Raw genomic sequence first — 72,089 nt, 5'->3', positions numbered from 1 at the left:
GTAACTTGCTCAGAAATGGTCATTGAAAAGTATTTCTTGGTGTTGAGGTATCCTAAAAGCTGTAAAGTATAGTTTTGGGTTGAAAAGGATAGGTATTTCAACTTGTAAAATGGGTTTAGGAGGGGCATTAAGAAAAATTGCTCTGAAATGTCTTTTGAAAGGTATTTCATAGTGTTGAGGCATCCAAAAAGGTGTAATGTAAAGTTGGGGGGTGAAAACGATTGATGCTTCAACGTGGATAATGGGTTTAGAAGAGGTAATAAGAAAGGAACGTGCTCTGAAATGTCTTTTGAAAAGTATTTTTAGGTGTTAAGGTATCAAAACATCTATAAAGTACAGTTTTATGCTGAAAAGAATGGGTAGTTCCATTTTAAAAATGGGTTTTGGAAGGATACTATGAAAAGAACTTGATCTGAAATGCCTTTTGAAAAGTATTTCTTGGTGATGATGTACACAAAAATCTGTAAAGTAAAGATGTGGGTGAAACGAATGTGTACTCCAAGTTAGAAAATGGGTTTAGAATGGAAATTAAGAAAGGAAATTGCTCTGAAATGTCTTTTTAAAGGTTATTTCTTGGTATTGAGATATCCAAAAAGCTTTAAATTAGAATTGTGGGTGAAACGGATGGGTGCTTCAAGTTGGAAAATGGGCTTAGAAGGGACATTAAGAAAGGAACTTGCTCTGAAATGCCTTTTGAAAAGTATTTCTTGGTTTTGGATCATTCAAAATCTGTAAAGTAAAGTTGTGGGTGAAAATTATTACTGCTTCAAGTTGGAAACAGGGTTTAGAAGGGGTTTTAAGAAAGGAACTTGCTCAGAAATGCCTTTTGAAAAGTATTTCTTGGTGCCGAGGTATACAAAAAGCTTAAAACTATAGTTGAGGGTGAGAAGTATGTGAACGTCAAGTTGGAAAATGAGTTTAGAAGGGAAATGAAGAAAAGAGCTTGCTCTGAGATGCCTTTGAAAGGTATTTATTTGTGCTGAGGTATCCAAAAAGCTGTAAAGTAAAGTTGTGGGTGACACGGATGTGTACTTCAAGTTTGAAAAAGGGTTTAGAAGGAACTTTAAGACAATAACTTGCTCTTAAATGCCTTTTGAAAGGTATTTCTTGGTGTTGAGGTATACAAAAAGCTGTAAATTAACGTTGTGGATGAGAAAGATAGGTACATAAAATTGTAAAATTGGATTAGAATAGACCTTAAGAAAGGAACTTTCTCTGAAATGCCTTTTGAAATGTATTTCTTGTCTTTGAGTTATCCAAAAAACTGTAAATTAAAGTTGCGGGTGAAACAGAAGGGTACTTCAAGTCGTAAAAAGTGTTTAGAACGGACATTAAGAAAGGAACTTGCTCTGAAATGTCTTTTTAAAAGTGTTTCTTGGTGTCGAGGTATCCAAAAAGCTGTAAATTAAAGTTGTGGGTGAAAAGGATGAATGCTTTAACTTGTAAAATGGGTTTAGAAGGGGCATTTAGAAAGAAACTTGATCTGAAATGCCTTTTGAACGGTATTTCTTGGTGTTAAGGTATCCAAAACGCTGTAAAGTAAAACTGTGGGTGAAAAGGATAGTAACTTCAACTTGTAAAATGGGTTTAGGAAGGACATTAAGAAAATAACTTGTTCTGAAATGCTATTTGAAAAGTATTGCTTGGTGTTGGAGCATTCAAAAGGGTAGTATAGTAAAGTTGTGGGTGAAAAGGGTGGGTACTTCAACTTGTAAAATGGGTGTAGGAGGGAAATGAATACAATAAATGCTTCTAAAAGTCAAATTTAATATTATCTATTTGCGCTGGGATATCCAAAAGCTTTAAAGGTAATTTGTTTGTTGAATAGTGTTGGAGCGTCATATTGTACAATGTGTTTAGATTTTACATGAATAACGTTGATTTTGCCGAAAAGCTTTTTAATGATTGTAGATTTGCTTCGGCCTTCAAGAGCTGTGTAGAACGTTGGTGGTTAACGTGGATGGGACCGTAAAGTAGTAAAATGTACTTAGGAGGGAAATTAAGAAAAGTAAATGGTTGTGAAATGCCTTTTGAAAAGTATTGCTTGGAGTTGGAGCATTCAAAAAGCTGTAAAGTAAAGTTGTGGGTGAAAAGTATGGGAACTTCAACTTGTAAAATGGGTTTAGGAAGGACATTAAGAAGGAACTTGCTCTGAAATGTCTTTTGAAAAGTATTGCGGGGTCCGGAGGGTCTTTGGGGGCCCGGGGGTTACTTCGGGGTTGTGGTAGTGTGGGTCGGGGTCCTACATAACCTAACCTGAAAGTGTGATTTCAGAGAAATTCTTTAAGCGTTTAGGGTTAACTTACCTTTTTTATGGGATGATCATTTAGGGTTCTCCTACATGTTGGATCTGAAAGTGTAATTTCATGGAAATTCTTTAACCTTTTAGGGTTAACTTACCTTTTTAAGGATGAGCATTTAGGGCTCTCCCACATGCTGAACCTAAAAGTTTACACCCTGATCTAATTGATCTGAAAGTGAAATGTCAGGGACATTCTTTAACCTTTTAGTGTAAATTTACCTTTTTAGGTGTGACTATTTAGGGTTCTCCAAGATGCTTAACTTGAAAGTGTGTTCCCTGACATGTTGAATCTGAAAGTATAATTTTCATGGAGGTGGACTAATCTAAAGAATAAAACGGTTGATGGTTAAGATATTTATTGCTTAAACATATTTAAAAATAATTGAAAAAAAAATAATGAAATATTTTAAAAAAAAAGAAGCTTAATACATTTGATATGAGGAGGAGCAAGTTTAGGACTTTGGACATCTGATGCATTTTTCCTTGTCAGGCATCTTTTCCGGTATCCATTGAGCGAAATATCTAACTTAATCTTCCGGTTCATGGACTGAATGCAGGTATTCCTCACATTTGAAGTCTTCTAAATTGAATAATGCTATGTTTTTATCACATTTTTCTAGTAAGAGTTTATCAGTTGGCACGTTTCCCTTAACATTAACAGCTTGCAAACCGAAAAAACAGAATATTTCCTGCATTTCATCGTGTAAATGTCTTAGTTCAGAGCTATTTTCATTATGTTGTTGTAATATCTGAGTGTAGAATCCATTTCGTTTTATGCGATTTAGCGTTGTACTAAATAGGTTTTTCTCGTGATTTGACATACTGTATCTGGCGCTACAGTTATGTAAATTAATTTAACTTTATTGATTTCATGTGAGCAAGAAGTATGCTTCGAAAATAATGCCACATGAGGAATATTTCAGACCAATATATTCTGTGTCAATCACACCAAACATTATTATATCTGAAAAAAAAGTGTTTAAATTAAATAAATATGTAATGTTTCTGAAACTCTAACAAATACAGCTCACTTTCATAGAATAAACTGAGAAGGAGGGAGTGTGTTCAAAGATCCCAACTTGAAAACTATTAAAATGATTGGCAAATAAGTAACGTTTTACATTTCAGCAACTGCTCCTCGGAGTAAATATTTGGAGGGGTCAATTTTCTGAGGAATAACTCAAAGCATTGTTATACGAACATTCAGTTTGAATACGTAAAAAGAGATTGAAGCAGGGTGCAGTAGCTTCTATCACATTTAGAAGGGCCATGGATCAATCACCATGTAGAAATTTGCCGTATGTAAAGAGAAATCTTTGTCGAAAGCAACCTAAACTCTGAAAATCATAGTTTGATTATAATAAATTCAACTTTTCTCAGAAATAACTCAATGCATTATTATACAAACGTTCAGTTTTTTATTCTAGCGCATGCCAGATCAATAAAGAATATATCTTACTACCTTTTATTCAAATGCTATAGTTAAAATCGCTAAAATGTCAATGAGAAATGGTTCGCACAACGAAGTAGAAAACAATTATGATAAAAACAATCTTTCATTTCTATTTTGTCACTAATAAAGGCGCTAACCCCCTCCCCAACAAAAATGGCGGAGTAACGCCCCCCGTCCCTAAATTTAGGAAAATTGTTATAGTTAAAATCGCTAAAATGTCAAAGAGAAATGGTTAGACACTGAAGTCGGAAAAAATTATGATAAAAAAAATATTTATTTTTCCATTTTGTCCCGCATAAATGCGCTAACCCCCCCCCCAACAAAAATCCCAGATTCACGCCCCCCCCCTAAATTTAGGAAAATTGTTATAGCTAAAATCGCTAAATTTCGAAGAGAAATGGTTAGACACTGAAGTAAGAAACAATTATCTTTTCATTTCTATTTTGTCACTATTAAAAGTGCTAATCCCCTCCCCATCAAAAATAACGGATTCCTGCCCCCTCCCCTAAATTTATGAAATTTAACCCACCCTAGGTCTATCGCTAATTTGTAGACAAAATTAGCTGACCGCTATTTTCAGACATAGACTTAATTACGTAAACGCACTGAAAACCTCGATTGTGTAAAACTAGCTCATGTATAAAGACCGGAACAGGAATGACTTCTAATGATAGGCTTCGCGCTGGAGCATTATGTCAAAACAGAACGCTGAATAGCAACAGTGACGGAAGTCTCAGTTAGAGAAAAGATTACAATATGGAAAAGCTAAATTTTTCAAATGGATAATTATTTCTTTTTGCGAGAATTTGGTTGTAAAAACAATGATGGAGGGGGGGGGGTAGGTTTTGAGGGTAAAAGAACACCTTTTATGTTTTCTATCGAATATAAAGATTGTAGTGATGTTTGTATTGTATGGGGGGGGGGATTTACGTGAATATACTGGAGGGTGACCAAGGAAAATAATTTTATTTGAAAATAAAAAACAGGAATTTAACGAAAGGATAATTAATTCTATTTGCGAAAATTTGATTGTAAAAAAAATGAGGGGGGTTAGGTTTTGAGGGTAAAAAGAATATATTTACGATCTCCGTCGAGTATAAAGAGTGTATAGAGATGGTTGTCTTGGATGGGGGGGAGGGGGATTTACGTGAATATACTGGAGGGTGACAAAGGAAAATAAAAAAACAGGAATTTAACGAAAAGATAATTATTTCTATTTGAGAGAATTTGATTTTAAAACAATGGGGTGTGGTGAGGTTTTGAGGGTAAAAGAATATATTTTACGTTTTCCATCGAGTATAAAGATTGCATGGTGGTTAGGTTTGAGGGGGGGGGGGTACTTACCTAAAGATAATGGAGGGTGACCAAGAAAAATAATTTTATTTTGACAATAAAAAATACACTTACATGGTAAATTGAGGTTGCCAAGGCTTCTAATTCATCAAATTTATCCATTCTTGCATCAACTGGGTCAAAATACTTTCAGATAATTTAATCACATTGCATGTCCGTTATATACGAAATCTTAAGGTCAAATTCCTATGTAAGCAAGCCCTCTGATTGGCTGAGAAGGAAACACGTGATCTAACTGTTTCCTGGAAACTCATAACATTTGCCTCGAGCAACAACAACAAATACTATTTCTGGATCATAACATTCTTCCCTAGCATACAACAACAACAAATACTATTTCCTGACATCATAACATTCGCTGAGAGCGTGCACTTACAACAACAACAACAACATTGACCTTGACATTTGCCTCGGAAACAACAACAAATACTATTTCTGGATCATAACATTCGCTGAGAGCGTGCCAAAACACACCTGGAGAAAGAGACCATGGAGAAAGAGGTCATTGACCCCATTAACCACGTATTCTCCCTAGGGAGGCTATGCCCATATTTGGTGTTAAAAAAGTTGTAGGTGGCAGCAGGGATGAGGGATCGGAGCTTTAGGATCATCTCTACTCCCAAGGTCCAATACTAGCATCAGATCCCGCGAGTGGCAGTTTACGCTCGTCAAGTTCTGGCGATACCGGCCACATGTGCCCCAGCTAAACGGCTTTTTAGCACGACAGGACTGATAGCAAAAAGATCAATGGATCCAGGCAGAGCGAACAAACTCACTTTTGTTACATCAGTTGTAACTGAAGTGATGTAACCGCTGATTTAAAATAGTTGGTGTTGTTAAGCCATGGTATCTGACATGTATACAGTGTTTTTTTTCGATTTTGTTATTTTTTTTTGTTTTTTCACTTCCTTTTCGTATGTGTTTGATGAACAGGAGATGTTTGAATTTCAAACTTTGAAAGTTATACACACATTAGCCCAAATAATTAACAAGAAAGAAATGACTAAACACGGGATTTTAAAGGAACAATGCGATGTTTAACATAAACACAACAAGTAAGTATGTTAAGTAAGTTATGTTGTTCCTTTATGTTTATAGCCAACCATTTTAAAATCCTTACTAAAATAAAGGTTTACCGTGCTTGGTAATGTGAAATTCTATTATTATTTTTAATCAGAAAAATCGGCGCGCCGGGGCGCCCCGCCGGTCTAAAATCGGCGGTGCGCCACCAAAAAAATTTCCGCCGCCGCCGCCAATACTAAATCACACATTCGCCGCCGTCATGTCGGCGTAGCGCGGCTTCGGGGACTAGTTTCAGCTCTGATTCTGATGAGAAATACAAATCTTTTAGATTTTTTGTATTTGAAGCAAGAAGTAACCGACATTCATAAATCATGTACAACAGGAGGCGTGTGCCAAGCTAGGCTGAATTATGCCGTGCGTTACGGGGACTGTACCACGCGTGGCAGAACTTTTTGGCACATGTGGCGTTCCAAGTCGTACAGCAAGTGGCTGGAAGTAGACCATTTCTCGATTTGAAGTTCAAGCATTATTCATATTATTTTAAATTCCTATTTATAATATTTATATTATTATTATATATTATATTTATATTGTTATATATAATATTTGTATTATTCCTAATCTGTTACGATTGATGTCACTGTCTCCCTCGTTGAATTCCGTTATAAGTTTAAATGTCTTAATCACAATGTTTGATAATTTTCATCCTTTTATTACGCCAAATACAGAGGAAGGTCCGGCCTGTTTTTGCATCCTGGCCCTTTCAAAGAACAAAATTAACAAGGAGATAGGCATTCAAAAAGATCAGCAAGAACTATCTTCAATGAAGAAAAATTCGGGGATGACGAAAGTACGATACAATTCACCGCTTAAAAGAATAAAGTATTCTTACACCTGGCGATGGCAGAATAGATCGGGCTGAGTCTCAATGACAAGAGTTCCTCGGTTCGGTCCCTCGTGTCGCCAGGAAGTAGGATTGATATTGCAGTGTATAATTTTTACCATTCTTTGAAATTTTTTCTGATATCTGTTTTTAACTTTAGATAAAGAGAGTTTTTTTTATGCACATAAATAAAGAAAATTTGGTACTGGTGCATTATGCGGGCACTGCTATATACTGTATGTGGAATGTGAAACGGGAAATGCTACAGTGAAACGAGGAGCGTGCGCAGCCGTGTCGGCCTCAGATGGCTTGGTTGCAATGAATGATTATAATTCTAAGCAATTCTAAGCATTGTATTCGCTTGAATGGTTGTATCCCACACATTTAGTTTTGAAAAAAATGAAAGAAAAATGTTGAAAATATTTACTCTCAATAGGCGAACTTTAACAGAAAAAACATGAAACTCTTCTGAACAAATACAGTTTTGTATCCTTCGGGCCAGGAGTCTCCAATTCTCAGATATTACGTGGCGCTCAGATATATACCAGGTAGTGGAAAAATGGGTGACCCTTCGACTTCGGCTTCAAATATACAACACGTTTTTATTTGTGGGGGGGGGGGGAGGGCAGGGTTTAATAAGAAAATAATAGCTTAAATAATTTCATAAATGCAATAAAAATGGAAGAAAACCATGTTTTTCATTGAATTATTATAATAGAAAAGTTGAAACTAGTTTTTTCAACTACTAGTTTTCTCCATATTTTTTTCGTTTTTGACTGTTTTTCTGTATAGCCTTTTTACCGCTCAGCACCAGGCAGGCTGGTGCTATGCGTGGCATTGATCACCTGGTGTAAATGGTTTTCGAATGGGGTTTTCGGTTATTTCATTGACTTGTGAAAATGGATGCGACACCTTTGTCATTCTTATGCCTCTACAGAATTTGGCTGAAATGATTCAATCTAAAAGCTACCTCCTCTAAATACACACTAAATGAAACAGACAGTTGGAAAACCAGTTTTCCTATGCTGTTTTGAAAACAAATGGTTTTCATTGGTTGAAAAGCTACCCGTCCATAAATGTCAAATGAAAATAAGGATTTGAGGTATTTATCGGTTAAACAGCATTAGAATGCCTTCTTTTTGGCTCTGTCAATTTTTTGCAATGTGTCATTATCGTATCAAAAATTTAACCCGTTTTTTTATATTCTTGTTTCAGCTCTGATACTGATGAGAAATACAAATCTTTTAGATTTTTTGTATTTGAAGCAAGAAGTAACCGATATTCATAAATCATGTACAGCAGGCGGCGTGTGCCAAGTTAGGCTGAAATATGCCGTGCGTTACGGGGACTGTACCACGCGTGGCAGAACTTTTTGGCACATGTGGCGTTCCAAGTCGTACAGCAATTGGCTGGAAGTAGACCATTTCTCGATTTAAAGTTCAAGCATTATTCATATTATTTTAAATTCCTATTTATAATATTTATATCATAATTATATATTATATTTATATTGTTATATATAATATTTGTAGTATTCCTAATCTGTTACGATTGATGTTAGAGTCTCCCTCGTTGACTTCCGTTATAAGTTTAAATATCTCAATCACAATGTTTGATAATTTACCTCCTTTTATTACGCCAAATACAGAGGTAGGTCCGGCCTGTTTTTGCATCCTGGCCCTTTCAAAGAACAAAATTAACAAGGAGATAGGCATTCAAAAAGATCAGCAAGAACTATCTTCAATGAAGAAAAATTCGGGGATGACGAAAGTACGATACAATTCACCGGTTAAAAGAATAAAGTATTCTTATACCTGGCGATGGCAGAATGGATCGGGCTGAGTCTCAATGACAAGGGTTCCTCGGTTCGGTCCCTCGTGTCGCCAGGAAGTCTTGATGTATATTGCAGTGAATAATTTTTACCATTCTTTGAAATTTTTCTGATATCTGCTTTTAACTTTAGATAAAGAGAGTTTTTGTTATGCACATAAATAAAGAAAATTTGGTACTGGTGCATTATGCGGGCACTGCTATATACTGTATGTGGAATGTGTTTATATATATGGAATTCTCAGATATTACGTACATTAGTTGGCAGGTACTAAGACGGGGGAACTGTGCCAAGCGTGGTAGAACTATGCTAATCATAACAGAACTACGCACGTGTGCCAAAGCTGTGCTGCAAACGTGGTGCCAGGTAGTGGAAAAATGGGTGACCCTTCGACTTCGGCTTCAAATGTACAATACAAGCTTTTATTTGTAGGGGGAAGGGGCAGAGGTTAATAAGTAAACAATAGCTTAAATAATTTCATAAATGCAATAAAATGGGAGAAAACCATATTTTTCATTGAATTATTATAATAGAAAAGTTAAAACTAGTTTTTTCAACTACTAGTTTTTCCATATTTTTTTTCGTTTTTGATTGCTTGTCTGTATAGCTTTTATACCGTTCAGCACCAGAATTTGGCTGAAACGATTCAATCTAAAAGCTACCTCCTCTAAATACACACTAAATGAAATAGCCAGTTGGAAAACAAGTTTTCCTATGCTGTTTTGAAAACAAATGGTTTTCATTGGTTGAAAAGCTACCCGTCCATAAATGTCAAATGAAAATAAGGATTGGAGGTATTTATCGGTTAAACAGCATTAGAATGCCTTCTTTTTGGCTCTGTCAATTTTTTGCTCTGTGTCATTATCGTATCAAAAATTTAACCCGTTTTTTTTATATTCTCGTTTCAGCTCTGATTCAGATGAGAAATACAAATCTTTTAGATTTTTTGCATTTGAAGCAAGAAGTAACCGACATTCATAAATCATGTACAACAGGAGGCGTGTGCCAAGCTAGGCTGAATCATGCCGTGCGTTACGGGGACTGTACCACGCGTGGCGGAACTTTTTGGCACATGTGGCGTTCCAAGTCGTACAGCAAGTGGCTGGAAGTAGACCATTTCTCGATTTGAAGTTCAAGCATTATTCATATTATTTTAAATTCCTATTTATAATATTTATATTATTATTATATATTATATTTATATTGTTATATATAATATTTGTATTATTCCTAATCTGTTACGATTGATGTCACAGTCTCCCTCGTTGAATTCCGTTATAAGTTTAAATGTCTTAATCACAATGTTTGATAATTTTCATCCTTTTATTACGCCAAATACAGAGGTAGGTCCAGCAAGAATATCAGCAAGAACTATCTTCAATGAAGAAAAATTCGGGGATGACGAAAGTACGATACCATTCACCGCTTAAAAGAATAAAGTATTCTTCCACCTGGCGATGGCGAAATGGATCGGTCTGAATCTTAACGAAAAGGATTCTCAGTTCGGTCCCTCGTATCGCCAGGAAATCCATATACGTAGAAAATCCAAATAATGTTTACCATTCTTTGAAATATTTTGTGATATCTATTTTTAACTTTAGATAAAGAGAGTTTCTGTTATGCACATAAATAAAGATAATTTGGAACTGGTGCAATATGCGGGCACTGCTATATACTGTATGTGGAATGTGAAACGGGAAATGCTACAGTGAAACGGGAGATACAAATACCCGGTTATAATGGTTTATGAACAAAATAATAAGAATTACAAGTTAGAATTATGCGCCCAGAAAGCTGTAATGTCTTTCACAATCATTGAAAAATGATCTCTGCCTTCAGACTTCACTTTCGCACGCCACATGTGCTCGGCTAAGTAAGCTGATAGATAATGGCGGGCAGCACCTCGGTGTCGTTTATTTTTCCATTTGGCTGAGCCCCACATTCGCTCTACGTTTTGGATGTTTGCGCCCGTTATTGGGTCGACACACTTCACGGAGATAGTTATTCCAATTGACTACCGTATGTCTAGAACTTCCTAGTTCTTCTTCACACATGGCAATAGACGACCATTCTTTGGTCCAGAAATAAATGAAACGAACTGCAGTAAGAAATTGTATTTTACTATTAGCAAACCACGTATTAACACGCAAACCGACTTTTTGCTTACATTGCCGTAACAACACCTCCAATATTGTCCACTATGCTTCTCATACAAGTATAAAGTCATGGCGTGGCCATTTTCGCACTCTTTTGTCTTGGGCAAAAACCCCTTATCCTGTAAAAATTCATCTGCCTCTTTTTCTGTCTTTGGCAAATCCCAAATTGTAATTTTAACATTCATATTATATCAATTCCACTCCAACAACTGTTTTAGTACCGGGTATCTGTCTCTCCCGTTTGACTGTAGCAATTCCCGTTTAACATGCCACATACAGTATACAGCGGTGCCCGCATAATGCACTACTACCGAAAATTTTTCTCAGCCAAAATTATAGTTTTTGCTTTTTTTTTTTTTTGTCTTTATGGTTGGCCAAAGATGTAAGACATAACTTTGCCAAAAATGTTCAGTAGCCTTGTTTTACAAAATCAGGAAATTAGGTATTCTTACATATTAATGTGTATTACTATTATTATTTGAATGTATAATTTTGCATCAGCTATTATTGATGAGGAGCAGTGGATTTTTTTCGTTGGAGGGAAAAGTGGGGTTGAACCTCCAAATGCCCAAACTTTCTAGCTCCCCATTTGCCAATAAATAAACACAGAACGAGGTTTGGAGGGGGAGTAATGATTACTCTCAAATCCCCCTTTCTTTCAAGGATTTTTTTTACACTTTGCCTTCAATACAGATTCTGAGGAATTATAGCGGTCATATTATTGCAGGCAAAAAAAAAACAAACTTCGTATATATAAGCGTGGGAGGGGGCTAAGTTGCCATCCAATTTTTTTGGTCCCTCAAAAAGGGCACCAGAACTTTTAATTTCCGTTTGAATGAGCCCTCTCACGATATTCTAGGACTACTAGATCGATACGATCACCCCTGGGAAAAAAAAAACAAACAAATAAACACGCATCCGTAATCTTTCTTCTGGCAAAAAATACAAAATTCCAGATTTTTGCAGATAGGAGCTTGAAACTTCATAAGTAGAGTTTGCTGATACGCTGAATCTGATGGTGTGATTTTCATTAAAGTCCTATGACTTTGAGGGGCTGTTTTGCCTGTTTTTCGAAAATAAGGCAAATTTTCTCAGGCGCTTAACTTTTGATGGGTAAGATTAAACTTGATGAAACTTATATATTTGAAATCAGCATAAAAATCTAATTCTTTTGATGAATCTATAGATATCAAAAGTCTGTTTTTTAGAGTTTTGGTTACTATTGAGCCGGGTCGCTCCTTACTTACAGTTCGTTACCACGAACTGTTTGACCACCATAAAAATACAACTCCAGCTACCTTCAGCCTACAACCCACTAACCCCCCTCCCCGCCAAAACAAATCTGATAATACTGGTTCACTTATATTGGAACCACACCTAGGTGTCACGGTTAGTGAATTTGCAAACCTAGCAAGCTATTTTCAGTCACAACTCGGTCATCCCTTCATGGTGCACCAGATAAATATATCAAGGATTAGTGCTATTTACAAGAACAATATTACTGGGGTTAAGGTAGGAAAAAAGGTTAGTAGCTTGCTTGGTATTCAATTAGGAGTAAAGCAGGGCTGTGTCCTTTACGGGCACAAATAATACGGGAAAATCTACTGGAGAGCATGAATTCAAAGGGAAGGTAAAACTCTCCTAAGCTTAGATTATGCAGATGATCTAAGTGTCCTGGACAAAACTTTAGCAATATGAATGAATTCCTGGAGGTTCTGAGAGTTCAGGGTCCAAGACTAGGTTGGTGGACAAGAAATAAATGAAGGTGAATAGATGGTGTTGGGTAATGAAAAAATTGCTATAGTTTTCCAGCACGGAAACAGTGACATCAGTACTCTGATACGGTGGCACTTCGAAAGACGGAGGAGGATTTGTAAGATGTTTTCAAGATGAATTGTCTACGAATAGTTTTGGGTACCATTTTAACAAGCAACAAGAAAACTGAGGTTCTGTCACACTTTCAGGGGCTTTAATGAGAGAAATGTTGAGATGTCTAAGACATGTTCTGCGAATGAAAAATAGCAGATTACTAAAGGACTTTTTTTTGGCCGTCCATCTAGGACCAAACAAAACTAGATCGTCCCTGAATAGGATGGAAGGAAGTGAAAAGGAAGGATTTCAAAGAAATTCGAACCTTTTGGGAAGGTGTAAAGAGGAAGACTTTGAATAGGTTGGGGTGAAGGAGGAGCTTGCGCAGTAGAATTGGCCTCAGGCGGCTTGGTGCGGCAGTGAGTGTTAATAGTTGTAGTGTAGTGTATTTAATCTGCTAACACTAACTAATCAAATGGTTGTAAAGTTTTAGCATCTTTTGTAAGTTTCCATTCAATAGCCAAGCACTCACCCTATGCTTAATTTGTCAACATCTCAATCATTAAAAATTACTGAATGTGTCAGGCCATCCCATGTCTACCCTCTTAGGCTGGTCACTTCTTAGCGTATCGTTGCATTTTGAGTCGCAATGCTTCACTTGAGGAAATCACTTCAACACTTCACTTCACTTGGCGGGGTTCACTTGACCCCGCCATGTCTATGAAAAGCACTAACCTCGAACGGCCAATTATTGGAAAGTAATAGCTGAAATTAGATGTCAGGCAGGTTTGCGCAGTCCTATTAGTAGAGATGCATTATTGACTCCGAACAGGACAAAATTCGGTTATCAAAAGAACGTATCTCCGATCAGTACACCAAATACGGGCATAGCCTCCCTAGGGAGAACACGTGGTTAATGGGGTCAATGACCTCTTTTTCCAAGGTCGATTTATTTGATGTTTCTATGTGTAATAGCTCCGGGGCGAAGGTTGTACATGCGCATTGAATTCTAACGGGAACAATGTTATTGATCTAGAACCCGAGGGGGAAGTGAATTTCCGAGAACTTGATTGCGTAATCAAAGTGTGTCAACAACAACAACAACGACCTTGACATTCGCTGAGAGCCTGCACTTACAACAACAACAACATCGACCTTGGAACACCTGTGCTGTCGACCTCAATTCACCAATCGTGAATCAATAATTCCCCTGAGAAACAACAAATTAATTTCCCCTTTCTTGACAGATCAATCAATCAATGACATCATCTGTCAGACTTTAAAAATTTTCGCCTAGAAACGATTCTCCAGGAATAGATCCAAATCCTTAATGTCTTTGCCTCTAAAACAACTCTTTTGGTCGAACTCTAAAGGATATTAATAACCAAAGGCCACGGAAACAATTAGGCAAGAAACATCTTAGCGATGAATTGTTTTAGCGCGCGAAAAGGTTTCTTATTAATTTGAAATGCGTTAGCGCAGTGATGCCAAACAAAAGGAACACGCTGAATTTGCGTTTAGGGATTATTTGGGCGAAACCGTTTTAGACAGGTTATGGAACTATTTCGGCGTAGCGGTTAGAGACATTTTAAAAGATGATTTTAGGAAAGATTTTAGAAGAGAATTTAATGGTGAAACTCTGTGGTCGTTATAATACACAAGTTTCATTTGAACAGTGTTGTGAGGTCCTCTAACCCAACCCCAAAGGGTTCCAATCCTCCTACCCCAACCCCAAAGGCACCCCCCGGTCCGCCCAGGCCCAACCCGCTCTCGAAGGCCCTCTAACGGTCCCCAAAAGTCCCCCCGGCACCCAAAGACCCTCCCTGTGCCCCAAAGGCCCTCCCTGTGCCCCAAAGGCCCTCCCCCGGCCCCCTCCTCCTCCTCCCTCCTCCTCCTCCTCCCACCACCTCCTCCTCCCCCCTTCTCCCCCTCCTCCTCCTCCTCCTCCTCCTCCCTCCTCCTCCCACCTCCTCCTCCCCTCCCCTCCCCCTTCCATTCCCTCCCCATTTTTTATACTTTTTTTGTGCATTGAGACACAGAACGACCCCCTCCCCCGGCCCCTCCCCCTCCAAAGGTCTGATTTTTTCAAAGTTCATTTTGAATTTCTTTCATTGAAAAGCAAGAGTTGGAATATTTCAGTAGTGTTTGGTTGTGGTTTACCTTGTCAGAGTTACATTTTCGTGATTTTTTTAAGTTCATTTTGAATTTCTTTCATTGAAAGGCAAGAGCTGGAATATTTCAGCAGTGTGATGTTGTAGATTACCTTATCAAACTTACATACACTTCATTTTTCAAAGTTCATTTTGAATTTCTTTTGTTGCAAGGCACGAGTTGTAATATTTCACTAGTGTGTTGTTGTTGTTTACCTTGTCACAGTTACATTCACTTAATTTTTCATAGTACATTTTGAATTTCTTTCTTTGAAATGCAAGAGTTGGAATATTTCAGTAGTGTTTGGGTGAGGTTTACCTTTTCACAGGTACATTATCTTGATTTTTCATAGTTCATTTTGAATTTATTTCGTTGAAATTCAAGAGTTGGAATATTTCAGAAGTGTTTGGTTGTGGTTTCCATTGTCACAGTTACATTTTGTTGTTATTTAATAGTTCATTTTGAATTTATTTCATTTAAATAAAAGAGCTGGAATATGTAAGTAGTGTGCTGTTTTAGTTTAAACTGTCAAAGTTACATTCACTTAATTTTTCAAAGTTTATTTTGAATTTCTTTCGTTGAAATACAAGAGATGGAATATTTCACTAGGGTTTGGTTGTGGTTTACCATGTCACAATTACATTTTCGTTATTTTTCAAAGTTCATTTAGAATTTCTTTCCTTGAAATGCAAGAGTTGGAATATTTCAGTAGTGTTTGGTTGTGGTTTACCTTGTCACAGTTACATCTTCTTGATTTTTCAAAGTTCATTTTGAATTTCTTTTATAGAAATGCAAGAGTAGGAATATTTCAGTAGTGTTTGGTTTTGGTTTACCCTGTTACAGTTACATTTCTTGATTTTTCATAGTTCATTTTTAATTTCTTTCATTGTAATTCAAGAGTTGGAATATTTCAGTAGCGTGTTCTTTTAGTTTGCCCTGTCAAAGTTACATTCCCTTCATTTTTCAAAATTCATTTGAATTTCTTTCTTTGAAATGCAAGAGTTGGAATATTTCAATAGTGTTTGGTTGTAGTTTACCTTGTCACAGTTACATTAACTTTATTTTTCAAAGTTCATTTTGAATTTTTTTCGTTTAAATGCAAGAGTTGGAATATTTCCATAGTGTTTGGTAGTGGTTTACCTTGTCACAGTTACATTCCCTTAATTTTTCAAAGTTCATTTTGAATTTCTATCACTGAAATGCAAGAGTTGGAATATTTCAGTAGTGTTTGGTCCTGGTTTACCTTGTCACAGTTACATTTTCTTTATTTGTCAATGCTCATTTTTATTTACTTAACTTTTAATTCTAGAGTTGGTTATTTTCAGATTCTGTTTTTTGTGTTATAAAATGTAACTGATAAATTTTCATTAATTTTCAATGTACATTTTTAATTGCATTCGTTTATAATAAAGAGTTAGAATATTTCAGATGTGCTTGGTTGTGTTTTACCTTGTCACAGTTACATTTTCCTGATTTTTTAAGGATTATTTTGAATTTCTTTCATTGAAATGCAAGAGTTGTACTATTTCAGAAGTGTTTTGCTGTGGATTACCATGTCACATTTACATTTTCTTTATTCTTATTTGTTCATTATTAATATATTTCGTTGAAGTGCAAGAGTTGGAATATTTCACTAGTGTTTGGTTGTGGTTTACCATGTCACAGTTACATTTTCCTGATTTGTCAAAGTTTATTTTGAATTTATTTCTTTGAAATGCAAGAGTTGGAATATTTCAGTAGTGTATGGTTGTGGTATACCTTGTCACAGTTACATTTTCTTTATTTTTCAAAGTTCATTTTGAATTTATTTAATTGAAATGCAAGAGTTGGAAAATTTCAGTAGTGTGTGTTTGTGGTTTACACTGTCACAGCTACATTTTCTTGATTTTTCAAAGTTCATTTTGAATTTCTTTCGTTGAAAAGCAAGAGTTGGACTATTTCAGTAGTGTTTGGTTGTGGTTTAACTTGTCACATTTAGATTATCTAGATTTTTCAAAGTTAATTTTGATTTTCTTTCTTTTAAATGCAAGAGTTGGAATATTTCAGTAGTGTTTGGTTGTGGTTTACCTTGTCACAGTTACATTTTCTTGATTCTTCAAAGTTATTTTTGAATTTCTTTCGTTGAAATTCTCATGTTTTAATATTTCAGTAGCGTGTGTCTGTTGTTTAAAATGTCACAGATAAATTTTCTCTATTTTTCAAATTTAATTTTGAATTTATTTAGTTGAAATGAAATAGTTGTAAGATTTCAGTAATGTTTGGTTGTGGTTCACCTTGTCACAGTTACATTTTATTGATTCTTCAAAGTTCATTTTGAATTTCTTTCTTTGAAATGCAAGAGATGTAATATTTCAGTAGTGTTTGGTCATGGTTTACCTTATCACAGCTACATTCTCATGATTTTTCAAAGTTCATTGTGAATTTCTTTCGTTGAAATGCAAGAGATGTAATATTTCAGTAGAGTTTGGTTGTGGTTTAACTGGCCACAGTTACATTTTCTCGATTTTTCAATGTTCAATTTGGATTTCTTTCTGTGATATGCAAGAGATGGAATATTTCAGTAGTGTGTGGTTGTGGTTTACCATGTCAAAGTTACATTTTCTTGATTTTTCAAAGTTTATTTTGAATTTCTTTAGTTGAAATGCAAGAGATGGATTATTTCAGTAGTTTGTGGTTGCGGTTTAACTTTTCAAAGTTAAATTTTCTTTATTTTTCAAAGTACAATTTGTATTTATTTAGTTGAAATGCAAGATCTTGAATATTTAAGTAGTGTTTGCTTGTGGTTTACCTTGTCAAGGGTAAATTTTCTTGATTTTTCAACTTACATTTTAATTTATTTCGTTGAACTTGAAGAGTTTTAATATTTCAGTAATGTCTGGTTATTGTGTACCTTGTCACAGTTACATTTTATTGATTTTTCAAATCTAATTACGAATTTCTTTCCTTGAAATGCAAGAGTTGGAATATTTAACAAGCGCTTGCGTATGGGTTAACTTGTCACAGTTATATTGTAATTATTTTCAAATTCAAATTTGAATTTCTTTCATTGAAAAGCAAGAGTTGGACTATTTCAGTAGTATGTTACTGTTGTTTACACTATCTAAGTTACATTTTCGAGATTTTTAAAAGGTCGTTTTGAATTTCTTTCTTTGAAATTCACGAGTTTGATTATTTGAGTAGTGTTTCGTCGTGGTTTATCTTGTCACAGTTACATTTTTGTGATTGTTCAAATTTCATTTTGATTTTCTTTCCTTAAAATGCAAGAGCTGGAATATTTCAGTAGTGTTTGGTTGGGGTTTACCTTGTCACAGTTACATTTTCTAGATTTTTCAAATATCATTTAGAATTTAATTCATTGAAAAGAATTAGTTGGAATATTTAAGTAGTGTTTGATGGTCGTTTACCTAGTCAAAGATACATTTTCTTTATTTTTAAAAGTACATTTGAATTTGTTTAGTTGAAATGCAACAGTTGGACTATTTCAGTAGTGTTTGGTTGTGGTTTACCTTTTCACAGTTGCATTTTATTGATTTTTAAAAGTTAATTTCTAATTTTTTTCTTTTAAATGCATGATTTTAAATATGTCAGTAGTTTTTGATTTGGAAATACCTTTTCACAGTTACATGTTATTGATTTTTAAAATTTAATTTTTAATTTCTTTAATTTAAATGCAAGAGTTGGAATATTTCAGTATTGTTTGTTTGTGTTTTACCTTTTCACAGTTACATTTTCTTGATTTTTCAAAGTTCATTTTGAATTTCTTTCGTTGAAATGCAAGAGTTGGAATATTTCAGTAGTGTATGGTTATGATTTACCTTGTCACAGTTACATTTTCTTGATTCTTCAATGTTCATTTTGAATTTCTTTCGTTGTAATGCAAGAGTTGGAAGATTTCAGTAGTATTTGGTCGTGGTTTACCTTGTCACAGTTACATTTTCCGGATTTTTCAATGTTTATTTTGAATTTCTTACCTTGAAATGCAAGAGTTTGAATATTTCAATAGCGTTTCATTTTGGTTTACCTTGTCACAGTTACATTTTCTTGATTATTAAAAGTTCATTTTGAATTTCTTACATTGAAATTCAAGAGTTGGAACATTTCAGTAGTGTTTGGTTGTTGATTACAATGTCACAGTTACATTTTCATGATTATTAAACGTTTATTTTAAATTTCTTTCGTAGTAATTAAAGAGTTGGAATATTCCAGTAGTTATTGTTTTTTGTTTACCTTGTCACTGTTACATTTTCATGATTTTCCATAGTTCATTTTGAATTTCTTACATTGAAATGCAAGAGTTGGAATATTTCATTAGTTTTTGTTGTTGGTATGCCTTTGTCACAGTTACATTTTCATGATTTTTCAATGTCCATTTTGAATTTCATACCTTGAATTGCAAGAGTTGGAATATTTCAATAGTGTTTGGTCGTGGTTTACATTGTCACAGTTACGTTTTCATGATTTTAAAAATATAATTTAGAATTTCTTAAGATGAAAATAAAGAGTTGTAATATTTCAGTTTTGTTTTGTTGTGGTACAACTTGTCACAGTTACATTTTATCGATTTTAAACAGTTAATTTGAATTTCCTTATTTGAATTGCAAGAGTTGGAATAATTAAGTAGTGTTTTTTCGTGTTTTAACTTGTCAAATTTACATTCTCTTGATTTTTAAATCTTAATTTCGAATTTATTTCTTTTAAATGCAAGAGTTGGAATATTTCAATAGCGTTTGGTTTTTTTTTAACTTGTCATATTTACATTTTCTTTATTTTTCAAAGTTCATTTTGAATTTATTTAGTTGAAATGAAATAGATTAAATATTTCAGGAGAGTGTGGTGGTGTTTTAACTTTTAAATCTTACATTTTCTTTATTTTTAAAATTTAATTTTGAATTTCCGTAGTTGTATTGGAAGAGTTGGAATATTTCAGTAGTGTTTTTGTTGCGGTTTACATTGTCAAAGTTAAATTTTCTTGATTTTTCAATGTTAATTTAGAATTACATACCTTGAAAATCAAGATTTGGAATATGTCAGCAGTGTTTTCATGTGTTTTACATTGGCAAAGTTACATTATTTTGATTTTTTAAAATTTCATTTTAATTTCTTTATTTGAAATTCAAGATTTTGTCTATTTAATTAGTGTCTTTTCATTTTTTAAATTGACAAAGTTACATTTAATTGTTTTTTTAAATTTTAAATTTTTAATATCTTTCGTTTAAATGCAAGATTTTTATTATTTCAGAAGTGTGTTGTTTTGGTTTACCTTGTCACAGTTACATTATCTTGATTTTTCAAAGTTCATTTTGAATTTCTTTCGTTGAATTGCAAGAGTTGGAATATTTCAGAAGTGTTTGGTAGTGTTTGACCTTGTCACATTTACATTTTTTTGATTTTTCAAAGTTCATTTTGAATTTCTTTCGTTGAAATGCAAGAGTTGAACTATTTCAGTAGTGTTTGGTCGTGGCTTACCTTGTCAGAGTTACATTTTCTTGATTTTTCAAAGATCATTTTGAATTTATTTCGTTGAAAAGCAAGATTTGGAATATTTCAGTAGTGTTTGCTTATGGTTTACCTTGTCACAGTTACATTTTCTTGATTTTTCAAAGCTCATTTGAATTTATTTCGTTAAAAAGCAAGAGATGGAATATTTCAGTAGTGTTTAGTTTTGGGTTACCTTGTCACAGTTACATTTTCATGATTTTTCAAACTTAATTTTGAATTTCTATCGTTGAAATGCAAGATTTGGAATATTTTAGTAGTGTTGGTTTTGTTTTAACTTGTAACAGTTACATTTTCTTGATTTTTAAAATTAATTTTGAATTTCTATCGTTGAAATGCAAGAGTTGGAATATTTCAGTAGTGTTTGGTTGTCGTTTAACATGTCACAGTTACATTTTCTTGATTTTTTAAAATTCATTTTGAATTTATTTCGTTGAAATGCAAGAGTTAGAATATTTCAGTAGTGTTTGGTTGTGGTTTACCTTGTCACAATTACATTTTCTTGATTTTTCAAAGTTCATTTTGAATTTCTTTCGTTGAAATGAAAGAGTTGGAATATTTCACTAGTGATTGGCTGTGGTTTAACTTGTCACATGTACACACATGTATACACATGTACACACATGTGCATATCATGAGTGCTCATAATAAGTTAACCTAACCTTTTCCGGTGAGTATGGTTAGGTTAGACTAGATTAAGTTAGGTTAGATTAGACTAGGTTAGGTTAGGTTAGCCTACGTACGCTTCACTTAGGTTAGCTTAGGTTAGGTGAGAGATATGCGAAAAGTTAGGTGTATGATTAGGTTAGGTTAGGTTATGTTAGGTTCGTCTAGGTTAGCCTACGTAGGCGCGCGTCCGTTGGCTAACCTCGCCTCACCTAACTTACCCTAACCTAATCTAACCTAACCTAATCATACACCTAACTTTTCGCATATCTTTCATCTAACCTAAGCTAACCTAAGTGAAGCGTACGTAGGCTAACCTAACCTAGTCTAATCTAACCTAACTTAATCTAGTCTAACCTAACCATACTCACCGGAAAAGGTTAGGTTAACTTATCATGAGCACTCATGATATGCACATGTGTATATATGTGTATACATGTGTGTACATGTGACAAGGTAAACCACAACCATTCACTAGTGATATATTCCAACTCTTTCATTTCAACGAAAGAAATTCGAAATGAACTTTGAAAAATCATGAAAATGTAGCTATGACATGGTAAACCGCAACCATACACTAGTGAAATAGTCCAACTCTTGAATTTCAACGAAAGAAATTCAAAATGAACTTAGAAAAATTAAGGGAATGTAACTTTGACAGGGTAAACTACAACATCACACTAGTGAAATATTCCAACTCTTGCATTTCAACTAAAGAAATTGAAAATGAACTTTGAAAAATTAAGTGAATGTAACTGTTACAGGGTAAACTACAACATCACACTACTGAAATATTCCAACTCTTGCATTTCAACGAAAGAAATTCAAAATGAACTTTGAAAAATCAAGAAAATGTAACTGTGACAAGGTAAACCACAACCAAACACTACTGAAATATTCCAACTCTTGCATTTCAATGAAAGAAATTCAAAATGAACTTTGAAAAAATCAGACCTTTGGAGGGGGAGGGGCCGGGGGGAGGGGGTCGTTCTGTGTCTCAATGCACAAAAAAAGTATAAAAAATGGGGAGGGAATGGAAGGGGAGGGGAGGGAGGAGGAGGTGGGAGGAGGAGGGAGGAGGAGGGAGGAGGGAGGAGGAGGAGGGAGGAGGAGGAGGAGGAGGAGGAGGAGGAGGAGGAGGAGGAGGAGGAGGAGGTGGTGGGAGGAGGAGGAGGAGGGAGGAGGAGGAGGGGGCCGGGGGAGGGCCTTTGGGGCACAGGGAGGGCCTTTGGGGCACAGGGAGGGCCTTTGGGTGCCTGGGGGACATTTGGGGACCGGTGGAGGGCCTTTGGGAGTTTGGGGGCCTTTGAGGACCGGGGGGTTCCTTCGGGGCTAGGGTAGGAGGATTGGAACCCTTTGGGGTTGGGTTAGAGGACCTCACAACACTGTTCAAATGAAACTTGTGTATTATAACGACCACAGAGTTTCACCATTAAATTCTCTTCTAAAATCTTTCCTAAAATCTTCTTTTAAAATGTCTCTAATCGTTACGCCGAAATAGTTCCATAACCTGTCTAAAACGGTTTCGCCCAAATAATCCCTAAACGTAAATTCAGCGTGTTCCTTTTGTTTGGCATCTCTGCGCTAACGCATTTCAAATTAATAAGAAACCTTTTCGCGCGCTAAAACAATTCATCGCTAAGATGTTTCTTGCCGAATTGTTTCCATGGCCTTTGGTTATTAATATCCTTTAGAGTTCGACCAAAAGAGTTGTTTTAGAGGCAAAGACATTAATGACTTGGATCTATTCCTAGAGAATCGTTTCTAGGCGAAAATTTTTAAAGTCTGACAGATGATGTCATTGGTTGATTGATCGGTCAAGAAAGGGGAGATTAATTTGTTGTTTCTAAGGGGAATTATTGATTCACGATAGGTGAATTGAGGTCGACAGCACAGGTGTTCCAAGGTCGATGTTGTTGTTGTTGTAATTGCAGGCTCTCAGCGAATGTCAAGGTCGTTGTTGTTGTTGTTGACACACTTTGATTACGCAATCAAGTTCTCGGAAATTCACTCCCCCCTCGGGTTCTAGATCAATAACATTGTTCCCGTTAGAATTCAATGCGCATGTGCAACCTTCGCCCCGGAGCTATTACACATAGAAACATCAAATAAATCGACCTTGGAAAAAGAGGTCATTGACCCCATTAACCACGTGTTCTCCCTAGGGAGGCTATGCCCTTATTTGGTGTACTGATCGGAGATACGTTCTTTTGATAACCGAATTTTGTCCTGTTCGGACTCAATAATGCATCTCTACTCCTATTAGCGGCTAACAATTATCAGCTATTGATATTTAGTTATTACAAATAGGAATTATACAGATTTGATTTTAGGAGGGGGGTATGGAAATTTTAGGGGCTCAAAATGTCCAGAAATAATCTAACGGTTATAATCATTTTGTAATTTTTGAAGTTTTACTTTTATTAAAAACAAAGTAGAGGGTGCAGTTACCAGTCGCCTAATTATAAACCAACTGAAGCCAAAATTTTCATTTTCCCCCTATCTTTATCACCATTCCTCAAAAATTAAAGTAACTAGATCGATCCTTAACAATAAAGTAATTAGACAAAATTTAATTAATTATAATGTTTTTTTTCCATATCTTGCATTCAAACCTATTTGTATTTTACAGGATGTTGAGATAATTAATAATTTTGCAGAGGCTAAAGTAAGAAAAGTCAGATTTAAAAAAATGGAAAATTTTCTTGTTAAATAAAAATGATGTTAAAATTTCGCCTAAAAAAATTTGGGAGACAGGGGAAGGGGGGGGGTGCTAATCAAGATCTTGCTCTGAGCGCAAGAGAGACCAAAACCGCAACTGGAATTATATTGGTTAACAACAACTTTTGTCAGAGTGATGATTCTCAGATGTTGAGGTAAAAGTGACTCCACAAACGATACGTAGTGACTCCCCAAAGAGGTGCCATAATTGGCGAAACCGAATTCAATAAATCTTTAAAATCTTTAATGAACCTAGTTATTTCCAACCAACGGTTTCTTAAGTCTATTAGACTTGTTGTATTATTGTTTTACTTAAATCCCACCAACCCATGTGAGAATTCGTCACCAAAGCCATGCTCGGACTTGCGGTGTGTCACCAAAATATTTCAATGATTTTGCCAAAAAACGCTTCAAAGTGTCGTCATGGTTGACGGCAACGGGTCGCTGAATAATCCTGCTGAACATGCAATTATACGGCAAAATCCAAGTACTATTGAATAGCACGTGCAAAAATTTTTGAATTCCCTCAAAATGTTTTGAATTTGCTTGTCTGCTACAGACTTCTGATTGTCTTTTACTTTTCTACAATAATTTTGGGATGCTCGAATAAACTTCAGAGGGCTCATTTGGTTGGAAATTGAAAGTTCTAGTTCACTTTTTAAAAGTCAAAAGATATCCGAGGGCAACTAGCCGAGGGCGAAAAAGAGACCAAAACCGCAACTGGAATTATACTTGTTAACAACAACTTTTGTCAGGGTAATGATTCTCAAATGTTGAGGTAAAAGTGACTCCACAAACCATACTTAGTGACTCCACAAGAAGGTGCCATAATCGGCGAAACCGAATTCAATAAATCTTTAAAATCTTTAATGAACCTAGTTATTTCCAACCAACGGTTTCTTAAGTCTATTAGACTTGCTGTATTATTGTTTTACTTAAATCTCACCAACCCATGTAAGAACTCGTCACCAAAGCCATGCTCAAACTTGAGGTGTGTCGCCAAAATATTTCAATGACTCTCTGCCACAAAACGCTTCAACGTGTCGTCATGGTTGACGGCAGCGGGTCGCTGAATAATCCTACTGTGCATGCAACATGCGGGTCGCTGAACATGCAAATATACGGCAAAATCCACGTACTATTGAATAGCACGTGCAAAAATTTTGGAGTTCTCTCAAAATGTTTTTGAATTTGCTTGTCTACTACAGACCTCTGATTATCTTTCGCTTTTTTATATACTGTTTGCTACAATCATCAGTTTTTGACTCATTGAATCATCACTAATGTTTAAAAGTAGTCTTTTCCAAAACCTCATTCATAAGATTCAAATATTGGCAGAAAAACCTTGAATTTCTAATGCACATTTTACCATGCGAAATTGTGGATGGAGACCTCCGAACAATGCGCTTTCCGCCTTGTGAAACCAGTCGATCATCAGACATGTTATCAGGGGAGAATTGAGTATAGCCGCCAGATGAGGCTAAAGAATAGGATGTAATCTTTGGTTCTGTCAGCGGATTATCTACCCCAGATATTCGTGTGAATATGGATAAAGGGTTTTTTCAAAAGAGCAGCAACTCTAAAACTCCTCAAGATCGCACATCAAAGAAAAAGGAGCTGATTGATCAGATGATATATCAATACCAAAAACCAAATGAAATTCTACCCTTGATTTGATTTCCACCCATGTGCAGGCTTTCTATGTCCAACCTGTCTCTTTGCCCCCGTTAGGAGGAAGCTACCATTTTTGTTTATTAATGAAGCCTCTCTCCAGCTTTGATCACACTTTTTCTGTTACTGGGTTCTTTTATCGTCCGATTTCCAATGATGGCTTTTTCGAATTTGGATCTTGGATTACTAATGAAAACTGGCTGGCTCTCAAGGGGAACAATAACATTATTTTAAAGTCTGTAACTTCCAAAATCTGATCAAAACAAAATACATAGAATCCTTCCCTGAATTGAAAAGGCTAATTAGAATTAAAATGAATCTACTTTGGAATGGTAGAACATCCAGAGCTAACTCACTGCATAAACACATACAAAAAAAATAATACGTAAATCAGCTTCTTCATATTACAAATGTAAAGTCAAGGATTTATTTTCTACAAAGCCAAAACAGTGGTATAACAGAATAAAAAGAATTTATGGGAAAACACATAATAATATAGATTTCCATTCCCATGAAGGCCCCTCAGTTACAGCCAATGATCTGAACAAATTTCTTTCCTCCATAGTTCAGAGCCTCTCCCCCCTCTCTTTTGACATCCCTTATGATTTATGCTCTCTCAATTTTCCAGTTATTTCACCCAGTGGCGAATCCAGGGGGGCAAGGGGGAGCGCGTCCCCTACCGTAGTCTATCCCCCCTGAAAAATCCTGGATCCGCCCTTGATTTCACCTTCAGTTGTGGAGAAAAAGTCTTTGTCGACAATCTTTCAGAACCATTGTCCTTACTTTTCAATGAAATTACCTCTAGTGGTAAATTCCCAAATTGTTGGAAACAAGGTTTTATTACTACCGTAAAAAAATAAGGTAACAAGGAAGATTTTGATGGTGTCCGTCCCATTACTCTCACTCCAGTTTTTGCCGAAAATAAAGATAATCACAAATGTTGACCAACGACAATTCGGAAACTTACGCTCTACATCTATCACCCACTATCTTGTTCGCCTTATGGACACAATAAGCCGGTTCTTTTGCACTAAGATCTTACATCTTTCTGCAAAGATTTCCGTTCTTTTAACTCATCTTTGTTCTAAGAACTTACAGCTCACTGATATTAGCAAAAAGTATGAAAGACGCCATCTTTCTGACATATAGAACAATGATGAGAGAACTTCGATGATATACTCATCATTGTTCTTAGACCGCTGATCAGAGCAGAATGATGAAAGACGTTTGCAAAAGAACGCTATAAGATCCAAGATCTTGGTGCTAAGATTTCACTTTTAAGCGTTCTTTGTCAAAAGATATAAGATCTTAGCGCAAAGATGAGTAAAAGAACAGCTTTGATATGTAACACACTTGGAAAACCCGATACCTGGCTCAATATTATCGCTGTTGACTTGCAAAAGGCTTCTGATTTAATCAACCACAGTACACTGATAGAAAAACTTTCTAATGACTTTCAAATTGACCCTTACTTAATTAGAATAATTGCATCTTTCCTCTCTAATAGAAAGCAAGTCCTGAAATACCTGAATGTATATTCTGATCCCCTCCCAATTTATAATGGTGTGCCCCAGGAAACCCTCTTAGGTCTAATTTTATTTCTTGCAATGATAAACAACCTTGATGTCGATTTTCCGGATAGATGGAAATTCGTTGGTGATCTAATTGTCTTGGAGACATGTTTCAAATATTAAAAAAGTAACCCAATGGAAATCTTGGAATCGATATCAGACGAAGCTGTTACAAATGACATGAGAGTCAACCCTTTAAAGTCAATGGTTTGAATTATTTATTTCCTTAAAACTCGCCCTTCTTTCTCCTGTCCAATCCTCCCTGAAATGTCTGTTACCACTATGAAATTACTGGGTGTTGGCATCTGAAGCGACTTAAAATGGGATTACCACATTAATAGCATCTTAAAATGGACTTTTTCAAATATAGGAGGGGGAGGGGAGTAATTAAACTTGTTTCAAAAATTACACTTTCCACTCATCTTGAACGTGTCGCACTTTAAAACAAAATTGTGCGTAAAATTTGCGCTGTCGTTCTTTAAAAAAGTGGCCAACCACGCAGGAAAAAGGACGAAAAAATGTGAAAAATCCTACATAATTAAGCCAAACACAAACAAAACTTGGATTAAATTAAAGACCTCTAAAAGCCATTTGATTAAGTTATGCTGATAAAAGAAGTTAATATTTTACGTTTTTGTTTCAATTTTTTAGTAAAGTTTGAAAATTGCATTATTAAGCAAGATAATGCTGAACAGACAGTCCCAAATATTTAATATCTCTAACTTTTTAAATAATAAAAAATCTTACAGGACGTCGAGGCAGAAAATTCTTTGAAATAAAATCCTCTTGCATATCACCTCCATTGTATACATTAGCCAAATCCTTCACAATTCCAAAACCAAATCCAATATATCTGCTAAAATATCCACTAGCTAAATAGTCACGGTGTTCTTTGATGATTGTACTTGGTGGTTCATCATTATTATCAATATTCCAACCAATACTGGTATTACTATCCCTAGTTGCGTTATCACTGATATTCCACCCGTACATTATCACACGATTTCTCTTTTGTTGTGTTTAAAACGGCAGTAGCTTAGAGAAGAAAAATATCCCAAGTCTGATGGAGTGGAAACGTGTAGACAATATAGCCTAGAGAGCGTTTTTCCAAATTTCACATCCGCTCTCCGTAATAGTAAACAAATGCATGCGTGCGCCTCATCCCAAATATATAATATAAAACATGTCGGAAATGATAGTAGCCTAGTTTTCTTTAGAAAGGTTTCCAAAGTATTTTATCTTATTTCTCTGGGGACATTTATTAATTAGCCTTAAGTGATGAATCTGATGAACTAATTTATTACACCTCACTGCCTTTACATTTACAATTGAAACGAAGATGTATATATATATATATATATATATATATATATATATATATATATATATATATATATATATATATATATATATATATATATATATATATATATATATATATATATATATATATATATATATATATATATATATATATATATATATATATATATATATATATATATATATATATATATATATATATATATATATATATATATACAAAATGGGTAAAAGATAGTGCAAAATACACAAAAAGAAGCTAATTTATACAAAAATCAGTATCAAACAGTTCGTGGTAACGAACTGTAGCCTAAGCAAGGAGCGACCAGGCTCAATAGTAACCGAAACTCTAAAAAACGGAATTATGATACCAACAGATACATCAGAATTTTTATCAGATTTTTCATATTTTTATGCTGATTTCAAATATATAAGTTTCATCGAGTTTAGTTTTACCCATCAAAAGTTACGTTCCTGAGAAAATTTGCCTTACTTTTCGAAAAAAGGGGGAAACAACCCCTAAAGTCATAGAACTCTAATGAAAATCACACCATCAGGTTCAGCGGATCAGAGAACCCTACTATAGAAGTTTCAAGCTCCTATCTGAAAAAATGTGGAATTTTGTATTTTTTGCCAGAAGAAAGATCACGGATACGTTTTTTTTTTTTTCTTTTTCTCCGTGAGTGATTGTATCGATCCAGTTGTCCTATAAAATCGTGAGAGGGCTCATTCAAATGGAAATTAAAAGTTCTAGCGCCCTTTTCAAGTAACCAAAAAAATTGGAGGGCAACTTGACCCCCTCCCACACTCATTTTTTTTTCAAAGTAGTCCAATCAAAATTTTGAGATAGTCATTTTGTCCAGCATAGTCGAAAATCTAACTAATGTGTCTTTGAGGATGACTTAATCCCCCACAGTTCCCGGGGGAAGGGCTGCAAGTTATATACTTTGCCCATTGTTTACACATAGTACTGGTTATTGGGAAGTATACAGGTGTTTTCAGGAGGAATTTTTTTCTAGTGGGGGGTAGGGTCAGAGTAGGGGTTACAGGGGAGGATTTTTCCATGGAGGATATTTCCTTGGGGGAAAAAACATTTCCATGAAGATTTCCCAGCATTATTTAAAAAACGATCAGAAATTAAATAAAAACACAAGTTTTTTCAACTGAAAATAAGGAGCAGCATTAAAACAAACATAAATTATTACGTATATGAGAGGGTTCTTCCTCTAGTCAATACCTCGCTCTTTACGCTAAAGTTTTTTAGTACTTTCAAAAGAGCTATTTATTCTAATTAACCGGCCTTTGTGATTTAGGGGTTTGTGTTTCGAAGAAAATTCGAACTTTAGTGTAAAGAGCGAGGTATTGACTAGGGAGTAAACTCCCTAATATACGTAATAAAAACATTCGAATATACAAATTCGTTACGTAAGTTACGTCAGAACAAAATTTCGAGCAAGCCAATTAGCCAAAAAAAGGAAAATTAATATGCGAATTTCGTTTTAATTATTCATGAAAAGTGAGCCCAAATCAAAGCTGCATTAATTCAAAAACGTTCAGAAATTAACTAAAAAAAGAGTTTTTTTTTTACTGAAAGTAAGGAGCGGCATTAAAACTTAAAACGAACAGAAATTATTCCGTATATGAAAGTGGCTATCCCCTCCTCAACGCCTCGTTCTTTACGCTAAAGTTTGACTCTGTCTCACAACTTTATTTTTTAAAACAATAAAGAACTTCAGCGTAAAGAGCGAGGCGTTGAGGAGGGAACAGCGAACAGCCCCTTTCATATACGGAATAATTTCTGTTAGTTTTAAGTTTTAATGTCGATCCTTACTTTCAGTTATAAAAACTTGTTTTTTTTTAGTTAATAAGAGTCAAAATATTTCGGCTTCATATCCGGAAGTCTTTAACGACAGAGAACAGAAAAAATGGAAAAAACTAAACACCTAATTCAAACATAAGAAACATATACGATATATAGACAGAATGGTAAACAAAAAATAAACCAAAAATTTCATCCTTTTCCATTCTGTTTATACATAATAGACTATATGTCATTGTTATGTTTGTTGGTAACTTAGTTTTCTTTTTCTTTTTTTTCCCCTGTTAATAAAGGCTTTCAGATATGAAGCCATAATATTCGGATTTTATCATTATTTTTGTATAAATTAGTTTTTCAATTGTCTGTTTTCACAATTATATGTTATACTAAAAACTTTTATTTATTCCCGTTTCATCTGTGAATCTGATGAGAAATACAAATATTTTTTCTTTTTTGTATTTATAGCGATCAGTCTCCGACATTCATAAATCATCCAACAGGTTGCGTGTGCTAAGCTAAGCTGAATTATGTGGAGCGTTACGGGGATTGTGCCACGCGTGGAGGAAGTTTTCGGCACACGTTGCGTTCCGAGATTTTTATTATTATTATGGTATAAATTGGTTTTTTCAATTGTATGTTTTCACAATTGTACGTTGTATCAAGAACTTAAGACGTTTCTTTTTAATTCTCGTTTCAGCTGTGAATCTGATGAGAAATACATATATTTTTTCTTTTTTGTATTTATAACTATCAGTCTCCGACATTCATAAATCATCCAACAGGTTGCGTGTGCTAAGCTAAGCTGAATTATGCGGAGAGTTTAAATAACAGAAAAAAAATTCATTTTTAACACTATAATTTAAGGTCACAGCAATAGTACTTAGGGATATTATAAGTATCACGCCCTATCCAAAACAACTACTAAAGCAAATGACGTGAAAAAAACGGCCAAAAAAGAACAGTAAAAAATAGCCAAAAAAAGCCAAAAAAGAACAGAAAACACAAAATTCTAAGAATTTAGCCGAAAACCAATGAAACTTGGATTGGACGCCTTGAAAACTGATGTTTTATCACTATATTTTTCTTATTTTTTTTTACCTTTTGTCAAACGTCATATTGTCTACATTATATTTTATATTATTTTAACTTCTTATTAATATTATTAAAATTACATATTATATTTATAATTATAATATTTGTATTATTCATAATCTATTACGATGGATGCTATACTCTCCCTCGTTGATTTCTGTTATAAGTTTAAATGCCTCTAATCACAATGTTTGATAATTTTCACCCTTTAATTACGCCTAATACAGAGGTAGGTCCGGCCTGTTTTTGTATCCTGGCCCTTTCAAAGAACAAAAAAAAAAAAAAAACAAGGAGAAAGGCATTCAAAAAGATCAGCAAGGACTATCTTCAATGAAGAAAACGTTGGGGATGACGAAAGTGCGATACAATTCAACGTACTCGTGTCGCCGGGAAATCCATCTGTGTCGAAAATCCAAATAGTTTTTACCATTCTATGAAATATTTTCTGATATCTGTTTCTAACTTTAGATAAAGAGTTTTTGTTACGCAAATAAATAAAGAAAATTTGGTACTGGTGCATTATGCGGGCACTGCTATATACTGTATGTGGAATGTGAAACGGGAAATGCTAAAGTCAAATGCGAGAGATAAATACCCGGTTATAATGGTTTATGAACAAAATAATAAGAATTACAAGTTAGAATTATGCGCCCAGAAAGCTGTAATGTCTTTCACAATCGCTGAAAAATGATCTCTGCCTTCAGACTTCACTTTCGCACGCCACATGTGCTCGGCTAAATAAGCTGATAGATGTTGGCGGGCAGCACCTCGGTGTCGTTTATTTTGCCATTTGGCTGAGCCCTTCACGGAAACACTTCACGGAGATATTTATTCCAATTGACTACCGTATGTCTAGAAATTCCTAGTTCTTCTTCACACATGGCAATAGACGACCATTCTTTAGTCCAGAAATAAATGAAACGAACTGCAGTAAGAAATGGTATTTCACTATTAGGAAACCACGTATTGATAACACCTCCAATATTGTCCAATATGCTTCTCATACAAGTATAAGGTCATGGTGTGTCCATTTTCGCACTCTTTTGTCTTGGGCAATTACCCCTTATCATAGGCAGCGCGCTAGCGCTGCCTAAGTAAAGAACGATGTGGACACAATGTGTTGTTGTTTTTTTTTGTTTTTTTTTTTTCTCCATGCCCGGGCACTTTGTATCGAAGGAGTTGTCGTAGAAAGTTCGAAAAGGGCTCATTCGATTGCAAATTGGAATGGCTAGTACCCTTTTTAATAGTCGAAAGTGATTGGAGGGCAACTATCCCCCTTCCCATGCCCATCATTCCCCCAAACACATTCAATCAGAGTTTTGAGATAGCCATTTTGTTCAGCCTAGTTGATTTCCCGATAGAAAATATATTTTTGTCGAGGTCACTCCCCCACAACCATCAGGGCAAGGGTTTCAAGTTATGCCCTGTGGGCATATAAGGTTTTTATAGAAGGCGTTGTCGTAGAAGCTTCAAAAAAGGTTCATTCGATTGGAAACTCAAAGGGCTAGTGCCCTTTCTAATAGTCAAAAGTGATTGGAGGGCAACTAGCCCCCCCTTCCACGGCCATCATTCTCCCATTTGCACTTTACTGAAAAAAATATAAATGTTTTTACTTTTATAACGTTAATAAATGAAATAATTTTAACATTTGGATTACTAAATATCAGTATATGTATATTAAACTGACAATGCACATTCATTTGTATTTTTTCAGTAAAGTGCAAATTTTATTCTAGCCTTGGGAAGGCACATGGGTTTTGTTCCCAACTTATGTTACTTTCTGCTCGCTTTGAGTTTGACTCGGCTATTTATTTTAATTTCTGTTCGTTTTGGGTTTCATTTATTTATCGATGCTGATTTGTGGTAGTTTCGAGCTTGGTAGATTATTTTAGTCTATTTTTGCTCATTTTTTGTTTGATGGAGTTCTTTACTTTTTTCGAAAAACTTATTTAGTGGAAATTTTTTTTTTTAATTAATACTGTAAAAATTCAACTGGGTCTTTTTCTGTCTTTGGCAAATCCCAAATTGTAACTCTAACATTCATATTAGATCAATTCCACTCTAAAAACTGTTTTAGTACCGGGTATCTGTCTCTCCCGTTTGACTGTAGCGTTTCCCATTTGATATTCTACATACAGTATACAGCGGTGTCCGCATAATGCACTACTACCGAAAATTTTTCTCAGCCAAAATTTTAGTTTTTGATTTTTTTTTTCTTTATGGTTGGTCAAAGATGTAAAACATAACTTTCCCAAAAATGTTCAGTAGCCTTGTTTTACAAAATCAGGAAATTACATATTATAAATTACATCGTTATAATTTAATAAATTATATTGTAATTGTAATATTGTAATTTTATAATTACAATATTATAAATTACATATTATATTTAAATTTATAATATTTGTATTATTCTTAATCTATTACGATGAATGTTATGGACTCCCTCGTTGAATTCTGTTATAAGTTTAAATGCCTCTAATCACAATGTTTGATAATTTTCACCCTTTTATTACGCCTAATACAAAGGTAGGTCCGGCCTGTTTTTGTATCCTGGCCCTTTCAAAGAACAAAACTAACAAGGAGAAAGGCATTCAAAAAGATCAGCAAGAACTATCTTCAATGAAGAAAAGGGCTGCCATGAAGAAAGTGCGATACAATTCAACGTATAAAAGAATAAGGCTGTCTTATACCTGGCGATGGCGAAATGGATAGTTTTCTAGTTCCCCATTTGTCAATAAATACAGAAGGAGGTTTGGAGGGGGAGTAAAGATTACTCTCAAATCCTCCTTACTTTCAGGGAATATGTTTACACTCTGCCTCCAATACAGATTCTGGGGAATTATTGCGCTCATCTTATAGCAGGCACAAAAAACTTTATGAAATAAGGCAAAAAGCTGTTTATATGTATTATATATATAAATATATATATATATATATATATATATATATATATATATATATATATATATATATATATATATATATATATATATATATATATATATATATATATATATATATATATATATATATATGTATATATATATATATAGGTACTTCATAAACCATTATAACCGGGTATCTGTCTCTCCCGTTTGACTGTAGCATTACTGTTTGGCATTCCACATACAGTTTGTAGCGGTGCCCGCATAATGCACCAGTACCCCAAGATGTTTTAGGGTTGAATCACATGGATTTGGTATGAAGATTGTGATTAAGCACAATTTAGTACACTTTATAAAAAATTTTATTCAATAGCCAAATTTATCAATTGGTTTTGGCAATAACTACCGTATCCAGAGGAAGGTTAGGGGGTTAGATCCCCCCCCTCAGAAATGTTTTTTCCGACTCATAAAAACGTAACAAAATTTAAGTAGTGTTGTATCAGCTGGAACCCACGCGATATATTATATAGGGAAGATGCTTAAGAAACGAGTCAAACGGGTTTCTTTCAATAGAGAATTGGATTGCAAACCGTGGTTTGTCATTGTGTTTACAATATTTAAACTTTTGTTTTGGGGTTTATCGGGGAAAAAGGTTAGGTTACGTATTTAATATGCTATGCTTTACCCACCCCCCTAATGTGCAAATATATAGCCCGAATTTGTTTCTAAACTGTTATATTTTCATCGTATTTTGTTTCATTTAATTAGCATTAACCAAACTTCACTTCTTGCGTGGGTTCCAGCTAATACAACAGTACCAAAATTAATATAAACAAATTTTTATACGTTTTTTGGATTTTTTTTTTGTAGAACCCCTTTCCCCCAAAAAAAAATTCTTTTGTAACTATCCCTGAAAAAAGTTCTGAATACGGCCCTGTAACTGTTACTTAAGGAATAAAATTTTGAGTTTATCCAAACAATTCCTAATAATGGTAACTATACTTTGTGGACCTAATCAATCTTGCATCTTCGAGGCTCATTGTGAGGCTCTTTACAATTCTAACTCCCAAGGAAGATAACAAATATAACGCAACAACTTCCGCAAGATAAATAAACTTACAGTAAATAAAAACGGAATATTCTATCAATTCAGGGTTTACGAAACGCTAGAATTTGATATATAAAATTATTGTTCTATGAAATATTCTAAAGTCAGACCCGCCACTAGAACGCTTTATAGGTTATCAGGTGGGCAATATTTCAAAGGGATTACCTCTCAATTATTGAAATATCGGTAAGTTTGCAGGGTAAAGGTCTAGATTTAGGGCTATTGAGAAGGAAATACGTTAAAGAAACAATTCTTACTTTATAATACATTATACAGAATAATTATAACTAACACATTTTGACCGCAGCTCCACTGTTACCCCCACAATAACTTGGAGATTGCCCCCACAATAATTCTACCCCTACCCCTTGTGGGTACGCAAAAATTTTTAGGGGGTACGCAGCAGGCCAACAAAAAAAAACAACAGATCTTTAACTATAGGACTGGCAATTTTATTTATATTTAAGCTAGTTTACTTAGGACCGGTAGCTGAGAAGGGGTACCTAAAATGTATTATGGGCAAAAAAGGGGTAAAGTGTCTAAATAAGTTTGAAAACCACTGGCTTAGAGCATGACTGTAACCACGGGCGTAATTTGTTAGAGGGCAGGGGGTAACTGCCCCCTAAAGACCCCAGTTTGACCCCAAGACCCTATTTTTCCCCCATCTGAAATTTAATCTTCAAAAGTGAAAATGATTCTTAGTCTTCAAGATTAAGATTAGCCTGCATAATTCAAGCATCCAGAGAAACAAGTCAGTTTTCTGCAGTGTATATTGGCCTTTATGGTACTGTATGGCTCAATTTTCATTTTCACTTGATTTGAGAAACTTGGCTCCAACTTTGCCCTCCCCTAGGATTTTGATAAAATTACGCCACTTTTTAGGGTTAAAAATGCATCACAGTAATTAATCAGAAAATTCGTTACTATTTAGGGCTGCTTAGATCTAACAATGGAAGGAGACTGTATTCACACTTTCACTTCAAGATCACATACGTTTTGCTCACTAAGTCTATTTGGGTACTGTACTACTGTCCTATATTTTTGTAACCTGATTATAAGTCAGCGTACAACTGAGAATGAGGAATTCAATGGACTGGCTGATTCATCACCAATAGTGATAAAACTGATAACAAAATCTAGATAGAATTTGGACGCACCTCAATTTAGAGATTAAACAACTAGTCGGTGTTTCATCGTGTTTAATTTTTTATTAAATAAAAAAAAACAAGTTTTTTAAACTGAAAGTAAGGAGTGACATTAAAACTTAAAACGAACAGAAATTATTCCGTATGTGAAAGGGGCTGTCCCCTCCTCAACGCCTCGCTCTTTATGCTAAAGTTTGTTATCGTTTTAAAAATAAAGTTGTGAGACAGAGTCAAACTTTAGCGTAAAGAGCGAGGCGTTGAGGAGGGGACAGCCCCTTTCATATACGGAATAATTTCTGTTCGTTTTAAGTTTTAATGTCGCTCCTTACTTTCAGTTTAAAAAACTTGTTTTTTTTATTTAATTTCTGATCGTTTTTTAGTTAATTAAGATTTTATTTCGGCTCACCGTCATTGAATAATTAAACAAAATTTGCATAAAAATTTTACTTTTCTTTTGCTAAATGGCTGTCTCTAAATTTTGTTCTGACGTAATTTACAAATCAACTTACGTAACGAACATCTATATTCGTGTTTTTCTTCTGGCAAAAAATACAAAGTTGCAGATTTTTGCAGATATGATCTTGAAACCTATGTAATAAAGAGTTTTTTGATACGCTGAATCTGACGGTGTGATTTTCATTAAAATTCTTTCACTTGTAGGGGATGTTCCCCCCTCTTTAAAAATCAGGTAAATTTTCTCAGGCTCGTAGCCTTTGATGAGTAAAACTAAACTTAATAAAATTTGTATATTTAGAATCAGCATTATAAGCCCATTCTTTTAATACATTTATTGACATCAAAATTCCGTTTAAAAGTTTCGATTAATATTGAGCCGTATCGCTTGTTTTTTTTTTATTGTTTTTTTTTTTATTATGTATATGTTATTACGTATATGAGGGGGTTCTCCCCTTAGTCAATACCACACTCTTTACGTTAAAAGTTGAAAAAAATTTTCATTCACAAACCCCTGAATCACAAATGCTGTTTAATTAGAATAGATAGCTCTTTTGAAAGCACTAAAAAAAACTGTAGCGTAAAGAGCGAGGTATTGACTTGGGGGAGAACCCCCTCATATACGTAATAATTTCTGTTCGTTTTAAGTTCTAATGTTGCTTCTTACTTTCAGTTGAAAGAAATTGTTTTTTTTTTAATTTAATTTCTGATCGTTTTTTAAATAATGCTTGGAAATCCTGCGCCCCCTTCATAGAAATTTCCCTTACCCCAAAGAAACATCCTCCCCGGAAAGATTCTCCCGAGTAACCCCCTCCTCCAGCCCCCCCCCCCACTAAAAAAAAACCTTCCTGAAAATGTCTGTATACTTCCCAGTAACCAATACAATATGTAAGCAATGGGCAAAGTTAATAACTTGCAGCACTTCCCCTGGGACCTGTGGGGGACTAAGTCATCCTAAAAGACATATTTATTAAATTTTCGACTATGCTGAACAAAATGGCTATCTCAAAATTTTAATTGGGTGACTTTGAGAAAAAAATGAGCGTGGGAGGGTGCCTAGTTGCCCTCCGTTTTTTTTTTGGTCACTTAAAAAGGGCACTAGAACTTTTAATTTTCGTTCCAATGAGCCCACCTACGATATTCTAGGACCACTGGGTCAATACGATTACCCCTGGGGAAAAAAAAAAACAATAAAAACGCATCCGTGATCATTCTTCTGGCAAAAAATGGAAAATTCCACATTTTTGTAGATAGGAGCTTGAAACCTATACAGTAGGGTTCTCTGATTCGATGAATATGATGGTGTGATTTTCATTAAGGTTCTATAACTTTTAGGGGGTCTTTCCCCCTTTTTTCGAAAATCAGCCAAATTTTCTCAGGCGCGTAACTTTTGATGGGTAAGATTAAACTTGATCGAACTTATATTTTTGAAATCAGAATTAAAATCTGATTCTTTTGATGGTATCAAAATTCCGTCTTTTAGACTTTCGGTTACCATTGAGCCGGGTCGCTCCTTACTTACATTTCGTTACCACGAACTGTTTGATCAAACATGGTGAAAAGAAAACAGAGTGAGGTACTAATGTGTTATAGCGACCACGCCAAAGAAGTGAAGTTAGGTTAATTCTAATGAAATATAGCAAAATATGATTAAAATATAAGGTACTAATTAAGAATCCGGTAAACACGCGAGATTTGAAGTTTCGTCAATGCTAATGAAATAAAAGAAACAGGATGAACATATAATAGTTTATTAAGAAATTTGGGCTATATATTTGCACATTAGGGGGGGGGGGTAAAGCTTAACATATGTTAAATACGTAGCCTAACCTAGGTACCGTTTTTTGCCCCTTCAACCCCAAAAAACTAAAGTTCATTAAACTTTAATTTTTTTGGGTTGAGGGGGCAAAAAAGGTAGGCCTACCTAGGTTGAAGTTTCGTTAATGCTAATGAAATAAATCAAAATAGGATGAAGATATAATAGTTTAGAAACAAATTTCGGCTATATTTTTGCAAATTAGGGGGTTGGGGGGTAAAGCATACCATATATTAAATACGTAACCTAACCTAACCTAGGTACCTTTCCCCCCCCCCTAAACCCCAAAACAAAAGTTTAAATATTGTAAACACACTGACAAACCACGGTTTGCATTCCAATTCTCTATTGAAAGAAACCCGTTTGACTAGTTTCTTAAGCATCTTCCCTATTTAATATATCGCGTGGGTTCCAGCTAATACAAAAATACCTTAATTTTTGTTTCGTTTTTACGAGTCGAAAAAACATTTCTCGGGGGGGGGATCTAACCCCCTAACCTTCCCCTGGATACGGCCTTGAACAGTTATTGCCAAAACCAATTGATAAATTTGGCCACTGATCAGCACAATTCCGCTGATCCGCAGAATTATGAAAGACGGTTGCATAAAAACGACAAAATATATAAGATCTTAGTTCAAAGACTTCACTTTTAAGCGTTTTCTGACAAAAGATGTAAGATCTTAGCACATTGATGAGTGATAAAAACAGGCCTATTGTTTAACGGAAGTCGAAGGGTACAGCAGTACAGCTCTTGTTCTATTGCGGTTTGTTCAGAAGAGGCCATACACAGGAGTGTTACTAAAGCGGAATTAAAAATTGGATTTGGTTGAAACACTGGCAACAACAATGACGTCAAATGACTGTTAACGTTTAGAGCCACCTGTCCTCACTCCAAAGGAAATTTATCTGAGACCTCTGTCTCCAATGATATTAACTACAACCAATGGACTTACCCAAGGGGGAGGAAGGCACACAGCACACCACAAAATTATAAATTCTCATGACCTTATTGTCACATCTTGCTCAAATCATCAATTAGAATTTAGTATTTATAACGGGGTTCTCCCTAATACTTTTGATTATGGTCCCCCTTCCTCGAAAATAAATTATTTGTGCGTGTCTGCTATATACTTTTGACAGCAATATTTACAAGTGGTTGCGAGTAGCGGGTGCTGATGTGATCGCCTCTGGAGGTGATGGTAAGCAATAAACTGTTATGTAATAATGCTGGTTTCCGAACATGCAAGTGTCCAAAATCATGCTTGCAAAATTATGTCAGGCATCATAATTTGCAAAAGATGTGTGATAGTAATTAAAGCAAAGCTGATGAACTTAAGCTATTTTTTTTATATCAATTCCAAAAAATCAATTCCAAAAATTCCAATTCCTAAAATATCAATTCAATCTCTTCCAAAAAAAAAGTTTGAACAGAATGACTTAGATCGGAAAACACAGCTGTAAAGTCTCTTCCTGATTTAAATTGTGTTAATAGATTAACCTAGCTGTCAATATTTTTGTTACAACTTCCGCTTGTCACGGGATCCAAGGGATTTCCTTGAATATGTGTTTAACCATACTAATGTGAAAAGTGATTAGATTCCTAGGAAATATTCATAAACCCATAGAAAGATACGTATATATTGGTGCGTTTAGCCTTTGGATAGAGTGAGTCGAACTTATGCATTGTACGTGATAAGTATGTAGTTCAAGCTATGGCTTTGATATAAATAAAGACTGTTTATATGAAATCTCTATTGGACTTGAATATATTGCTCTGCAGAATGGTATACTAGTTGTAAGCACCATTGGATGGACTCGCCCAACTATTAGACAACAAAAGTAAAGCTTACACAGCCAATGTATATCCTACCTGCATAAACAATTCCATTCATAAAAATTATTTTAAATTAACTCCACATAATATTACACTACTTACACCTTAAAGCTCAAGGCCCATGTATTTTACACCCTCACCCCTCCTTCGACAGTACTAATGCCATTATAAAGTAGCCTCATTCACGATGTTTTTGGGCAATAGTGTCCCACCCTGTTCTGGAAATAAATAAAAAATTTAAGAGTAAAATTTTTTTGAACATTTTGACCTTTTTTGTGATAATTAGCTTCGTTATAGAGATGAGTACAACAAAGAAAGGTGCAATTTCGTTAAAAAAAAAAGAAAATTTTAGTCAGACTTTCAGCCATCGCTTGAGAACCTGGGGTTGTAAAGGGGGGTTCTATTGAAACTGGAAGACACAGTTTATATAATTATCCAGTATGATCTTTCTCTATCTCACCCATTACAAAAACCCGGACCGAGGTACGAGTGCTCCAGAAAACGTTTTTGCAGATATAAACATAAGCGGCATTAGATCTTTTCACGGGTAGACAAAGAATAATCACCTACGGAACAAGTACTGACAAAACCACTTGGCCGGCTCAACCAATAAGTGGACAATAAGTGCAGAAATAAGTAGGAGCTTTTTGTTCGCACCGAGAATGAAGAGCCAGAAATCAACTTTGGTAAACTTACTGGATAATTATATAAACTATGCTGGAAGATGACAAAAAAATTAAATTACTTGTATGATATACCCACTACCTTATATTCTTCTAATATGTTTTTCTGACGCTCAATCCTTATGAAATATACAAAAGTAAGATAAAAACATAATACTTTAGAAACAAATTTAGGCTATATATTTGCACATTAGGGGGTGGGGATAAAGTTTAGCGGATCTGCATGCCTAATGTGTTAGGTACAATTACTCTGAGTATTTTGTAGTAGGAATTGCTTTCTAACTTCTAACTGTCCAAATACTTTACCTCCCCCCTAACGTGTAAATATATAGCCCAAATTATGTATTTACGATCTATTTTGTCACTTCTATTCGTCTTGTCTCGCGTTAAGGTGAAAGAAACTAACGAAAGAAAAACGGTTCAATAATGCGTCAATGAATGAACAACTTGAGCGGTAGTGGGTTTATCATACAAGTACCAACAATACTTTCACGGAAATACTTTGACGGAGAGAACATAAATGGCAACTGAATTTTTTCATGCTCGTTTTTTCTTATAAGCTAGTAACAGCCAGTTAAATTCTCCTCCTCCCCCAAATAGATTTTATAATCAATCAATTTATTCAATTAATAAACACAACAAAATACACCTCAATATAAACTCCCCCGTAAGGCTCTATGGCCAGGAAAAAGCAGGGGAGAAACAAAATGAAACAAATACAAGTATTTTCAATATAATGCATTGCATTTCAACCTTTCAAAGACTCAACACACACACACACACACGCAAAACAAAGCAAAAAGAGAAAAAAAAAACAATAATTAAAGACCCAAACAAAAAGCGATTTTATGTGACCCCCCCCCCCCCCAAAAAAAAAAAGAAAAAAAAAAAAAAAAAAGGATGTAGGACAATCCAATAAAATAAACCAAATTCCAAATATATATTTGAAACCAAACCACAAAAAAAATATTATACAAACTCAAAACCCCTCACACAAAATGTTTCCAACCCAGGCTAGTGTCAACCCCCTCCCCAAATAATAATAATAAAAATTAACAAAAATATATTTAAACATGAAAAATCAAGACATTAAAAAATTTCTTAAAATTCTTTTGAAAATGCCAAACAAGTGACATTTTTGAGCTGACTCAGGTAGGCTATTCCAAACGATATGACAAGCAGTTAATGGATTAAAGTCAGACCTCACTGATGGAGTAAATAGAATATTAATATTCCTGGAATTGCGAAGATGATGCAAAGACCCATCAGTGACGAAAGAAGGAGTAGTTTCAAGGGCTATGGGAATATTACCATGAATTTGATGAAAAGTGAAAGACACGCACGAAAGAGTGTAGAGACACTGCAATTCAAGTAATAGGCTAGTTGTGTGTTGTAGAATAATTTGTTTCCTGTATAAGCCTTCTTGCCTTATCATATAACTTAGAAAGTGGTTTCAAAAAAGAAGAGAAAGTTGACAAAATAAAGAAAAACTACCTTTATTTTGGTAATTTTATTGAAAAATAAATGTTTTTTGGTATTTCCAGTAAAAAAGTGAAAAACAACAAAATCCTCCCCTAGATTTTGAAAAATACACTGTTGAATTTCCGGGAATTGACGCCACTGCTCATAATATGTCGCAAAATACATAGAAAACAGGAATAATGTTACCAAAGTATTATTAAGAGCCTTCTGAACTATTACCACATAATTCTCAGAGCCAGCTACTGTATAGATAGCCAAAAAGAAATCGACCTGAAACGCTCCGATGAAACGTTATAATGCCCTCAAGAAAAATCTAAATTTGCCCTTGGAAACTAGAAGAGGGAATAGAAACCTGTTTGATAAATTTTGTTTCCATTTTGATTCTGTTTGATCCATTTTGATCTGTTAGATACATTTAGTATCTAACAGTAACTAGTAATAGTAACTACATGATCGCTATTGACACCATAAAGACATACGATTGTGTCAGTGGCGGATTCAGGGGGGTGAGGGGGCTCTCGCCCCCCTAGCGTAGTCTAAAGTAGTGTAATTTACTTAATTAATCCAAGTTTGCCTTAATTAAACTTTCTCCTAACGCAAGTTATCGGATCAACCTATTTTGCACCCCCCTCCCCTATTTCTTTTATCGGATCAACCTATTTTGTGCCCCCCCCCGGAAAAAATCCTGGATCCGCCCCTGGAGGGTGTAAACATTTGGCAATGTTTACACGATTCGTAAAGGCAACCCTAAATCGAAATATTTGTGACGAATTTTAAGCTTTAACAGCAAAAAATCTTAATTAGATAAGATAGATAAGTTTTATTCTTCATTAGATACACATACAATATTACATGTTATTATTCCCCCAAAGGCTCATTGGCCTGTACAAAGGGGGAAGACATATGAATTGCTTACTCAGAGATGAAAAACAAAAGAAAATTTAAAATGATCACTTACTCACATACGAAAAAGAAAAGAAAATATAGATACAATGAAAACTATAGAAAAAATAGAATAAATAAACTAAATTAATTAATTAGATCACATAGACTCAAAAAAATAATAATAATAAAAAAAATAATAATAAAAAAAAATAAAAACACAAATAAAAATAACTTCTACGAAGCCAAAGATTTTTAAATTTTTTTTTAAACAAACCGAATGAGTGGCACCTTCGAGCTGATTCAGGCAACTTATTCCAAACAATATGACACGCCATTAGAGGATTAAAATCTGACCTTATGCAAGGAGTAAATGGAACTTGAACATGATTTGTCATATTACGAAGATTATAATTAATTTGATCAGAGGTAAAAGATAGCGGAACACTTAGGGGCCGGGGGAGGTTTCGTGCACTCTTAGCAAATTTTTTTAATATATTCTTCTCCCTTTCATTTCAGAAAATGTTAATTTTGGTGGCAACCAATTTGGCTTTCAAATAAGGCTGGGATGTCAGCACGTCCATCGTGTTCTAGCTTCCCTCCTGTTGCAATCTGTTAATGATAAATCTCCTCTTCATATCTGTGCTCTTGATCTTTCGAAAGCTTTTGATAGTATAGTCCACTCACATGCACTCTATTCCCTTTTTTCCAACAATATTAACCTTTCTATTGTTGTTTTGTTAGGGTACTGGTATTCTAACTCTTTTATTCGGGTAAAATGTAATGGAGTAGTTTCTGATTCAAAGGTGTTTCTTCGGCGTGGGGTCCGTCAAGGTGGTGTGCTTTCTCCAAATATTTTTAAGTTATGTATTGCTCCTATCCTTTCGTCCTTGCTTTCTGAAGCCTAAAGATCTGAATTCTATCCGGATTTATTATTTTAAATTTTCTCGGTACCTTTTGATCCTCCCTCCGTGGCTCCAAAACCGGCATAAAATATCACGAGTTAGTCGTTCTAATTTACAAGGAAAAGTGATTATGCTTGTAGGAAAGCTGTCGTTATCTACAGGTCTCACTGTGCACCATAATATACATTTTTTTATTTAAATAATTGTTAACCTTGCGTTTTTGCTTTTTTGTTGTTGTTTTTTTTTTTTTTTTTTTGTTCTTGATGTACTCTACTTCTTTTTTACAGTGGATAATAAATAAATTATTAGTATTATTATAGCCTTTTCAAATATTTTACTAAATATTGATAAAGTTGAAATTGGTCGATAATTTGCCGGATCATTTCTTGGTCCACCTTTGTACAAAATAATAATCCGAGCACGCTTGAGAATATCTGGAAAAACACCAAATTCAAATGAAAGATTAGCAATTTTTGTTAGAGGCAATACTATTGAAGGAAGAATAGATTTAAATACCTTAGTAGGGATAGAATCTGGCCCAGATGAGGACGAGTTTTTTAATCCATAAACAATTTTAGTAATTTCACTTACTGTTACTGACTCTAGAAACACAGACTCAACACAAGATAGCCCTAGGTAAGATCTAAAGTCCGGCTAAGGCCAAGACAAAGTAAATGAAGAAGCAATATTCGTACCAACATTAGCAAAGAATGAGGTCAATCCTTCTTGGACATTAAGCTCATTCCCGACAGCTTCATCACTAAGGGCCCGACTCATAGGTAAAGAGCTAGATTGAGAACCGGGTTTAAGTACAGAATTTATTACCTTCCAAGTTTTACGAATATCATTGCCAAAAGCAGCAAAATTATTTAGATAATACAGAGATTTGGCTTTCTTACACAAGGAATTAAATATATTCCGGTAGATCTTGAACTGACAAAGACGAATAGCACCTGCTGAAAGTGTAGCGCATTTATGAGCTCTCCAGAGATTATTCTTCATTCTCCAGCTTTTGAGAAGTCCGGATGTCATCCATGGGTTTAGAGGAACAATCATTTTAGGCCTATGATTAGAAGGTGATACTTTTCAAATGCTAACAATAGCCTCATTTATGGTTCCATAAAAGGACTCAAATAAACAAGAAAAATCCTTATCATTATCAAGCAAGCTCCACGAATTTTCCGCTAATTTAGACCCAAGAAGAGATAACTCTTTCTCACCAAACCTAACAGAATAGGAATCAAACACCTGAGCCCGGTTACTCTTCCCCTGTTTAAAGCTGAATCGAGAATATATTGGAAAATGATCGGAGATATAAATTGAAGCATTTCAATTTATATCTCATTGTTTTGTAATTCATTGTATTGAATTACAAATACAAATGAAGAAATTGAAGCATTTCAGGCAAGGCCAAACCCCGAGTCAAGATAGGATGACCAAATTTAGTACCCACCCCTAGGTAACCATATTTCACGATTGTTGGTTATTTAAGGGCTAGAAATACAAAACGAAGGCGTTATATTATGGTTGGACCTAAGGCCGTAACCAGAGGGGGGTTATGGGGTTTGAATCCCCTCCCCGAAAGGTTTGTCTGACTCGTAAAAATGTAACAAAAATGTATATAAACAAATTTTGTATGCGTTTTTTAGTTCTTTTTATTACCCCCCCCCCCCGATTTTTTTTTGAGTAAAACCCCCTCCGAAAAAAAATCCTGGGTATGGCCTTGGTTGGACCCCACCCCCATCCCTAATTAAAATTATGGATATGGCTCTAATTTCTAGTTGTGGCATTCACCTTGATTGCAACTACTGATGGTTTTTATAACATATTAGTAGGGTAGAAATACGAGGGGGGGGGGGTAAACATTCTTGGGTTGACACGGACTCAATAGCCAGAATATTCTTACCCAAACTCTGAGATCTCCAGCAGAAGGAGGGTCGATCTATGGGAAGGAAAAAATCGGTTAGCAAAGAAGTAAAAATAGAAAAACCGTATTCAAATGTACCGTATATAAATAGTTTAAAATATCTCACCCAGACATGGGCGTCAATATTTAAAACACCCTTTTAGGATATTTTCATTGGAAAATGCCCTTTTTTTATATTTCTTGGAGAATTTAAAAAGCGACAAGATTGAACCCCCCCCCCGTAGATTTTATAAAACAGATTTACTCTCCCCCATCCTTCCGTACAGTTTTGCAAACTGACGCCACTGAATCCAGGGGCGTCAATTTCGCAAAAATGTATGTTGAATGTATTTTTCAAAATCTAGGGAAGGGGGCAATTTTTGGTTTTGCATATTTTTTTTCAATGGAAATACCAAAAATGCGCTTTCTAAGGTCTAGATCGGCCTACTATTTTCCTTCTGCCTCTCTCAATTAACATCCCTCGTCTCATGCACTTCAGCTTAAGATCAGAACTGACATTTCCAAAATTCTACTTTTTGGCATAGGTCAATATGCCTGCTCACACGGCAGAAACTGAAGTGGCTTAGAAATGCCAAAATGTCAAAAAAAAAGTCAAAAATAGAAATGACCCCTGATTGTCTCTCGAAAATAGGACTCGAAGGAACGACTGATGGACAACGATCACGTGGAAGACCACGAGAACGGTGGATTGAAAACTTTGGCCATCAGTACATTGTTCCACTATTGAGAACAGCATTAGATAGATCATTTTATCAAGCCCTGGTTCACACCATGAAAAGGGCATTAAGTAAGAAAGTAAGCATTCCACTAACAATAGAAGTAGACCTGTTCAACGAACGGATCTGCTTATCTTTACTCCTGCTATGGGCAAAAGTTTCTATTCAAACCAGGGCCGGTGAGAGCCAAGACTTGGCCCACGAACAAATTTCTTAACGGGCCCTTTCTACTTCGTTTTAAGCAATGCAACATCAACGCAAATGAATGTGCCAGGTAAAATCGGAGTCTCTGGGCATCCGAAGCAAAGAATTGAAAGCAACGTTTTCCTTGTCCTCCTTACCAATTATGTTCGTGAGTTGATTGCTATACGGTAGTGTAAATTGTTCATTAACATTTTGGCAGCATATCGATTTTGATTTTCTATTTTCTGTTCGGTGGGAAAAAAGAATTATTTATAAAAAGATTTTAAAAAATAAAAAAAATCTTTAATTGCTTAATTGTTTAAATTTCAAAAATTACAAAAAGATCTCTGACAGGGCCCCGAGTATTGCCCTTCCCTGCTTCCCTTAAAAGGAAGTTTGAACTAAAACTATAATATTGTTCAAACTTGCTTTTTTGTGCAAAACGTCTTGATTTTAAAAGGCCGTGCATTTTTTCTGGCAAGGGGGCTCATGAACACAGTGCCACACCCTGAGTTTTCAGCCGTGGGTGGGTTGAGCCATTTTTTGGAAGAGCTTGAACGCAGGGGTCCGTTTTCAGGTCTTTTCAAGCTATCCAAGTTACTGAATTTACGTATTTCTATTGCAATTCTTCTTGCAACAAATAAAAATACGTTCTACCATTTCTACGTTTGTTGATTCTACGAATGTTATTTAAAAAAATATGGTAAGCGCCAGTTAAGTATGATGTAATTATTAGTTGAAAATAAAAGTCATCTCATCTCATCTCAACAAGCCTGATCTGGGCAACAAGAAGATATCCATGGTAAGAGCCTGTCAATTCATATCCAAAATTAAGCAAATCAAACTGATTAAACAGGCAAGGGCGGATTTGCCCCCTGATTAATTCAGGAGGGCAAGGGTGGTACTAGCCTCCCTTTCATTCTCCAATTCCCCAGAAATGGTGTATATCTATCAAAATGAATATGAAATTATCGTTAGCAACAAAGCTTTTTGCAGAGCAAATAAGAAATCTATGTTACATCTTTTTCTTGTCATTAATGTTTGAGCACTTTGAGGTGCCAAGGTGCGCTGACTTCCTGTCATCTGGTTTACATCTTGAAACGCTACGTGTGTCACACAGTTACACCATTTTGACACATTCCCCAAATCGCTTGGTACATTCCCCAAAACGCTTGACACATTCCCCAAAACGCTTGGTACATTCCCCAAGACGCTTGACACATTCCCCAAAACGCTTGACACAATCCCCAAAACGCTCGGTACATTCCCCAAAACGCTTGACACATTCCCCAAAACGCTTGATACATTCCCCAAAACGCTTGACACAATCCCCAAATCGCTTGGTACATTCCCCAAAACGCTTGACACATTCCCCAAAACGCTTGATACATTCCCCAAAACGCTTGACACATTCCCCAAATCGCTTGGTACATTCCCCAAAACGCTTGACACAATCCCCAAAACGCTTGGTACATTCCCCGAAACGCTTGACACATTCCCCAACACGCTTGTTACATTCCCCAAAACGCTTGACACATTCCCCAAAACGCTCGGTACATTCCCCAAAACGCTTGACACATTCCCCAAAACGCTTGAAACATTCCCCAAAACGCTTGACACAATCCCCAAAACGCTTGGTACATTCCCCAAAACGCTTGACACAGTCCCCAAAACGCTTGACACATTCCCCAAAACGCTTGGAATGCGCCACTTGGTTTACATAATTTCCAAGAGAGAGCAACTCCTCGTGCAGTCCAAGGCTTTTTTAATGCAGGATGCCAAAACCCTTAAATTTAAAGTTTTTTTTCAGAACGCCTAAGACTTAAAATTGAAGGCCTACTGTGTGAGAAGATTAAAAATGTGTAAAAGCCAGTCTCCATTTGGCAGATTCTGCCATTCTGCCAGAAAAAGCAACGTCGAACGTTTCAGTATCTTCAAACTGCCAATACGGAGTAGGAAAAGAAGTCTCCATTGAAATAAATTTTGTAGATTGGCGGTGCAGATTTGCAGAATCTGCCAAATGGAGACTGGCTTTAACATTTTATTTTCAGCGATGTATGTCATGCAGGATTGGGTCTATCGAATGTTTTCGATAATAACCTCCAGTATAATCTGTGTACAAACAATGATTTTTAATTAAACGTCTCACCACTGACCGGAAATCAACTCCTTGTGCGTTTTACTTTCTTTCTACAAGAGTTGATCTTTTTTGAAAAATAAAAAGGTTAAATAACTGTGAAGAAGAACTATCACTAGAAAACATTATGTATCTGATTTACTTATGTAGGTCCTGAGATGAATGTTCAAAGTTTTTCTACCCTCCCACCCCCAAAAAAAGGATCTTACACGCGACACGAGCCTTTATACTGGAATTTTTGAGGAATTAGAATTATATCCCTTCATCCCCTTCTGCATGAATTTCCAAAAATTAGAGGAGAGCCATGCCACCCCCGTAATTTTTTTTCTTATATTGTAAACTTTTGAATGTAAGTCTTGGAACAGGAAACATGAAACCTTTTTTTAATGCAATGTGGGTCAACTTAATCTTTGAAATTTATATTGAATTCTAGAAACACTAAATAGAACACGCGCTTATAAAATGACGCTTTGCCTTTTGGAAACGAGAATGAGAAAAACTAGGTTTATAATACCAGAAAGTGGAACTTGGACAATTTTAATATAGTAGAACGTGTTTCTAAGAACATTGGAAATCATTTTATATAGCCTACGGATTTCTGAAGTGCTTGCTACAAGTAGTTCCAATCGTAGTTCCACTTCTGCAAAGTTCATCTCTTGTGTTTGTTTTCAAAAAACGTATATAGACTTTGCAGAATAAAAAAATAGTTATAGCAAAGAGACTATTCTTGTATCTCCTCCCACGTGAACACTTAGCTCTGAAAGATTCGGCTACGCGCTTACTAGTACACGCATACCAATATTAGATGATATCAATGTAAATACATTCTTAGACCACACTGGCTATACATGACAAACGAAACTCAGAGAAGAGAGAAAGCAACAAAATGAAAAATAAAATCAAAAAGGGTGAAAAAACGAGGATTTTGTCAGCCAGCGAACCATGAAGAAGACAAAATATAAGCATATATTTCGACAAGGACCTCCGCCAAGTCTTCATCAGTGCTAAACAAAAAAAAAAAAAAAAAGAAAAAAAAAACGAGAATCTAACCTTTCGAAGTTTCCTGTACAAAGACAGAATAGACACTGAATAAAAAAAACCAGGCAGGAATCAATAAAAATAAAATTTACCAAGATGATTGTGTAAGGATCTTTCGTCTTGCATTAATTTTGGCTGGTCTACAATTTCGGTTTTCATTAGATATGCAAATAGGTTCTTTTAAGTTTTTTAGGGTGAAAATATTGATTGAGTCCTTCAAGATTAAACTGTCGTAAATTGGGCTTAATGAAATATCTCCAGTATCTCTATTTATTGCTAAATTTTGGTTCATATATTTTTTTATCTCAATTACCTCCTTAAAAGTTTGTGGTACGCCATTAACAGTTGATATTAAAGTTGCCTCGTCAAACAGAACCAGATGGGTCGGGTTTACGAAAATATGCGAAGCCAATGCCGAATCAAAGTTGTCATTGTTATTTTTTAATCTCAGGGACTTGTCTATTGAAATTTTGTGCTCATGCAAACGTTCACCTAGTTGTTGATGGGTTCTACCAATGTAAAATTTTCCACAAGAACACGGGATTCTGTAGACACCACTACCCAGTACAGTGTCTGTTTTATCCTTACCTGAGTTAAAAAAATGTTCAACCTTTTGTTCGGTTCTGAAAGAAACAGAGAGATTATGTTTATTTAAAATTTTTCTAAGTCTATCGCCAAGTTTCGGGATGTATTGTAAAACGATGGAAGTTTTTTTCTCAATTGCCGGTCTAACTGAATCTAGGGGGACAAGCTCCCTATTTTGTTCTTTTATCTTTTTTAATCGTCTAACTAATATATTTTCAATGAGTTTGATTTGGTGAACATTGAAAAAAGAATATCCTTGACATAATTTAGTTCAGAATTTATATGATTACGGGAACAAATTTTTAAAACTCTGTCGACTAAAGAGATTATTACCCCTCTTTTTACAGAAGGAGGGTGATGGGAAGAGAAATGTAGATATCGGTCATTATGAGTCGGCTTTCTATATATAGAAAATTCAAGACCAGGATTAGTTTTTAGAATCAAAACATCTAAGAAAGGCAACTTACCTGAATCTTCGAGTTCCATTGTGAACTGGAGATTCGAATCAAAAGAGTTCAAAGACGAGGCAAGTTCAAGACGAAAGATCCTTACACAATCATCTTGGTAAATTTTATTTTCATTGATTCCTGCCTGGTTTTTTATTCAGTGTCTATTCTGTCTTTGTACAGGAAACTTCGAAAGGTTAGATTCTCGTTTTTTTTTTGTTCTCTTTTTTTGTTTTTGTTTAGCACTGAGGACGACTTGGCGGAGGTCCTTGTCGAAATATTTGCTTATATTTTGTCTTCTTCATGGTTCGCTGGCTGACAAAATCCTCGTTTTTTCACCCTTTTTGATTTTATTTTTCATTTTGTTACTTTCTCTCTTCTCTGAGTTTCGTTTGATATCAATGTAATCCCATATCACCAGAAAGGATAGTAAAAGGTCTACAATTTAGCTTAAGCTGTTTCAAAAAAATTCCCTTTTTTCCCTTTAAGGTATATGATTTCTTATGAGATTGTGTGTGAGAGGGTACATGCTAATTTGAAAGGTTTTCAGTGATTTAAGAGGCATAGGGTTTGCAGCCAGCATGTAATTCAATGTGCTTACATGCATGAGGCTTGCTGCTGGTATTTTTTCGGGGGGAAGCGGATAAGCATCACAACCCCTAGCAAAATTCTGCAAGGATCTCCAAATTTTAGAGGAGTCATGTCCCGCAGATTTCGTACCGGGATAACGAGTAGGCAAAAAAAAGATTTTCAAGCCTCTTGTACGCTCCCAGTTTCTTTCGTTACGTTTCAACGTACTGCTATTCAATTTTTGGGTATGTTTGATCTGGTTTCATAACAGCATTCAAGCTGGGTCAACAGTGTACAACAAAACGCAGAAAGGACGCTGCAAGTGCACATGGGGCTTCAGCAACAACTATGTGCTCACATGTGACTCATCTGGTCTGTTCCAAGACGGTGCCCACTTTCCACCATCTGGTGTACATTTCAGAACGCCGCGTGCCACACAACTACACCACGCTTGGCAAAATTCCACCACTCTTGGCACGCGTCACTTGGTGTGCGTCAGTGGCGGATCCAGGGGGGAGAGGAGGGCACCTCCGCTAGCGTAGTCTAAAGTAGTGTAATTTACTTAATTAACTCAAGTTTGCGTTAATTAAACTTGCTCCTAACACAAGTTTATCGGATCAACCTATTTTGCGCCCCCTCCCCTAAAAAAATCCTGGATCCGCCCCTGGTGTACGTGATTTCTGAAAGTGCCCCCCCCCCCTGATTTCCCTTCAGTTTTCATTAGACGTTCAATAGCAACATTCTATCTTAGTCGACAAAGCCCAGAAGAATGCCAAAAAAAGACGACGAAAGTACGCAATAGGCGTCAACGACATCTGCGTGTTCACACGAGGCTTTTCTAGTTTGTTCATAGGACAGCAAAGATTGTAGAATCCGGTTTGCCAATATGAAGCCATTACAAAACATTTATCTGTGAACATGTTGATGCTCGGAGCATTGACACTAGTCTTGCTAAATTTTGAATTAACCTGAATCCTAGTCTGTTCTAATGTCATGCCAAACTAGATTAAAGGCTTTTACGTCTACATTAAAATCAATTCTATTTCTGAAAAATTCTCTTTCTGAATAATATTAGCCTGGAAGTCTTCCGTGTTTAGGGTGGGAGGATGTTATAAAGAAAGATTTAAGGGAAATGGGAACTTCCTGGGAGGGCGTAAAGAGCGAGGCTTTGAATAAATTGAGATGGAGGAGGAACGTACGTAGCTGTGTTGGCCTCAGGTGGCTTGGTGCTGCGGTTTTTAGTAGTATATTTGTTGTTAGTAGTAGTAGTAGTATTTATATACATATATATATATATATATATATATATATATATATATATATATATATATATATATATATATATATATATATATATATATATATATATATATATATATATATATATATATATATATATATATATATATATATATATATATATATATTTTTTTTTTTTTTATATATATATATATATATATATATATATATATATATATATATATATATATATATATATATATATATATATATATATATATATATATATGCTTTTCTTATTTGTAGGGCTTAGAAGATTACATACATGACAGGTCTATATACCTATCTGGATTCTGAAAAAAAAGGTTTTGCCTTAATATTGAATTTTCTGTTTCTTTTTCAATGGCTTTAATTTTGGAAAAATGCATCTCCTGTTATTTCTGTAGAATTTTAAGCCATATCGAGTATTTTCTCTTAAATTTAATAAATAATTTTATAGACCTTCAAAACCTTATAAATTGGGACTGAGCAAAGGTGTGATGCTCAAAACACTTTTTTTGTGCATCACATGAGCAGAAGATTTTGCAATGTTTCATTCAGAACACAAAAATTGTAAAAGGTCACCTAAGATCGGTGCCCTTTTGAAGGGGAAGGAGTCGATGTAGGTACTTCAAAACATCATCCCAAGAGATCATTAAGGCTCTGGATCCATTCCTGGGAGTTCTATTCATCTAACGCAACTACTTACCAAGATCAACATAAGACCCTAAACTAGAATTTTATAAATCCTTCATTAATCAATCATAAAAATTACGATATAAACTTAAACATTGCTCGAACCTCCAATTTATGGACGGGATACTCCAAATTGGCGCTTTAGTCAAACGAAATTTGTTTTTTTCCATAAGGCCGGTTACAATGCGACTCTGGCATTGCGCGCCACGGAGCATGGATGATGTACCGCGTAAAGCCATGGCTGATTCCCAGACATTTATTGGATCATTCTCGTTTGAATACAAGGGAACAATTTGTTGTTTTAAAACAGAGGACAGAGTCCCAACAAGGAGAAAACGAGAAATTACTTTCTTATAATTCTGTTTAAAAAGAGTTCTTCAGCGTCATTGGTTTACGCCAATCTTCTCGTAAGCCAATCTTAAAAAGTTAAAAAAAAAAAAATATTTTTTCGCTTGCTGACCAATGGTCTGCGTTAACCAAGTACCGATCTCCTGATTCGGCCGCAAGTGCAATGGGACGCTGCGGACAAATCATCCGACTCTTCCCGTGTTTTCCCCCAGATTTGCTTACAAGAAAATTCGGCCCAAGCAGGAATAGGAGGATTTTTAGCGAGCTATGACCTCGTTGTCACTTCTCTAGTGAGTTTGGCACATAAAGAGACCAGGATCTGGAGACGGAGTAGCCATGTTCGTGCAAAGGACTCACGCAGCCGGTTCAGAACAAGCCGCGTGTTTTCAAGATTTAAAGTAAAATTGTGCGAAAAGAGAAAAACATAAAAACATACCAACATAACTGGACAAGCTTTATGGGTATGTCCAAGGTAGCACACATCCACTTTACCACGGTTGTAGTTGAACGACGGGGGTAGCACTGTTGGACCGGCTTTTTCAACAACAAGTTTCGTGAGGCTATCGAGCAGTCCACCTTCACCTCCCTCTCCTCCTCCAGAAGACGCTATTACATTTTGTATTAAACCTCCCAAAAGTCCTCCGAACCCAAAACCAGCAGCTCCTCCTCCCAAACTGTCAAGCGCAGAGGATAATCCTGAAAGTTAAAAACACTTCTAGAAATTTATAATAAAAAGTTTATATCAAAAACATAATTTTATCATAATTTAGAACTTAATTTAATTCAATTTGAAGCATTAAAATTGTGAATTTGTGAAATTTCCTGGGTTACTCTTTGTCGTAGTTTCTACTCGTTTTGAGTTTGACTTTGTTATTTATTGTAATTTGTTTTGGGCTTATTTATTTATTGATAGTGATTTATGGTAGTTTTACGCTTGAAAAATTATTTGACCTTATTTCAGCCCATCTTCGGTTTAATACAATGTCTGATTTTGTGGATTTTTAAAAAAAAATTAACTATTGCATAGAACGAATAGAACAGACACACCTCCCTAATTTTTCAGATAGCCATTCCGAGAATGTTAGTGGGTATACTTAAACAATAAGATGAATAAGAAATACTTAATGATATTATACTCTAGTATTGTTCGCGCTATTGGCCTTATTTATGTTGGTACTCTTGCATTATGCGGGCCTCTCGGGTTAACTGCTATAGAGTAGGCAATGATAAAACCCGTTTTTGACATGTTTACCGATATAGACTAGGCAATGATAGCGTGTTTTTCATTGCGTATATGATATTAAACTGTTGTTTTTTGGGGTTTAGGGGGCGGGGGGAGGTACCTAGGTTAGATTAGGTTACGTATTTAATATATGCTATGCCTTACCCACTATCCCCCCCCCCTAATGTGCAAATATATAGCCCAAATTTGTTTCTAAACTATTATATATTCATCCTATTTTATTTTATTTCATTAGCATCAACCAAACTTGACTTTTTAGAAAGGCCCGCATAGTGAAAGAGTACCTTTATGTTATTAGTATATTACCCAAAGATGAAGCATCCGTACTGCTTTTATTCGCCAACTAAGACATTCTATTAGACAATTTAGGAAGGAATTCTAAGCAAAATCTATACAAGTTTTTTTTTTAATTTTGCAGTGGAGCAATTTGTTAAGAAACAATGTCAAAAACAACGCCTACAGTTAAGATTTTAACACGTCTATTTTTAAACAACTTACTTTATAATAAGACCGTGGTGGTAACGAAAAGATTAATCAAGTGGACAGCTTCACTTACCTTGGTAGTATTATTAGCAAAGACGGTGGGAGCAATGAAGATGTTAAAAGTGGAATAACCAAGGATCAGGGTGTTTTTTCAAAGTTAAGTTAAAAAAAAAATTGGAATAATAGGAAGATAGCTCTGCAAACCAAGATTTGAATATTGGAAGCTACAGTGATGGCAGTTCAGTTGCCAATATTTTTTGGAGTAGGCAATAAAAGTTATATGTTTTCTATGGTAGCCTATAAGGTAGCCGATTAAGTAGCCTAGCCTTCTATTGGGTAGCCTAGCCTATCTCATAGTTCCGTCTTAATTGGTTTAGTAACTTGTCTTAATTAAGGGATAACAGTTCGATATTTCCTTCGTTTTTTGGGCAATAACTTAATACGGTAATTAGTCAAAATTAACAAATCAAAATAATTAACCTAATAATCAACATTTCTAAATTAAAACTCCGATCTGTTTTCCTTATCAGTCTTAATTTTGATACAATACCCCTGAGTTACTATTGATCGACAGGAGAGTAAGGCGAGGCCTCTTCCGATCATCTTATAGGTAAAAATCTGGAGAAAGGAAAGGGAAGAAAAAGAAAAAACCTGAAAAAAAGGAAAGCGCAGAACCTTTTCAATCAGCTTATTTATGAATTAAGACAAGAATAAACATGCAGTCTACTTTAACTTATCTCATTCTAGTGACTTCTCTTACACAAATTAAAACGGAGCTAAAGACAACACACTTCTTTTTTCCGAAGAAGGTGGAACTGCAAGTTGAAACTTGGTTATTTATCTTACCTGTGATTTTAAATCCTGGTAAGCCTTAAAATAAATATATCCATTAGTTGAAGCAAAATTAAATCACATTTACTCCAGGTAGCAATTAACTTAATAAAACAAACAAAGTAATGTTAACACATTCTTGCTATTATTGACAAAATATCTACGGTGCTTTTCAAACTTTATATATGAATGTCTGTATACATTTCATTTGCATTACACAAACGAGAATAGATGAAATAAAAATCAAGAAAAGAAAATGTAGAAAAAATATAACTTAACTACAGCAGCAACTCAAAAATTCAAATTCAGCCCTGCCAGATTCCGGGCTTCTTAGAGGCACTTCCAGCTCCTGAAGCTTTCCGCGTGGGTCGTGGAAACCTTAATATTTAATAAAATAAATATATAGCATCCACAGGAGGACAGGCAAATTAGTAAACTTTAATACACTTACTTTATCTTGAACAATCAGAACTGATCAATCAGATCTTCTTTTGGGAAATAAATCAAAAAGTGAGAAACAAATAGTTCGTGATATCGAACTGTAGCCTAAGTAATGAGTTTTCTGTTTATTTGTGTATATATTTGGTTGCTGAAATCCCCTTTACATACCACCTCGCCAGGGACGTAATTTTCTATAGGGTATGGGGTAGCAACTACCCTCCTTCCCCACTTTTCCCTCCTTCCAGCTGAAATTCATCGTCTTCATAAATTTTGTTAAAACTAAGATAGGTCCATAGAAACAGATCAGTTTTCTTTGGTATACCCTTGCCTTTATGATACAATTAAATAAATAGTTTTTTCAACTGAAAGTAAGGAGCAAAATTAAAACTAAAAACGAACAGACATTAGTCCGTATATGAAGGGGTTACCCCCTCCTCGATACTTGCTCTTCACGCTAAGGTTTTTAGCACTTTTAGAAAAGATTCCTGTTATAATTAAACAGCCCTTGTGATTCAGGAGTCGTTTCTTAAAAAATTGGGACAAACAGTCAAACTATTTATTATCAAACAATTTATTAAGGAGGGGCCATTGCCAGTGCTCTAGGACCATTGGTTCGATAAGATAATCCCTGGGGAAAAGAAAAAAACGACAACAAATAAACACACATCCGTGATCTTTTTTCTTACAAAAAATGTAAAATTCCACATTTTTGTGGATAGGAGCTGGAAACCTGTGCAGTAGGGTTCTCTATAGGCTGAATCTGACATTATGATTTTCATTAAGATTCCTTGACTTTTAGGGGCTGTTTCTCCCTTTTCCAAAAATCAGGCAAATTTTCTCAGGCTCGTAGCTTTTTATGAGTAATGCTAGGCTTAATTAATCTTATTTATTTGGAGCCAGCATAATAAACTGATTCTTTTGATATAATTTCATTTTTTAGAGTTTCGGCTACTATTGAGCCACGTCACCCGTTACTTACAGTTCGTTTCCCACGAACTGTTTGATATGACTCTTTTTTTCATTTTTACTTGGTCATTTACCCTTGACTTGAGAAAACCAGCTCCAAATTCGCCCCGTCCCCCAGAATTTTAACGAAATTACTCGAAATCGACAACTCAATTTTTTAGGTATCCTTTCCTTATTTTATCCAGATAGAAATACCATGAAAATAATATTTAGAATGAATAAAATGATTGATTGTGTACGTATCTACATATAAATTCAAGTGTCTATCTGTCTTTCCAACGATAAATAGCTAAAATGTACAGGGTTAATCATGACCACGTGTATGAAAAGTAGGTTATGAAAGGTATATTTTAAAAAAATGGCAATTTTAAAAGTATTTTCATGTATTTTGTAAATATCTTAGTGTATTTTGATAAAAGAATACAATAGTGAAGTTTTAAGAAGAAAAATGAAGGATGCATATACAAAATAAATATCCATATTTTCCTTTTATAATATTCTGTACATTAAGTACAGAGTATAAGCGCCTCTACGCTCTTCACACTTCAGGCGTGACGAAAGTGTGCCAAGCGTTGTGTAAAGTGTCCCAAGCACAGTATATATATTAGCATTATGATCTTTCCCTATCTCACCCATTATAAAAACCCGGACCACGGTGCCATTGCTCCAGAGAATGTATAAACCGGAATAAACATAAGCGACATTAGATCTTTTCAAGGGTAGACAAGTCAGATCTCTCTTGAACGCGAAACTTGGCTTCAACGTTGGAACACTAATTTTGAAGAAACTAATTTTAAATTAATTTATTCCAATACATACATGAAAATCGGTAATTAGTAGTGCAATGTTGTTATTAGATGTTTTTATTAATTAAAAGTAGGTTTCGAAGTTTCAAGTTGGTTTCAAAGGCATTTTGAGAAAGTTTCTGCCAAAATACGTGTTCCAGGGTAATTGGACCGCTGATGGCAGATCAAATGAGAGGAACTGTTTGTACGTGCCGATATAAATATATATATATATATATATATATATATATATATATATATATATATATATATATATATATATATATATATATATATATATATATATATATATATATATATATATATATATATATATATATATATATATATATATATATATATATATATATATATATATATATATATATATATTTATATATATATATATATATATATATATATATATATATATATGTTCGCTTATGTTTATGTTCGCTTGGTGGTGGAGAACGGGCACCCCCTGGGTCCATCCCCATGCTTCCAAAGTTATTCAGCAATTTTTTCACGTTTCTAGCTTGATTAGTTCCAGTAGCAAAATGACAAAACTATGGTAGCAAAACAATGGCCGTCAAACTTTTGCAAAGTCAGTCATCAACAAAAGAAATTTTTTGCATAATGAATTGAAACAATTGTTTATTTAGTTTGGAAGTTTATTTGTTTTTACAGGGGAAGTCGCATTCGCACAATAAATTACTTTCACGATAATTTCACGATTTAATTCATAAAAATAATGCTCATTGCGTGTGAATAAAGTAAATGAATCTTAAGTACGAAGAACGTAAATAACTCAAACTTAAGGATAAAAATAAGTAATGTAGCCTACATTTAAAAAAATGAGGCTTCAAAATTTGGACAACTGAAAATAATTAATCTTTTAAAAAATTGGTTACGAAAGGAACCAATTTAACTTATTTTAAAAAAAACTTATTTTTTAAAAATAAGTTTTTCTCGTGCTTTTAGATAATTAAGAGACAGTAGCAGAAATAAGGATTCTAGCAGAAGCTTTGTAGGGCATGCGGTGCCAATAAGGGATAAGGGACAATTTTGCTCTCTACGGTATAGTTGGTGAAATCAGATGAACTATCAATAGATTGCGGATATTTGTCGCAGCTTTGCCTTGTAACGGCTTATTAGGTGTATTTTCCAGCCAGCTAATCATATGGTTTGAATTTTTGATTTCTCCTTTATAATCACCCTTACGAATCCCCTTGTAAACGTTCTAGGTGGAACTGTTGCCCAACATTTATGACTATGATCTTCAGCTGTATATAATTGAGTCGAGCGAACAGGGCATAAGAGGAGTCGGGGCAGAGTAGAACCAATAAAACAAAAATGTTGATGAGTTAACAGGGAAAATCTGGGAATTATGGCGGTACTTATGTATTATGTGGTACCCACAGCTATATATTGTATAACGAAACCAGACAGGGAACCAGCAAACGGGTATTTGCTAGATATATGGTTCGCAAAGCGTTATTTGTTATTGCGTTTACAATATTTAAACTGCTGTTTTTTGGGGTTTAGGGGGAGGTGAAAAGGTACCTACGTTAGGTTAGGTTACGTATTTAATATATGCTATGCTTTACCCCCACTCCCCCTAATGTGCAAATATATAGCCCAAATTTGTTTCTAAACTATTATATATTCATCCTATTTTATTAGCATTTACCAAACTTGACTTCTTTCGTGGGTACCGTATAATGCATAAGTACCACTATACCTCCTATGCCAGGATTCAGTGTAGATTTGAAGCAGCTGTGACACCTGTAATTTGAGTCCAATAACTCCTTTTTATGGACGTAGATGACAAGAACATAGAGCCGCCCGCTTCTTTCCTGACTGTGGTCAGACGATCTTGGACTCCAAAAATCATAATAGGAAATGGGTTATTACCCCTGAGAATGTTTGGATGCAGCCCTTTCCGAAACAAAACTTGGTGAGACATAACTAGGTGGAAAAAATGAAGTTCTATCACATTTATACATAGTAGGGTTATTTTTGAAAAGGGGGTAGCCCCAACGTTCTTGCTATTAGGATAATTTAGCCAAAAGAGTTATCAGACTTGGTCGGAAACAAAAGTGTGTGTCCCAGCTGTGCCTTTCAGGAGTTCGTTCATACCATCATACCCCTTCCGATCTCTGTCGGAGGAGGAAGGACATCCCTAACTTCTTTTTGTTACAACTGTACAATTCCTTATAAAATTGTAACCGAACTTGGTACGAAGTCAGAGTAAGTGTCTTAATACTGTCCTTTTGGACTTTTTATCAGGCCCAACCTATTTGGGGGGGGGGACCCAAATTTAAACAGGAGGAGTTCCCGGGTTTTAATAAAGCTGGTAAAGATTAAGAGGTTAATGTCTTAGTAATGCCATTTAGGGATCTTGCTGGTCCGATCTAGTAGGGAAGGAAAGGCTAATAAGTCTTTGGGGGAATAGTAAAATGTAATATTGTATGTGTATTTCATGACGAATACATCTTATCTTATCTTACATTCATGTTTGAGCAATATCCAGAAGGGTTTGCTGGGTCTTAGCCAAACTTAGTCAGAAATAACATTTGGTCTGCTAGTACTACTTTTTTGAACTCATGGACCGTTTGACCGTCTGTGGGGAGGGAGATCGATACATGGTTCTAATCCCTTGTTGCCAAGACACCTTTCCAAAGGGATCTTCGAATCTCAAACGCAATGAGGGAGGAAGGTAATAGTTAAGATCTTAACTATAAATTTTGGAATTCTAATCCCGTTAAAAACCTCTGGAAGGTCCCAAAATTGTTGTTAAATTCTAAATTCCGTTCAACCAGAAAGGAATTTAGCCTGTCAACCAGAACGGAAGGTCAGATAACATTAAATTTGGAAGGGGAATGTCCTAGCTGAATTGCTAAGCATTTGATCGCAACCTGAATTTTTCGGGGGAGGGGGCGTTGATTAATGTCCTCAAGATATCTACCAACAGGATGCTCGGATGTTACTAAATTTGTTAGAAAGTTATAATATACTAATTGCCCCAGTTTTCTTTTTTTGGTCGGGGGGAATCATTTAATAGTTAATACTAATCGGAAATTTGTGATGGAAGAAGGGTATTCTCCATTCTTGTCATAATAACCTCCACTAGAGTTAAGAGTAAATACTTCAGCGTAAACAATGAGGATTGAGGAAGGGGTAGCCCCCGTCAAAAACGGAATAATATCTGTTAGTTTTAAATTTTCATGTTGCTCCTTACTTTTAGTAGAAAAACTTTTTTATTTAATTTATAGAAAGATCTAATGTAAAAACATTAGTTTATTGCACTGGGAAAATGTATATTTATTAGATTTCCAGGGCTACTTCCGGTTTAATCAAATTGGCATTATGAGCCAACAGTTGATGAACAATTCTGTGCTTAGCCTAAGACACTGTCCAAGTATTATGGGGGCTGAGATACGTGTTTTTCCTTAATTTTGAATTTGACATCTATTTCTCTTTTACTCTAGACTTTTTAAAACAGAATTTCACCGTTTTGACTAGGATTTTAAATAATTAGGATTAAATCATTCAAATTCTTTAAACATTTAAAAGATTTAGCAAACTTATGAAAGTCAAGATACTTTCTTTGCGCGTGATTTGGGATGCAGAACTATTTTTGAAAATTTTTCTTTTATAGGCTGGGCTACCACAAATTTTTATCCAAGTTCGTGAAATGTCAGTAACCTTGGGAGGAGAGGAAGCTGAGTTAAATTCTTCAAAAGATCTTCCCTGGACATAATCAAGGTTCTGAACGCGTTTTTGTAAGTTTCATTCACCGAACTCAACCACCCTCTCAATACCAAAAATACCTCACCTTGAGCTTAAGGGTAGCCTGCCAAGAGATTTTGTCCTTAGGTACTTAAGTATTAAACGTACTCTTTTACATACTGCTAAAAAAGTCAAGTTTGGTTAATGCTAATGAAATAAAATAGGATGAATAGGCCTATATAATAGTTTAGAAACCAATTTAGGCTATATATTTCCACGTTAGGGTTGGGGGGGGGGGGTAAAGCATACCAAATAATAAATACTTAAAAACCTAACCTTGGTACCTCCCCCCCCCCCTAAACCCCAAAAAACAACAGTTTAAATATCATAAACGTAATGAAAACCACTCTTTGCATTCCAATTCTTAATAGCGGTCTCGAAATAACCAGTCTGGCGGGTATCTGTAGCATCTCCAGTTTGACATTCCATATACAGTATATAAAAGAGTACGTTTAATACTTAAGTACCTGTCTTTATAATGTTCAGTTCAGAATAAGACCTAAACTGGACTGGACTGTAACTACAAAAAATTTTTTGGTTATCATGCAGCAAAATCCCCTCTGTGAAGGAAAATGTAAAGAGAGAGGCGTAATTCTTAGCTTCAATAGGCTATTTCAAAAGCGTACTAGGCTACCACTCAATTCAACATTCAAAATTCTTTCTAAATAGGCTAGGATCGTCCCCAAAATTAAAACTTTACCCTCCTCTTCCCTATTTCAGGATCCATATATAGCCCTAAGCTATTTAGTCATTATCTTAAGCCACCTTAAATTGCAGCTCCCACCAATCAAGGTAAACCCTGCAAGCAAGTAGGCTAAACAAAATTAACAAAATTTACAGTATGCAGAAAACATCTATTAGGCTAAAAATATAGTCGGGGCCACTTGCATTTTAGTCAAGGTTTTTCAAGTTAACACTATGGCTACATCTCGCCCTAATAAGTGGGAGGGGGTAATCGCCATGATAGGTAAGATTAATCTATATTTGGAAAGCGTTGGGTGAGGGTTTGAATTGAATGGTAATACTCTATTGTTATTAGGCTATGGCGTTTCCTTCATGGGTGGCCCTAGACTATTTCTAAAAGATCATCGAACTTTATTTAGAAAATTAAAGGGGCCTGATGTTAAGCACAAATAGGTTAGTACCTGGTATTGGTATGCTTGACTGCAGGCCACTATTTGCATCTGCGCCACCTCCTCCCTGATTTAATGTTTTATCCAAAGTTTCATTCACAATATCCAAGCCCTGCTTCACCAGGGATTTCCCCACAGATTTAATTAATCCACCAAACATTGCAAATAAGTAGGCTATTCAACAGATACAGTTGAAATTGTTTTATAAAAGTCCTCAATGCTTGGCTTGCTTTCAAGCCGACCCGCGCAACGCCAAAAACCTCTGGAGCAATTTCATTACCTCATTTCTTGTTTTGACGTCATAGATTAGTCACTGTAGATTGATTAATGGAGATGATCTATTGATCTTCAGAACTAATAAGGCCTTAAGACGGACTGCTGCATTCTTTCGTTATTATACAAAACATGTAGTCATATAGTCGAGAGGTCACAGCCGTTCCTAGGGGGACGGGGGTCATCTGCCCTGGGTGTCGCGACTGGGGGATTGCCCACCTTGCTCAAATTTTCACTCGGCTTTTTTTTAATTAGATTTGAGTCGGGAGGGGTGCTGTAATTAATTTTGCCCCAGGCACCACCAACCCTAGGAACTGCTCTGCGAGAGGTATTAATATTCCTAAACGTGGAGCGTAATCCTTAAGTCAATAGCGCCCAGGGACGCCAATTATCAGGGGGTCAATTCATTCTCAGAATTAATAAAGCCTAAAGATTTGCATTCTTTTATTATTGCAAAAAAAACGCAGTGTATTAATGTCCCGAGAGGTATTAATGTCCCTGAAAATGGAGCTTATTCTTGAACACGGTTGCCAATAACGCCAAGTGGCACCAATTGTGAGGGGAGAGGAATTGCCCCCCCCAATAAATTTTTTCACCCCTTCAATAGATTTGGAAAAAGGACTTCTTTTTGTTTTTTTTTGTTGAAAAATCGAAAAACAACAAATCCCCCTAGATCCTAAAAAATACACTTTGCCCCCCCCCAACCCCACCTATATTTAGGCAATAGTGCCAACAGAAATCACTCCGGTGTTAACTGGATTTTATTATTGACAGCAATTCAATTTAATTATATTTCTCTTTTCATATTTGTTAATATTTTTTGGTTTCCTAAGAGGTCATGCTCATGCTGGATGCCGAATTCTTATCTTTAAGGAGAGTATTTACAGAAATATGAACATTTATAAATTTTCTCTTTTTATATTTTTTAAGTCTGTTTTTTTTTCAGGTGGGTTTTGTCTCTTGGTTCCGGGGGGTGCCCATCCCATGTTGGGTGCGAAGTTCTCATTTTTCCAGTTAATCATTTTGGTTTCACTAGAATATACTTATAGTTTGTAATTCTAAGGATGCCTTTCGAGCTGTTTGGATTATTGCCCGATGCAGTGTTTCTACTTTAGTGTTTTTTCTCCCCAAAATAGGAGTTTTTAAGATTCTTAGGAGGAAAAAAATGAGGTTTTTTTTTTTTTTTTTTTTTTTTTTTTTTTTTTTTTTTTTAAGAGAGAGAGAGAGAAAAAAAAATCATGCTATAATATTGTTTAGGGCTTCGGTTGGAGAGACTGGGTAGGCCCCTGGCTTTCAGTCTTTCAGTCCTGGCGAGTATCAAGAAGATACTGGAACAAAGGAATGCACAAGATACAAACTGTTTATCTTTATAGTTAAAATATAGTTAATTTATGTTAATTATATTAAAATATAGTTAATTTTTATAGTTTATTTTTATAGATAAAACAAAAAAATAGTGGTGTCAGGGGAAGTTTGGCTACCCCTATAATCCAGTGTAGGATAACATATATTTGCCCAATACAAGCAAATGTCTGAAGTATCAGTTGATTCATTTATGAAGAAATAGACCGCGTGTTTTATATGTTTATGAATTTCTGTCCATGTAGGTGTATGAATGTGTGTGTGGTTTTTCCTCTGTACTGGAATGCAAACTATACTAAAGTGGCTAGATGTATGGAATTTGATTCGGAATAATTTTGTGACCATGTGGGTTAAAAGGCTATAAATATTGGAAAAATAAACTCTGACAAAAAAAACCCAACAAAACGTAAAAAAAAGTAAAAGATTTTTGAATAGGTGTTCAGTATCACGTTTCCACTTTAGTAATTTTCCTTGGAGTTTTTAAGATTCTTAGGAGAAGAGGTAACATTTTATGAAGATAGAGATATTATACAGCCTATCTCTTGAGGAACGTTATGGTGTGTATGCTTTTTCCTATTTCAACGGCATACAAATTATTCAATAATAGTAGTAACCTATCTAGTACTTTCAACCCTACATTCAACCCTACAAGAATATGGCCAAAAGTGTATACAATATGAACGGGACATAGTAACCTATCTAGTACTTTGAAATATACATTGAATTACACGTGGATATGTGTGCAGTTTAACCGGTACATTGGCTTACCAGAGTAAGCGCCCAATTCGTTGAAAATATACATGCAAACTTACGCCTGAGGCATGAATATGTGTGTAAGTTTTCAAGTAATTGGGTTACCAGGGTCATTTGCAAAGAGGTATCATTTCTATAGAAGCTATAGTAATTTGAACTATCATATGGAATTTGTTTGAAGGTATATACTTTGAGTACACCCCCGTAGCAAACAGGTTTTTCTGCTAGTCCTATTCTACAGGTCATTACACCTTTGTCAAGAAGACTGAGTATATTTTGATTGGTTATTAGAATTTGAATAAAAGGAATAGTTTTATTTAAACTTCATATTAGTAAGAGAATTGAATTCAAAGAGAATAGTTTATTTGCAAGGATATTAGTGAAAAAAAAAATGAGTGGTGCATTTACACTATTGGAGATTAATGATGGAACCGACAGCAGCAGCAGCAGCGATATACGAGTACCTAATGTAGCTGTGGAAATAACTGCTGGCTGTAGACTATGTCTTGAATGGGACATTATGTATGCGAGATACGTGATATCATTAAGCAAATTTAAGCAGGAGGAGCAGCTATGTTTTTCTGGAAAAGTAAATATTCTCCATATAAATAAACTTCTGTCAGCATTAGATGTTATATCTAAATATATTGATGAGAACAAAATGCATCAGTTAATATTATTATTTTAATTATGTTCAATAAAACTGTTTACAAATCAATGGTATTTTTTTCTTTTTCTATAGTAGACATGCTTATATTTTCTAGAGTACAAAAATAAATTATTTTTATTCTTAATTTGATCGTGATATAGTTAGGACTAAAAAAAAAAATAAAAAAAAATTGATGGATTCGAGAAATATCGAATCATGAGGAATCTAGTTCTTATGGAAAAACGTTTGATTCTAGATGACGATTTTCTAGAGTTGTATATTCAAAGGAAGATATTTTATCGAGGAATGCTTGTCGATGTAATGAAAACTGATTCTCCATCATTAGACTATTGTATGAAGCTTCTACATCGTGGTCCAAATGCATTTACACAATTTATTGATATATTGATCACGACATGAAAAAATTATATTGTGGATATGCTTTTAAACATTAGTTTAGAAATATAGGACTTTTTTTCATAAGAAAGATGGTGCTCAAGGATGATTTACTCCTCTCTCTCTCTCAGACAATTTTTTTTGTTGCTAGCTCAGTTTCATTGTGGCAGTGAGAGCGTTAACACATGACAAAATTTTCCATACATGTCCGTTATGTATGTACACACAGGGCAGCTGGTCATCATCAAGTGAGAATTGCACAATGATTGAGGAGTATGATGAAAAGTGTAGATTATGCAACCCGTGTAAATTGCACAGAGGGTATACAAATTAAAGGTTGTAATTCATGTCTTGAAGAGGTGTGTGACTCTCATCCTAGAGGTCACCTATGCTCCAATTGTCATTATGATAAATGTAATCAGTGGGAGAGTACATATACCTGTATGATTGGAAAGAATCCTAACAGTGATTTTAGTTTATTGCTAAGAGATTGGTATCGTCGTGATTTTATATTGTTATGGGAGGAGGAACCTGGTCAGCGATTCAACTGTTGGAACAACAAAAGAATATGGTTTCTACGTCATCATTGTGAAGAGACTGGGTGTTATGATTATAAGCCCACTGATTTTTATTTGGCTGTGACGGAATGTGATTCGACACTTGAGGACACTGTTTGTGAAATTGCTTCAAATACGCAAATTGAAACATGTGAATTCTATAGAATGAATGAGAATAGTATCATTGACTATACAAAGAGAGATGAAAAGAGTGACGTCACACTCTATTGTAGAAAAGGTGACCCTGACAGTGCACTATATCAGGATCAGCGCACGCCGAATCCAGATAATCTACCTACGCTATTGATTGTTAGCTAATATCTACCAGTTGGTTAGATATAAATAGTAGAAAACTCATTTCATCATGTATATAAATTTTTATTAACAAACAATTTTACAAACATTTTTAGAGCATTTATTCTCAGTACGCTAAGAATAATATTAGATACACTTGTAAGTATCTTCTCCACTAGTAAGTTATTCAATCGAGGTAAGTCGACATATATGTCAAGAAACTGCCAGTAGGTATAGTAACGGTATCTAAACATGAAAAAGAGTAGCGCATGAAAGAAACATGTCTTTGTCGCTAACTCCTGTACTTTACTTAGATTTTGAATACTGTTTTTCCCAAATAATTAAAAAAAGTAGCTGATGGATATTGCATTGAATTTAACAGATATTAAACGATGATCAAAATATTAATAATTATTTGATTTTTGAAATATTCAAAGCCAATGACCTTTATTCAAAGTCGATGGAATGCTATTAACAATGATTAGGGTATTGTTAACACGAATTTTTTCAATGAAGTCCGAAGGTATGCAATAGGACTTGTACTGGGACATGTACATCCATACTAAATACGTTGATTATTTGGTTTGTGTTCATGGTGCTAGGTCTAGTAGAACACTGCCGTCGGGTGTGATTTCCCAATAGGTTTCAAATTGACTTAGTGATATTAGGGTGATACTCTCAGTCAGAGCATTGGCAAATGTACACTCTAAACGTACAGTCCCTGTTCGTACTATGGTCATATCTTGCGTGCCTGACAAGTCCAAAACAATAACCCCATGATTTTTTGAAAACATTGAATCGGTTATTCCATTTTCAAATAGTTGAGAGTCATGATCTAGGGATTGCATGGTCAACTCGTACAGAGTTCTATAGGATTTTTTGTCAAACGATAGAGTGTACAGTGGAATACCATTCACTTTGCACACGAGGCTAGATAGGTCGAAAAAATTAAAATCATGGGGGGATTCAGTCCCGGATCCAACGTCACTGCCACTCTTTACACAGACCAATGCTATTTTCGATTGGCTTTATCCATTGATAAACGGTAAATCACTAGATCGACAAGCACTGATAGTACTGAGTATGGGAGTGTAGAGCTTATGGGGGACAAAAGGGTTAGTTTATCGGGCGGTGACTCTTAGCTGTTAAGATTCCAAGACCACCGAGCCCATCACCATTTTTCGCTGATCGTGTAGAATTGCCAACGAGATCATAGACTTTTAATCCGAAGCCGGAGGAAGGTTTTTTCTCTAAATAAAATTCGAATGGGCCAGCTGTAGCTTTATGTCAATCTTGAAATCGGGGGGTAGCAATTGGGATATATTGAATATCTCGTGATTTAATTTTCCAACTAGATGATACTCCTGGGTCACTGCCGTAGAAAACTCACCGTCAGCATCAACACCTGTTCGATATTCATAGCCCAGCGATGGTCCTCTGGACTCCGTGTACGCAATATACTTCCTCATACTAACTTGCGTTTAGATTGTATAGTTGTATAAATTAGTGCTTGTGATCACCAAAGATTCGTTAATAAATTCATTACTGTGTTTAACCACATTGGTTAGAATACAGATTTCTTACGAAAGACCCTCACCAGCATTTGGAGTTGTATTATCTGACTTTTTCTTCACCACAACCTTTAAATCAATAAATGTTGACGACAAATCAATGAAATAGTCGTCATTGTAAAATATCTGAAAGCGTTTGTTTTCTGAGATGAGCTTTTGTGGCTGAAATTTCCTATAGCAGTCCTTCTTTATATATAACTCTTCATTGCCATCACTAAACTGGTTCAATGAAGAACAGATCTATGAAGATGACTCCCATTGGGCTATATTAGTCATCTTAAGAGACGAAAGCGCTTTTTGATCTAGACACATTTTTATGTTTATTCTTCTTATTGGCCTTCGTTGTTTTATTCCTCAAAGTCCTTGTTGATGTCCTTTGCTTCCTGCCTGGGTGGAGACTGATGAGTGAATGACGTGAACGCATCCTTTTCAGTCCCTCCCCATTTGGTCTAGATTTTAATTGTTCACCAACGGCTCTTGCAGAAGATCTAACATTTTCCTTAACATTCTCCTTGAAATTCTTGCCTGACCCCTAGTCCTGCAGTATGAAGGCGGCAAAAATCGACGCAGCAGGCAAAAGATATATCCTGGCAAGGGGTAGTGCAAAACGAAAAAGCCTAGCAAACCAGCCACCAACACCATAGCCAGACATTTTAGTACGCCCCTTGTAGTAGTCCAATCCATTGCCTATTTGACGTGGACTTAAAGCACCAACATAGAAATGAATATCGGGACAGACAAATGGAATTCTTCTATTATTCATTTTTTTTTTTTTAGGTGATTGTACCGTCGTCATTGACAATGGGTCAAAAATGACATGTAATCACTGCTAAGCCTTTTGAAATTGCTAGAGAATCACCTAATTCGGTTCTTAGTGTTAACTGACAGAGTTCCAAATAGGAAGTGTTTACGGGAATATACTGAAGATGCTTTATATTGTAGTGATGAACATGTTCTTGATTGGTTTTTCGTTCAAGAACTCGTAGGAGGGGAACATATGAATTACCAACTCGAGATGTTTCCACAAATAAAGTATAGAGAAATATACAAGTGTATGTGGAGAGGGTAGGTTGGTAGTCAGCGAAAATGAAATTAGTATTTCCAGCACTTTTACCATTGATTATATTGAGCTTAAAGCCAAGAACGTCCTTTAAGTTATCATTGAGAATAATCTTTTCATTGGCAATAGGTGAACTCCTCCTTTGAATAGTTGAAATGAAAAGCTCCTTTTTTACGAGCAGAAATTCTTTTATTGATAGTACGACATAAATCATTCATGCAGGTGAGCTCCTCGTAGGGTAATTCAATATATGGATAATCCATCCAATTGATTTTTTGAATTTGTTCTTGATCACCTGGTGGTGGTGGCCAATCATAGGGTCTAATTTTTATTTCATATTTACGATCTTTTCTCAGGATGTCATAGTTATTTTTGAGAATACAGTCGATAAAAGCCACTTCACTTTCACCGTCATATTTGACAGTTGGTGAGAGATTTGTTCAAAAATCCTTTGCTGTATTCAGGTCAGGATATAAAGGATAGCACACGTTGGAACTGAATGTTACATAGAAATCACGTTGCCGTTTAAAAATCTTAAAAACCGATCCAATAACGAAAATCAGGGTTGTAGCCTAGCCACCGAACAAGTAACTGTTTCTTACCCCTGCGAGTACGTCTCTTTAATATCTTTTCAATTTGATAGATTTCACTGGCATTTTTAACTTTTTGTAGTTCATAGTCATAAAAGCCGCCGAGAATCTCCTCATCTTTGGTATCACGCAGGCGATAAGTTATGGGTTTAGTGTCTAGGATTTTTGCCACCTTAAAAAGTTCTGTGGACCATAAGTAATTCCCCTTTTCAAAAACATTAGTTGTTCTATTAATTCGAACAGTATAACCAACATTGAATTTATTTTTCTTCTTCTTGACAGCCGACGATTCATTGGAATACTGTTTAAGAAAGGTGTCAATTGTATCATGATCAGAATGATGAACGTCCGTTGGCGTAGAGTTGGACAATGATCGATGAGGTCGTTGATTATAAATCAACATGATTTTATCAAGATCACGAATAAAAGCCGATGTATTTTTCAATGTACAATATCTTGAAATCAAAAGT

General features: G+C 35.2%; 1 protein-coding gene across 1 annotated transcript; it reads right to left on the bottom strand.

Moving 5' to 3' along the window:
• Positions 1 to 31,950: 31,950 nt before the first annotated feature.
• Positions 31,951 to 64,324, bottom strand: LOC148949925 (uncharacterized). The gene is made up of 5 exons (XM_089091741.1): positions 64,127 to 64,324; positions 57,013 to 57,036; positions 54,877 to 55,136; positions 46,423 to 46,458; positions 31,951 to 32,121 (listed from the first exon to the last, which is right to left on the bottom strand). Exons 1-5 carry the CDS (start codon positions 64,272 to 64,274, stop codon positions 31,951 to 31,953), a joined length of 639 nt encoding a protein of 212 aa, XP_088947867.1. The 5' UTR covers positions 64,275 to 64,324.
• Positions 64,325 to 72,089: the final 7,765 nt, after the last annotated feature.

This window comes from Artemia sp. Qi Xiang Cuo, chromosome 7 (genome assembly GCF_049724085.1).
Source record: "Artemia sp. Qi Xiang Cuo chromosome 7, ASM4972408v1, whole genome shotgun sequence".
NCBI classification, from domain to species: domain Eukaryota; kingdom Metazoa; phylum Arthropoda; class Branchiopoda; order Anostraca; family Artemiidae; genus Artemia; species Artemia sp. Qi Xiang Cuo.
The sequence above is the reverse complement of the archived record's forward strand: the minus strand, read 5'-3'. Positions and strand labels throughout refer to the sequence as shown.

Coding starts and splice junctions, on each gene's coding strand:
- LOC148949925 (XM_089091741.1), bottom strand. CDS start 64,274: ATGTTTGGTGGATTAATTAAATCTGTGGGGAAATCCCTGGTGAAGCAG. Junction 46,459..54,876: donor AAGCTTGTCCAGTTATGTTG/GTATGTTTTTAT, acceptor TCCTTCCCATAG/ATCGACCCTCCTTCTGCTGG. Junction 32,122..46,422: donor CTGGAGATCTCAGAGTTTGG/GTAAGAATATTC, acceptor GTTTCCGTGAAG/GGCTCAGCCAAATGGCAAAA.